At 38.6% G+C, this 72089-nt stretch overlaps 5 protein-coding genes and 2 long non-coding RNA genes across 8 annotated transcripts; 1 reads left to right on the plus strand and 6 right to left on the minus strand.

Moving 5' to 3' along the window:
- Nucleotides 1–2296: 2296 nt before the first annotated feature.
- Nucleotides 2297–4919, minus strand: LOC112190418 (acid phosphatase 1). Of its 2 annotated transcripts, none has more exons than XM_024329847.2 (3): nt 4329–4917; nt 3511–3720; nt 2297–2592 (listed from the first exon to the last, which is right to left on the minus strand). In XM_024329847.2, the coding sequence occupies exons 1-3, from the start codon at nt 4787–4789 to the stop codon at nt 2415–2417; spliced, it is 849 nt and encodes a 282-aa protein (XP_024185615.1). In that variant the 5' UTR covers nt 4790–4917; the 3' UTR covers nt 2297–2414. The 2 variants fall into 2 exon arrangements, with proteins under 2 accessions (XP_024185615.1, XP_024185616.1); XM_024329848.2 differs by having other exon boundaries at nt 2482–2614; nt 4329–4919.
- A 6131-nt stretch (nt 4920–11050) lies between these two features.
- Nucleotides 11051–12734, minus strand: LOC112186391 (stem 28 kDa glycoprotein). The gene is made up of 3 exons (XM_024324786.2): nt 12297–12734; nt 11387–11596; nt 11051–11294 (listed from the first exon to the last, which is right to left on the minus strand). Exons 1-3 carry the CDS (start codon nt 12692–12694, stop codon nt 11117–11119), a joined length of 786 nt encoding a protein of 261 aa, XP_024180554.1. The 5' UTR covers nt 12695–12734; the 3' UTR covers nt 11051–11116.
- Nucleotides 12735–12945: 211 nt separating this feature from the next.
- Nucleotides 12946–17068, minus strand: LOC112184628. Its single transcript, XM_024322879.1, has 7 exons — nt 15979–17068; nt 15201–15852; nt 15045–15092; nt 14429–14876; nt 13706–14242; nt 13597–13664; nt 12946–13381 (listed from the first exon to the last, which is right to left on the minus strand). Exons 1-7 carry the CDS (start codon nt 17066–17068, stop codon nt 12946–12948), a joined length of 3279 nt encoding a protein of 1092 aa, XP_024178647.1.
- A 3452-nt stretch (nt 17069–20520) lies between these two features.
- Nucleotides 20521–21901, minus strand: LOC112185362. The gene is made up of 3 exons (XR_002930212.2): nt 21807–21901; nt 21282–21373; nt 20521–20665 (listed from the first exon to the last, which is right to left on the minus strand). It is a non-coding gene; the product is annotated as an uncharacterized LOC112185362 (long non-coding RNA).
- A 19138-nt stretch (nt 21902–41039) lies between these two features.
- LOC112184629 (protein FAR1-RELATED SEQUENCE 1-like) lies at nt 41040–42548 on the minus strand. Its single transcript, XM_024322880.1, has 3 exons — nt 41478–42548; nt 41153–41323; nt 41040–41111 (listed from the first exon to the last, which is right to left on the minus strand). Exons 1-3 carry the CDS (start codon nt 42546–42548, stop codon nt 41040–41042), a joined length of 1314 nt encoding a protein of 437 aa, XP_024178648.1.
- Nucleotides 42549–54896: 12348 nt separating this feature from the next.
- LOC121051584 lies at nt 54897–55671 on the plus strand. The gene is made up of 3 exons (XR_005806137.1): nt 54897–55051; nt 55169–55265; nt 55560–55671. It is a non-coding gene; the product is annotated as an uncharacterized LOC121051584 (long non-coding RNA).
- Nucleotides 55672–62042: 6371 nt separating this feature from the next.
- LOC112189619 (acid phosphatase 1) lies at nt 62043–63918 on the minus strand. Its single transcript, XM_024328959.2, has 3 exons — nt 63477–63918; nt 62471–62680; nt 62043–62383 (listed from the first exon to the last, which is right to left on the minus strand). Exons 1-3 carry the CDS (start codon nt 63878–63880, stop codon nt 62206–62208), a joined length of 792 nt encoding a protein of 263 aa, XP_024184727.1. The 5' UTR covers nt 63881–63918; the 3' UTR covers nt 62043–62205.
- Between the last annotated feature and the right edge of the window lie 8171 nt (nt 63919–72089).

Below are 72089 nucleotides of genomic sequence, written 5' to 3' on the forward strand. Positions count from 1 at the left end.
TGAATATCCACATCTTCTACCTTCACTACACATTTCTAAATATCAAAACACTAACTGCCTATGCCCCACAGAGACTCGGAATCTCAGTTAGAGATTGTTTGGTTGTGGAGTTGGGCTACAGGTACATATTGTTTTATCATAGTAATCAGTTGCTTAATATAAGCATTGTATTTTAATTGCATGTTGAAACTTCAAGAAATTGGTCCGAGCCAACTGGTAAGCATTTCCTCACCTTTTTTTCCTGTCATCTATATATACTGCAGATACAGTTGCATTGTTGTAGTTTTTTTGCGGGTATATTATCATCCCTAATCACTCAATTGATGCTTTTATGTGATCTTTATGGTACTCTTACAATTACACAAGCTGTTATTTTCTGCAATACAAAAAAGGTAAACTATTATGCTTCTATTGTTGTTTTGTTCTGATCTGAATTGAAGGGTTCCTTGTCGGTTGTTTGGTTATGGTCTATTAATCAGTAGAACAGTAATGTGGAAATAATGCACATCTTAGAAATATGTCAAGTAGAATGGAGGCATGAACAAAATGCTGTTTGTAATTGTCTTTTGTGGTTGCATAACTTTTCCTTGGCCATTGGGACAGGTGAACTAGCTAACTGCAAAGATGCGATCTAATATCTTTACAATGCAATGCATGGAGACATGCCTCAGAATGAGCGAGATGCTATTATGAACTAGCTAACTTCAAAGATGCGATCTAATATCTTTACAATGCAATGCATGGAGACATGCCTCAGAAGGAGCGAGATGCTATTATGAATGAGTTCAGAAATGGTACTACTCCTGCTCTGATCACAACAGATGTTTGGGCCGGGGCCTTGATGTTCAATAGGCAAGTTCTTTATTTATAGTTTTTCTAAGCTACAGCTAGAAGGTATTTTGAAGATTAAGCTATTGAAATAGATTAGCATCTTTCTGTGCAGTAGCTATTGAAGGTATTGAAAGAGATTGCAACAGCAGTAAAGTAATTGGTACGTGAAGTAGAACAAGGAAGATCCCTGCAAAGTTTACTTTGTAAAGCTTAATTATCTTGTAAACTTTCGTATAACCTTCATTTCTTCTGTACCATTCTTTTTTGTATAGGTTTTATCTATAAAAAAAATGGCAAGCATTTTGCATGCCAAAATTTTTTTTTATTCATAAATAACACTTTTGCAACAACATTTTTGCCGTCGCAAATGACTTTTGGCGACGGCAAAAAACTTCAGTAGCGGTTGGTGGCGTTGCCATTGGTATCTGCGACGGCTTTTTTCAGTAGCAAAATTCTTGCGACGACAAACCATTTGCCGTCACTAATAGTCTTGCTAAGGCGAATTGCCGTTGCAAATACCACTGGCGACGCCACCAACGGCGTCACCAATAGTCTTTTGCGACGGCAAATTGCAAATACCACTGGCGACGCCACCAACGGCCATCACCAATAGTCTTTTGTGACGGCAAAATAACCTTTGGCGACGGAGACGCGCCGTGGCTATTGCAATTTTTTTTTGTAGTGTATATAATGATCCCTTAAAATTAATGAAAAACCCATTTCCACATTCCTATATAATAACATTATAAATTAGAATGTAAAAATTTTCATAAAACATGACTAAAAACTTAGGCCCAGTCCAAGGCCATTTAAATAGCCCGACCCGGTCCAAAAAAGTCCGCAAGACCTTAGGCCTAGGGCTGGGCCTAGGCTTTGATTTTTCAGAAAAAGCCATGCCTAGCCCATAAAATTGCATAAACACATTAAAGCAGTGGCAGATCTAGGTATAGGGGTGAGAGGACTCAAGCCCTCCCTAGACTTTTGGGCTGAAAAAAAAAAACAAAACCTATATATACGATATATATTCTTTGTTTGTATGTATGTTTGTTTGACGAAGTTCACCCGAACTCCCGAAATATCGAAGTCAAACTCCTCTCTGGCTCTCTAATTCTCTCAATCCATCACAAACTCTCATTCTTTGTCTTCTTCTTCTTCCCAAAAAGGCATAAATTCCAAACTAAATTCAATCGTTGAACACTGAACTCTCAGGTTCTTATCTCCCCGCTCCTGCATTAACACACTTGTGCATAATTGTAAAAAAAAAAAAAAAAAATATTGGGCTTCGCCCAAGGAAACACATGAATATATAACCCACCCCATTTTGAGATCCGAGATCTGCCACTATGTTAAAGCCCAAGCCTGTCATTTTGGGGCAGGGCTGCTCGACCCAATGACAATCCTTATGAAAAATAGACTTAAAGATGAATAACTTTTACCTTCATGTTTGATACGTGCAACTCCCACATGCATATGTTAGAACCAATTGGTCCCAGAACCTTTTATTCCATGGATCAATCTTTTCTCTTCCACTTAAACAAGTACTAATGAAAACATGAAATCTTCTTGCAAAAGGAAACAATTATTCAGCTAATGTAATACATTGGATCAGGCAACTTGAAGGTTCTATTGCCGATGTTTGTTCCCATTATATCACTCCATTGATCACCAATGTTTCCGATTATTCTATATCCACTTTCTTCAAGCTTCTTTCTCTCAGCTGATTTATACACCACTGCTGTGCTACCAGAATAAGATGAATCTCTGAAGAAAAAAAATGACACTCCTTTGATATATTTTGACAATCAATTTGGCCTCGCTCTGAAATTAAAGTGCGAGGTTAGAGTTTAGAGTCACTTTTCGGTCGCATATCCACATCTCAACCGTCAGTTTTTAGGTACTAATGTATAGATCATCTCTACAAAATTTCAGCCAAATTGATGATCGTTAAGGTATTAAACGTGCGTAAACCAATAAACGAACTGAATCTGTCTAACCTGAACCATACTAGCTTTAAGGCAGTTATCAATGTCTTAATGACCATTAATTTGGCTGAAATTTTATAGAGATGATCTATATACATTAGTACCTAAAAACTGAACGGTCGAGATGTGGATATGCAACCGAAAAGTGACGATAAACTCTAACCTCGCACTGGATAGGATGTGTGTGTGTGTGCGTGTGTGTGTGTGTGATATATATACACACACACACACAGGGCCCTTCTAGTGAGAGATCGTTTTTTTTTGTTGTCTTTTCTAGGGATATGACATTAGACCAACTTTTCAATCATATTTTAACATCTTAACCGTTCAGATTTTAGGTTCAAATGTGAAGATCACTTATGCATATTTTCAGCCAAATTGATTATCGTTAAAACATTCAAAACGGCGATTTAAGATTATAAGTACGAACGGTTCAAGTTTGACAGATTTGGTTCGTTTATTGATTTATTCTAGTGTGATACATTATCGATCACCGATTTTGCTGAAAATTTGCAGAAATGATCTACACGTTAGAATCTAAAAACTGAACGGTTAAGATGCCAAAATGTGATTGAAAAGTTGGTCTAATGTCCTATCCCTATAAAAGACCAAAATATATATATATATATATATATATATATATATATATATATATAAACAACCCAACGACAATATATACTTAAAGTAGAATACGTACTTTAGTACAAGCGTTTCCCAGGTATCGTATCCAACATTCTTCAGATTGGTTTCTGTGACATTTCTCTGTGATTCTTCTCTTCCAGTTATGAATGCAACCTTGATTCCAAGAGCCAATAACTTCTTGTACAGCTTTAGACTCTCGGGCAAAGCTGGGGCTATGCCTTCCAAGACCCAGGCAGTGAATGCAGTTGAATTATATACCTCCACCCTGAAATTTTCAAAAGATTTAACTCTACTATATGTTATCATGCTAAAACGAATTTCAGAAGAGTGACTTTTTTTTTTTTTTCTCTTGATTGAAAAGTATTACCCGCAACAAAATTGTAAAAAGATGATGTGCGGTCATAAATATCTGCAGTAGTATTTTATTTCTAATATTTCTCAATAGTACGTTGCTCTTTTTTAATCTCTCATTTCAATTAACGACTCTTTAAACTAATAAACTTTTCCCATTAAGGCATTGACAAGTCATAACGTGCTTCCAGCTCAGTACACAATTTATCACATAATTCAAAATTTTCATCACATAAATTTTTGTTTTCAAATATTATCTCTGCATAACATCTCAAGAATTTTGGAACTTACGATTTAGATCTAAAAATTGTATGAATTAGTGTAAAATTGAGTGATGGGCCCCTAGTTAACTTCTTATCTACTTCGTTTTCTCTCTACCGTAAGAGCCATATATCTCGATCTCATATTTTGTAACCTAGACTTGTCCCTCTTCTCCCACCATTGTCTTAGGTTTGAAGTGATTCTCTCGATCTCATATATATAACAACAGTTTAAGCATGATACTAGTAGGCTGGGACTTACCCGAATCCATGCTCGGCATAGTACGGCAGATTAGAGAGAGTAGTCTCATCGATGTCAAATACCCACAAGTTGTTACCATCGTTGGTGAGGTTCAGCCCCTCAGCATAGACATAGGCCTCATGAGTAACCACTTCCGAGTCTTTTCTATACTGGTCGCCGAGCATGTAGTGCCCGACGTAGCCTTCACAAGCAGCTGGAATAGTCGTCCAGTCAATGATGTTGTGGGTCTCCACTCCCAGTCGCCAACTCAGGCATGAAATGTTGCCGACTTGGCTGCCGCCGACTCCTGATTTTGGCCGGAGGAGATGGATTATTTGGTCGGCTATGTCATGCTCGAATGAACCTTGGGTTGTGGCCACAAGTGTGGCTAGAAACAAGAGTTGTAGTACTGGCAATGCTTTCATTGTGAGAACGAAAGGTTGTTGCCTCTCGATCATGATCAAATTCTGGCTTTGAATCATTCTTATTGGCAACACTACAGTGACCACACCAAGCAGCTGTTGCGTATAATTACCTGGGTGCCGCTAAGTGGTTGTGTCCTCCGTGTCCCATATGGGGTTTTGTATATGAAATCATGTCATTATCGCTGAAGGTAACCTATTCTCCACATTTTGCTCATTTACAGCTATACTGATTTTTATACAAAAGGCTTATCTTTTTCAAGAATCTTAAAGAAATCAAGACCTTTTGTTTTGTTTTGATAATGATCAAATAGTGTGATGCTAAGAAGACGTGAAACCTAGCGCACAGTTACTCCAATGGAAAATTACCTACCCTATAGAAATAAAATACTGAAAATCAATTTTTAACCAAAAAGTGGTCGACCATGCATACGAAACCACCAATTATGCATCTTAATTAAATCGAACAGTGTCATAAAAAAAAAATTAAATTGAACAGAAAATCTAACCCTTTACGGATCTACTTGATCGTCAACGATGGGATCCACTAGTTTGGTATATGCCATTGCCATTGTCATAGCTTTCACAATTAGCTACACATCTATATATAGATCCTATTTAGAGCAGAGTTCTGCTTTGAAATTAAAATGCGCATATAAAGTTTAGGGTCACTTTTCGGTCACATATCCACATTTCAACCGTTCAGTTTTTAGGTACTAATATATATATATATATATATATCGTCTCTGTAAAATTTCAACTAAATTGATGATCGTTAAACTATCTAACTCACTTAAACAAATGGAGGAACTGAATCTGTCAAACCTGAACCGTACTAGCTTTAAGGCAGTTATCAATGTCTTAACGATCATCAATTTGGCTGAAAATCTGCAGAGATGATATATACATTAGTATCTAAAAACTGAACGGTTGAGATGTGGATATGCGATCGAAAAATGACCCTAAACTCTAAATGCTCATTTTAATTTCAAAGCAGAGCTCCGCTCTCGATAGGATCAGTATATATATATATATTATATATATATATATTATATATATATGTATATATATATACACAGATCCTATCCAGAGTGGAGCTCCGCTTTGAAATTAACTTGTATATATATATATACAGATCCTATCCAAAGCGGAGCTCTGCTTTGAAATTAACTTTTGAAGTTCGAGTTTTGAGTCACTTTCCGGTCACATATCCACATCTCGACCGTTTAGTTTTTATATACTAGTGTATAGATCATCTATGCAAATTTTCAGCCAAAATGATGATCGTTAAGGCATTGATAACTGCCTTAAATCTAGTACAGTTCAGGTTAACAGATTCAGTCCCTCCATTGGTTTAAGGGAGTTATATACCTTAACGATCATCAATTTGGCTGAAAATTTGCAGAGATGATCTATACACTAGTACCTAAAAACTGAACAGTCGAGATGTGGATATGCGACCTAAAAGTGACCAAAAACTTGAACTTCACACATTACTTTCAAAGATGAGCTCCGCTCTAGATAAAATCTGTATATATATATATATATATATATATATATATATTTGTGTGTGTGTGTGTGTGTGTGTGTGTGTGTGTGTACAGGCCGGATCAGAAGCGGACATCTGCAACCTAGAAAAAATGCAGACGTCCCTCCTCTGACTTCGAGAAGGTGGTGAAGGTTGCGCTGCGGTTGCCAGACGAACCCTCTGGACATCCCGGACAACATCACCATCAAGGCAAAGGCTTAGTTGATTGGAATAAAAACTGTGCGCAGCGAGTTCGTCTGAAACCATGGAAGCTCATCGAGGTCAACTTCGAACTCTTCATTGACGACTCTAACAGCAAGCAGAGGCTCGACATCGAGGCCTGGTTCGGGTCCAGCAACCACAGGGCAGCGTCGTCGCCTTCTCGACGAAGGAGGAGAGACGTACACACTTTTTCTGGGTTACGGACGCCTGCTTATATATATATATATATATATATATATATATATATATGTATAGGCTATTTAGAGCGAACGTCCGCACCTTTGCTAAAGTGCGGACTGCAACGCTGCAGCAGCGTTTAGGCTGCAACGAGGCTGCAGGACTTGCCGGAAGGAGGTCAAGGGTCGATCTCGACCTTCTTCTTGTTGGTCGAGTCGCCGGATATCAGTTTGCAGTCACTACCCAGAACCTTAAAGTTGCAGGTGAGGTCGCTGCCTAGAACCTTCAACCTCGATCTCCTTCGACCTCGATCGCTGTTCAGAAGTGGTCTGGGATGCCTCTGGCCTCCGTTAGGCAAGATTCGAGCTACCGTCGGCGCTTGAACGCAGTTGCAGTGGCGCTGTCCGCACTTTAGCGACAGTGTGGACTTCCGCTCTAGATCCGGCCTACACACACATACATGCTGAAATCAAAGATCTAGGGATTTAGGAGAGAGAGAAATTGAGAACAAAAGGCTAGAAGAAGAAGATGACGGTATTTCTCATTAAGATGAATTATGACACTAATATACATAGCTTATTACACTTCCATTATATAAGCATAAAATTAATTAACAACTTGCTTAAGGCTTAGGGGGGAGCCCTATAGGACAGCCCAACCCAAGGCCTAACAGATAGGCCCAAACCCATCCAAATCTCCACAACCTGCCTTCATGTCAGACTCCCACCAGATGTGCCACCACGACCCACCGGAGACGTCACCACCATCTAGCTTCAAGAAAACAAAACCTCCATCAAGCACCACCACCCATAGGATGAAGACTGCCCTGCAACCCGAAACCAAAACCAGAACAAGTCTCAGCATGCTGCCCTCAACAAAGGTTTCTGCATAGCCACCGTCGCATGGATCCAAAATCCGGTTGCCCTGCCCATGCCTTTCCTGAAAACATTGCATACAACTAACCATACAGTTGCCTCGATCTGAATAGGCCTAAATCACCATTGTTGAAACCTCTAGGAGAGCAATCACGTAGCTCAATCGTCTCTCATTGGACAACATATATCACAACGACAGCCGAGTGCCGCCAGACAAGAGCTGAAGATGTCGCACTGCTGCAAGCTTGGTTTTCTTTAGAGAGAGAGAGAGAGAGAGTTAGGTTTTTAGTATTTGGTATTTTCATTTGACCAAATATGAAAGACATAAAACATGCTCCGTCTCTAGAATTTCTCGAGTTTAGTTTTGTTTAGAGATTATTATTATTATTATTTTATTTATTTAATTATTTTATTTTTATTTTTATTTTTTAATGTTCATCACCATCATCAGCGACGAACCGATCAAAAGTTTTGCTTCACCACTACAAATGTGGGCAAAGGCCACCACACATGTTACATGTATTGCCACAAAATTGTAAAACCGTAGATATGGAGCTCATACCTAGTTTTATATATAAATGTTGATGTCTATATCCTCCACCTATAAGTACAAAGCATGGGAGGCTAATTATTTAATTTTTTTTTAATTTTTTTTTATTCAAACCAATATTTAATACTTGTTTAGGTTTTCTTTTATGTGGGCCCTAATTTTACTGAATATTTCATCCTTTCCTTTTCTTCTTCGATCACGTCATGAATTGTGCTCCGCACCTTTAATTGAATCTCAGACTCTCTCTCTCTCTCTCTCTCTCCTTCTCAAAAAAAAAAAAAAAAATCCTCTTATCTCTTTCTTTGGTCTCTGTCTACCTCTCTCTATCTGGCCTTACTGCTCCAAATTCACCATGATCGATTACCCTGGAGAGTCTAAATTGTAGGGACTAGATCCCCAATCTATTCAACTCTGGTCTATCAATTTAACCTAATTTCTATTTTCGAAGTAGGGGTTGTGATTTCTAATGCGACTGTGGTTTTTCTTTGCATTAAGGGATTGAAGAGATTTCAGACTGTGTTCGTGGAGAGTGAGGTTGCGAATCACCTGGGAAGAAAGAAGACATCGACCATTACAACTCATTCGTCGTGCTTGTACCTAAGACCATGGAGAAGCTCTAGTGGACAACATAATCAGGTACCATTTTGGTTTTTATTATTTTAATTTTCTTTGAATTCTCCATTCGATAGATGTGGGGAAAAAATTGGATGATTTTTGTTGTCTATGGTTTTTCAGTTATGGCTTTTTGATTGAATTTTGTATAAGTCTATGCCTATCATCTCTAATCCAAGATCCCCAATTTCAGCACTGAGTAGGAGGCTGAAACAATGGCAGTGATTGAACCCAAGAAGATCATCATTGAGATCCTGGTATGGGTGAGTTCTGTTCCTTGTTTGTTTCTTCAACACTAACTTGAACTATGGACTTGGACACTCAAAAGATTCAAGCTTTAAACATGGATTGCCTCTGTTTTCAGATTTCGGCCAAGTCAATTGCAGACTGAAGTTGCTCCCTTTGCTTTCCCATGTACTCACCAACTTGATTTCAGCCATCCATCCCGAGAAAGATGAAATAAAATGAATAATATGAAGCATCTAATCAATTTCAATTTCGGAACTACAAATAAGCAAGAGGACTCGATACTGGACCATGAATAGAAGCAATTGTTGACCAAAAAAAAAAAACAAAATTGAAGCAATTGAAACTCTGATTCCTACCCATTGTGTCAGAAGAAGCTAAACACAACAAAACTGAGACAATTAAGGAGAAAGCAACCCCTCTACAGCGCACTGACTTAAAACAAAGTGGCTGTGTTGCGACAATGGGTAATAGACACGGGGGCCTTTGGCCCAAATATGTCACCAAAAGTATGTGGGGCTATAGCCCATAATTGTAGTAATGCTTTCGAGCAAGATTTAGTGGATACCTAAGAAGGATTTGATTTCTTTTATCCCTACAATTTCGAGTTTATTTCGGTTCTTGGCTCATAGCATGGATCAGCTAGGTAGTAATTCTCGTTGTGGTGGACGCTGCACTTTGGGAGGTCGGGGCTGGTATTTGCAATTTAATGGGTGGCGTTGTAGAGGTTATTCAATAGAGGGTTTGATCATATTTTGGATCCCAATCCGCCACTTCAATACTTATTTTTGGCTTTGCGTGTTTTACTGTTTTTTTGCCACTTCTCGATGGGTTTCTCCCCAAACAGTGTGTTATTATGTATAATTTTACTTTGTTTGAATACGATTTATGTTCATATTAGATACAAAATGTGCAAGAAACATGCAGACATGGCAAAGAAATATATGTTTTTGGCATAACCGGTGATTTTGACATAGCCTAAATAATTGTGATTGACATGCACTCTAAAGGGGGTGTATTGTATATGGAATTAGTGGAAGTTTTAAAGAAATCTATGGAATTTAAAAGTCTGGGTGTATTCAATATAGACTTTTAACAGTCCATGAAAGTCTTGAGGTATTCAATTAGGATTTGTAAAGACTTCATGAATTCCACCAAAATCTAGGAGTATTCAATTAGGACTTTTAAAAATGAATAAAAGTACAGAGGTATTCAAAATATCATTCATACTTATGGAATTAGAAAATCATGGATAATCATGGACTTTGTAGTGTTAACTATACATAACAAACTCCAATAATTTTCCAGCCTCCAGACCAAAGATTATAAAAAGTCTATCAAAGTTTCCTCTTCAAAAAAAAAAAAGGTCTATCAAAGTTATTCTCTCTACGCACGAAGAAGTTTGTCCTTCATCATCTCTCTTTCTTAATTTTTTGTCTTTTCTCTAATTTTTTAATGATATCAACTTTTTTTGATACCCAACATGTTCATTGTAGTTGTTGAATGTGATTTTTGTTTTTTTGTTTTTTGTTTTTTTTTTCAATTGTGATACTTCGAACCCTAATAGCAATAAAAATGATTTATGAAACCCTAAAACTCAAATATTGTGGTCTAACCCTAAAACCTTGAACCATACTAAATTTTATCTTATTAATTAATTATTCTCATTAATTTGAATTTATATTATGGTTCAAAAAAAGGTTGAACAATTGAATTTCAATTGATTGATTATAGATCAAGACATTGATCAATATTGCTACAATATATGTTAATCGGCGAAAACAAAATTGATGAGAATAATTAACCATAAACATCAAGTGATCTATATTGTATATTTATGTTGTTGGGAGATTAGGAATGAGAACAAACTCGCTAGACAGATTAACAATAATTTATTTGAGTCAATTTCTATTAGAAGATACTGGAGCATTGAAGAGACAACAAGTTATTATTTTGTTTTGTGTTTGGGCTGCATTTGTTTTTTTATTTTTTATATTTTGTACATCATAGGAAATCTGTAGAAGTCATTCATAATAAAGTATATAGATTTTTAAGAGACGAATGTTAAAAACGAAGGATTGATTAGTACCATTACATTGCGGCCATTTTTATTTGCGCGATCAATAAAGCCTCGATAAAATATTCAACCTAGTGAAAAAAAAAAAATTAACTGTTGTTCAACTAATGTAATACATTGGATCAGGCAACTTGAAGGTCCGGTCGCCCACATTTGTGCCTAAGAGATCGCTCCATTGATCACCAATGTTCCCAATTATTCTATATCCACTCTTTTCAAGTTCCTTTCTCTCCGATGATTTATACACAGCAGATGTGTTACCAGAATAAGATGAATTCCTGTCGGCAAAGAAAAATGCTAATTATTAGAAATTCAAAGCACAATTTGTACAATGATCGAGAAGATGAAGCTAAAGATTTACAATGCTTACTTTAGCACAAGCTTTTCCCATGTGTGATATCCAACGTATTTGAGATTGATTTCTGTGACACTTCTTTGAGAGATTCCTCTTCCAGTTATGAATGCTACCTTAATTCCAAGAGCCAATAACTTATTGTACAGTTTAAGACTCTCAGGCAAAGCTGGGGCCGTGCCTTCTAAGACCCAGGCGTCGAATGAAGTGGAATTATATACCTCTACTCTGAAATTTCAAAGATTAATATGACGGATAGCTGACCCTACGAAGACATATATGTATCTATTACAGCAAAAATGTTAAAGAAATCAAGTGAGATGATGTAGCAACTACCAGTTACATTATTTGTGATAATGTATTTTCTATAATCGCTCAATGACTGGTCTTCCCAATATCACATCAACTATCTCGTCCAAAAAAAAAAATATATCACATCAACTACCTTGACTATATCAAAAGTATGTATTAATTAGCAAATGCATTATGAATACAGATAATTAATTAATTGATAATTGCCTCTGTTTCCTATTTTTAATCCAAATTATCCATTTCTCTTGCCAAGCATGGAGATTGCTGATTTAACATCAATAAAACATATCATTGATAATAATACAGAACATCTAAAAAAGAATAATAAGAATACAGAATTGTGTGCTGTGTAGGAAGAGATGAAAACTATAAAGATTTTGTTAACATGGAGAGACTTTTTCCGCAAACCTTCTTCTTCTTTTTTTTTTTTTTCAAACAATTCTGATGAGAAATTTAGATATTTATTTAACTAAAAACAGAAGTAAGATTTTAAAAATATGTTCTTAGAAATTCGAAATACTTACCTAGCATTGGTTTCTTTAATTATCTACCTTTATGTACATGCATCCCACTATGCAAAACCATATATGGGGACTATAATTAAGAAGGGACTTACCCGAATCCATGGTGAGAATAATAAGGCAGATTGGAGAGAGTAGTCTCATCGATGTCGAAGACCCACATGTTCTTGCCGTCCTTTGTAAGGTTCAGGCTCTTAGCGTAGAGCAAAGCCTCATTAGTAACAGCTCTCGAGTCCTGTCTATACTGGTTGCCTAGCATGTAGTGCCCAACATAGCCTTCACAGACAGCTGGAACAGTCGTCCAGCCAACGATGTTGTGGGTTTCAACACCTAGTCTCCAGCTCAGGCATGAAATGCCGGGGACGTGCCTTCCACCGGAACCAGTTTGTGGCCTGAGGAGATGAATCTGGTGGGATATAGCTCCATTTGTAGCTTGGGTTGTTGCTACAAGTGTGACTAGGAGGAAGAAGAGTAGAACTGGCAACATTTTCATGATGTATCTATTTTTTATATTCTTGGTAAGAGAGGAAACTGGTGTTGATCACTGCCGGCCAACTAATTTGTGCATGTTATATGGGGTTTTTCATCTCAAAATGACTCTAGTTTTTCAGGATATTTACCAGGGTACCTCTGGCCGGCTAGTCATGAACCTAAGGAAATGATAGTGGCCCATCTGTTTTTTGTTTTTTTGGAAATGAGGGTTTTTTTTTTTTTTTTTTAATAAGAAGGAGGTCAGAAACTTTATTATAAAAGGAGAAATGACACACTACTCAACTCAGCTGCAACAGCAGCAGATAAAAAAGGAGGAGCAGAAAAAAACAAAGATTCCTGACTAGAACTGGCAGCATGATTTGCTATCAAGTGCGCAACATTGTTAGCACTTCTCTTAACATGGACAACCTTCAGAGCCCTGCCTTCAATAAACTCAACCAGATCATCATACAATCTGCCAAGAGCAGAAGCATTTGGTTCTACAGCAGTAGTAAGTTGACGTTGAACCATCAGTGCATCAGTTTCCACAATGGCAGGAAAGCAAGAATTTTCCTCGATGTAGTTAAGAGCCAACTTATATGCTAGGACTTCAGCATGTTCTGGAGAAATCAAATTGGCAACCAGACGTCCTCCTCCTGCCAACATCCTCCTTTCAGAATCACAAACAACAAATCCGATTCCACCCTTCCTAGTGCTTAGATTAAAATTAAGAGCCATCAAAATTGATTTTAAGAAAACCAATAGGAGGACACTCCCATTTCTGAGCCCTAACACTATGACTACGACCAGCCTTAGTATTGTGAAACCGATACTCAGACAGTCTAGCCATAGAATTGATTATCACATCTCCTGCCTGACTTCGCTTGCTTTCCCAGATTCTATTGTTTCTTTCCTTCCACACACCCCAAAGCAAGTAAAACAATTCTTCCAACCTTGAAGTGGCTAAATTTTCCATGCAGAACCTCAACCAGCTGACAATATCAAGGGAAAGAGCAGCTTGTGAATAGCATACCTGATTGAACATTGCATTAGGCTGCAGTACTTGTCGAGTAAAAGAGCAATCCCGACAGAGATGCACAGTAGTCTCCAATTCTTCATCACAAAGAACACACATCAAAGAGTCCAGTTCCACTCTCTTGGAGGTCAAACATTCCAGAGATGGTACTATATTATGACAGATCTTCCAAATATGTAACTTAGCAGAACTTGGAATCAAAGCCTTCCAAAGCTTTTTCCAGAACACCGGTCCCAAATTACTTGTAATTGGAACACTAGAAGGAGAGCTGCTATAAGCAAACCGGTAAGCAGTTTTTACTGTGAACTTACCATTACCTTCCAATCTCCAAGCCAGCCTATCAGACAAATGACGAGTACTTAGAGGTATAGCCAGGATTGCATCAGCGTCACCATTATCAAAATAAATCCGCACCGCGGTTTCATTCCAAACACCAGGAGCTGATATAAAATGATTAACCTTCAAGTTATCATCCACCATCACAGTAACTGAACTAGGTTTAAAAGCAGGAACCCCAAGAATCCAAGGATCACTCTATACGGACACAGAATTCTCATCACCAATCTGCCAATACGAGCCTTGACTAATTAAATCCCTCGTGGAAAAAATACTCCGCCAAGAAAAGGATGGAGAACTATGCGGCAGAGCTGACCAGAAGGTACCTTGTGGAAAATACCTAGCTTTATATAAACAAGCAATTAGGGAATCCGGCTTGTTCACCACTCTCCAAGCTTGCTTTGCAAGCATAGCATTATTAAACTCTGATAGACTCCGGAACCCTGACCCACCTTCCTCCTTTGAATTACATAAGAAATCCCATGACTTCCAGTGAATTTTGCGTTTATCCAACGTACTTCCCCACCAAAATCTAGCACACATCTGCTCCAAATCCTCACAAATTTTTTTTGTGAGTTGGAACATATTCATAGCATAAGTAGGAAGTGTTTGAGCAACCACTCTGATCAAGATCTCTTTCCCAGCTCCACTTAAAAGTGTGCCTTGCCAGGTCTTCAACTTCTTGGCCAAATTGTCCTTTATATACTGGAAAGTTTCTGTTTTCTTACGACCAACATAGGTAGGAAATCCCAAGTATCTTTTGTGGGAGGCTACCACTGCCACACCCAAGAAACTCAAAATTTCCTCCTGCATATCATCAGATACATTCTTGCTGAACACAACAGAGCTTTTATTAAAATTTACCAACTACCCCGAGGCTCTGCCATAAGTTTCGATCACGTCCTGGATTTGACTTCCAAAGAAGCTTGAGCATACAACATACTATCATCCGCAAATAAAAAATGATTTACTAAAGGAGCATCCTGAGATACCGCAATACCTGATAAAAGTCATGCTTCTTGTTTCCTTTGTAGCAATGCAGAAAAGCCTTCAGCACCCAACAGGAACAGATATGGGGATAAAGGATCCCCTTGTCTCAATCTTCTACTTGGGATCACAAAACCTCGAGGTTTCCCTCTTACTAAAAAAAGAATACCTCACTGTCATGATACATTGCATCACCATGTCACACCACACCCGTTCAAATCCAAATCTGTCTAAAACCTTCCTTAGAAAGGTCCACTCCATTCTGTCGTACGCCTTGCTTAAATCAAGCTTCAAAGCCATAACACCCTCATTACCATCTCTTTTGTTATGAACAAAATGGGTAACTTCATTTGCCACAAGGATATTATCAGTGATCAGTCGACCCGGAACAAAAGCACTTTGGAAAGGAGATATGATTGAAGGCAGAATGACCTTCAACCTATTAGCAATGACATTCGAGCATATCTTGTAGATCACATTGCATAACGCAATTGGTCTCAAATCTGACATATGTTCTGGATTAGACACTTTGGGAATTAGGCAGATATGAATAAAATGGATTTGCTTAAGCATGTGACCAGTATGCAAAAAACTGTGTACCGCATATGTGATATCAGCTCCTATTGTATCCCAATAGTGCTGAAAAAATAAAGGTGGCATTCCGTCAGATCCTAGGGACTTGGTGGGATACATTTGGAATAGAGCACAGCGGACTTCCGCCGATGAATACTGTTCACAGAGATGCTCATTCATCTCCCGTGTAACACATGGTCGAATTGCCTGTAAGGTAGTCTCCATGGCTTCTAAGTCAAGTTCAGAAGCTGTGAACATGGATTGAAAGTAAGAGGAAACAACTTGTTCCATACCCAAATCATCTTCACGCCAAACACCTTCCACATCATATAAGCCCTGGATTGCATTTTTCCTTTTTCAGTTTGAGGCTTTACGATGGAAAAAGCTAGTATTCCTGTCTCCCTCCTTCAACCATGTGACTTTGGATCTCTGCTTCCAAAACGTTTCCTCCTGAGATAGAAGGGATTGCAAATGATCCATCAATCCTTTCTTCTCATTCTGTATCAAGTTAGCGTTACCCATGTCCAATAATTCTTCAAGCCTTGCCTGGATACCTAGCATATGTTGTTGTCGCACTCTAAACGTGCGTTTCTGCCATTTATCTAGGGCAACTCTTGTAAGAGAGATTTTCTTAGCAACCTTGTACATAGGAGTACCAACTACATCAGTTTGCCACACCTCATGGACTAAGGGATCACAATCAGCATGTTGTAACCAATAGGCTACAAACTTGAACCTATGGTACTTAGGACGTTTGGCAACGGGAATGGTGCTAGCGTGTAACAAGATTGGTATATGGTCAGAATCACTTGGAGGGAGGTGAGTTACCTTCGCATAACCATAGATTTCAAACCATGTTGGTGTGCAGACCGCTCTGTCCAGGCGCAACTGAGTATCTGAGTTCCACCATGTGGATTTCGTACCTTGAAACCCTAGGTCCAGAAGATCCCCATACCCTAATGCATCCCGAAATCCCCTCATTTGGCGCTCAGCTCTAATTGGCCCATTGATCTTTTCTCCACTATTGAGAATCTCGTTGAAATCCCCTATAATGACCCATGGTAGCGAATCAAGATCACTCAACTCCCTCAGTAGCTTCCATGAATGATCCCGATCATTAGTTCGTGAATAGCCATAGAAACCAGTTAAACGCCACCTTGGTTCTCCTGGAGCTCCCCTTATCTCGGCATCAATATGATGTGCTGACGATGTACGAACATGGAGATCAACCTCATCAATCCAAAATAATCCGAGACCCCTAGATTGGCCCTCACTCAGAAATTCCTTTGAGTGAGGAAACCCTAGGGCACGACTCAGAGTTTGAAAGTCTTGAATATTACTTATCTTTGTCTCACAAAGAAAGATAATTTGGGGGCGATTCTGAGCGATGAGATCCTTCAACGCCCTTGTAGTCGTAGCATTACAGATTCCTCTGCAATTCCAACTGAGAATTTCCAAATCCATGGTAAATTAGAACTCGCTCTCTAGAAACCTAGAGAGTAACCCTAGCACGGCTAGGTCAGAGAAAAAAATTCGTCTTTACAAAGAAAATAGTGTTGAATGAGAGGATTTGGAAATGAGCGTTATATGTTCATATAATGATTGTGATTTATTCATGTATTAAGTGTTGGGATCTCACCTGGGGGTCTTGAAAATTAGTGGTGGAGCGAGAAATTTATGTTTAATGAGGCACATAAAAAATATTAATAATATCAAAATATAAAAAAAATATTTATGTGTAATTTTTATCTATTACATGCAATAGTAATTAGCTTCAACGAGATTTCATATTTTGAAATCGTTTCATAGTAGTCTCATTATCTACACTAGTAAAAATGTAATTCTCATTCGACTGGGGCAATACAATTATCTGAGAATCATGACTTAACTACTATAAACTAATATATATATATATATATATATATAATATTTATCCAGAGCGAGGTCTCACTATAAAATTAAAGTGCAAGGTTAGAGATTAGGGTCACTTTTCAGTCTCATATCCACATCTCGACCGTTCAATTTTTATGTATTAATGTATAGATCATTGCTGCAAAATTTCAGCCAAGTTGATGATCTTTAAGATATCTAACTCATTTAAATCAATGGACGAACTAAATCTGTCCAACCTGAATCGTACTAGCTTTAAGGCAGTTATATATCAATGCCTTAACGACCATCAATTTGGCTGAAATTTTGTAGAGATGATCTATACATTATTGACCCTAAACTCTAAAGGGGAAATGCTCATACACCACAATTTCACCAATAAACTCCCCATACACCCCACCAACTTATTTTTATTCTCTTTCACACAAACTTTTTCTCTTTTTATCTACTTTTATACCTTTAATACCCCTATTTTCTCTCTACCTCTATGATCTTTGCATGTTTACTATTACTATAATTATCTTTTCTTTTGTTGAAATGTGGTGGGCCCATCTTAATTTGTTTGTTCAAGATAATAATTGCAGCTAAAATCTCATCATCTCCTCAAAAGTAAACAATTAAAGTTCACTATTCATAATTTCAATCGTCGACAGACTTGAGTTAGTTAGTATTTCTAATAATACAAGCAAAGAATTAGCAGAAGAAAGAGAAAAGTTGAGAAAATTAAAAGATTATAGATCAAGGCTTAAAAGAGAAACTCCCGACTACTGGGATATCATCTTTATAGTCCAGAAAAGAATCTATAAAGCTGAGCAGAATATTGAAAATCTCTTATATACACTTAAAGAGGAACAAAAACCTCTTGATTATTTGAGCATTGGTTAGATCCTCCATTCAGTGGTATCAGAGCTTGCAAAGAGCTCAAAAGGGGAATCCTTAATGGGGACAATGTCTGAATTACTATTAGAGAAGTTGAATTCTCTACTAAAATCTTCTGATGAGAAACATCAGAACCTAATACGAGAAGTATCTAGATGTTAAGATCATCTAGAAAAAATTGCCTGATATAATAGCCCAATTAGAAAAATTGGAGCACAAAATAGATTATAACAAGTGTTGGCAGAAAAATCAATGAACAACGAGAAATGCTGGATTCTATGAAAAGTATACTGAAGGATAAGAAAAAAGCCTCCAGTAAAATAAAAAAAAGCTAATGGATTCAAACCATTAGAGATACCTAAGAAGAATCCTACTCCAAGTATGATTTTTCTAGAACCTTCTACTAGTCTGACTAGTATCAGGTATGAAAAACCAAAACACTTGGTAGCAAGAGATGTCAAGATGATGAGCATTTTTGGAAAAAAGAAAGGAGTACAACTCCTAAATGCTGAAGAATTTGAATACAACGGAATTGAACAGGAGGTGAAAAACTCTGCAATTCCAAAATTAGATTTCAAACAAATCTATAAAAGAGAAAAGTTTGAACTGATGAATAGGCATCATTTCAAATTATTGGAATTTACAACTCCCTCTACAACATGAGAAACAGATCTCTTGATGATCACTCCTCAAGAAGTTGCCAGAGCAAAGGCAAAAAATTATCAATTTATGCACATTGGAGCAGTCCAAGTAGGCATAAAATTGCTTGTCCGAGAAGGCATAAACTGTTCAGTTCTGTGTTCTACAAGACAATAGACTAACAGATTTTCAAGCTAGTCTGTTAGGAACCCTTGAAGCATCTTTACGCAATCAAGTGGCATATTTCAATTGTTTCCCAAATTTTTCAATCAGCTTGAAAGATGCAGCCCACTGTCTAAGACTGAGAGTTAAGACAGACGGTATATCAATGAAAGAAAATATGCAAGAGCTTGCAATAGTATGCAGAATATATTATAAACTAATGAGTATCACAGTAGAGCCTAAGACAAGGATATCTAACATCCTAGATCTTACTACTGGATTTCTCACTAGTCAGAAGAACCATTCACAACAGATTCACAAGGTTACTTGGAATCACTACTACACAAAGTGAATCAGACAACAGTCAAAAGCCTGTTGTCTGAATGAAAATGGAGATGTTGTAAACTGGCGTGTTGTCTGATCTCCCCCATCAGACAACATTCTTTTTTAATTGTCTCTCTGGTCATTCACACAACATGTGTACCTAAATATGTGTTGTCTAAATTTACCAAATTTCGATTCATGACGGTAGTCTGTTGTCGGGTATGAACTCAGACAACAGCTTATTGTCGGGGTGTTGAGTGAAATTCACCAAGCACAACAATCTTTCCAAGCCTTTGTTGTCTGCTATATATTTTCAACGACAATATTGTATGAGACCTGATGTGTGAAGTAAACATCACACAAGCATTTTTGATTACCAAATGTTGTGTGAAATGTATTACAAATATCAATTTGCTCGATATGGTGTTGTCTCGGGTGAACCTCAGACTACACTTCCGATTACCTTATGTTGTCTGCATCTTATCTAAGATAACAATTATCTGGATTCCGGTGTTGTCTGAAATTTAATTCGTATGACAATCTCTTGGATGCATGTGTTGTACCAGATGAATTTCAGACCACACATTTTATTTTTCTTGTTGTTTGAATTAACGTTATATAACAAGTTTGAGGATGCTAATGTTGTCTGAATGTTATTTAAGATAACATTGACGTTGATGAATTTGTTGTCTTGAATGAACCTCAAACCATACTTTGCTGGACGCCAATGTTGTCTGAATAGCTTTAAGATGACAAGTTGCTAGATAAAAATGTTGTCTAAATTTTCCTCAGACAATATGTGTTATGTCTTTTTGGACTTGTGTTGTGTGATATTTTGCATTACAACAGCTACTAATCCTATATATGTTGTTGGAATCGAATTTGCCCAATTGATATGGAAATAGACTGATATGAAATTCGACGTTCCAATTTCATTTACCACATTCTCATACATCATTCTCACAAATGTTACCTTATCAATTCAAAGTACTAGCATCAACTCATGTCCAACCATATCTAAAGAACAAAGTCTCAACTGAACTAAATATATGGGTACCCAAGTACCAAGTACAATGCTTACATATGTCTTGACCACAAACTTTGTCCACTCATTTCTAACCACATCCATATCTTCTTGGGATATGCTTCTTTGCCTCTTCTTTCCCACTGAAACAAAAGGGTTTGCACTTAGTAATGGACAAAATTACAGAAAAGAATCTATAATTGTCATTGAGCATTATGTATTCTGGCCAACCTTGAAATTTTTTTGTAATTTGAGCATTACATATATGCCACTTAGTAAATGACAACCAAAATTTCAGTAACCATAATCCAAACAACAAACAGCAACCAAAATTAAATATATGGCATTCACCAAAACACATGCAAAACAACAGCAACCAAATTTTCGAGCAACCAAAATTTCAAGCATTTTGGACTTTCCTGACATAATCCAAGCAACCAACATCAACCAAAATGATATATATACATATTCACCAAAAGACATGTAAAACAATAGCAACCAAAATTTCAAGCATTCTGGACAACCTTGACATAATCCAAGCAACCAACAGCAACCAAAAGTCATTTTCACCCAAACATATGAAGCACAACAACAACCAAAATTTCAGTAACCATATTCCAAGCAAACTCCTATCATTTTTCGAATGCAGACAGAGTTTCGGGTTGAATTTCCATAGATCAAGGTTGATAACAAGGCAGATTACTATTTTATCATTTCAATATTGACATCATTCCAGAAATTTCCAATTAAATTTCTCACCTTTTCTCTTTGTACCAGAGAACCTACTTGAGCCAAAGCATGCCTCCAAATATCCCCAACCACTGGTTAGCAGACCAAACTGCACTTTCTCACTTCATTTCAAAGTCACATAGATAATAATGGCCTTATTAAGTAAGGTTCGGATACATCAACTATATCAGTTTAATAAAGGTAGAATAATTCTATGCATTGGTAGACTAACTTGACGTAATCTCAAAGTAGCTAAGCTAGTCTAATAGAGTTGGTCTACTAGATTCTTTTCAATTGAGTAATATAAGCTTCATTTCAATCACTCCACCCTTTAAAAGTACCTACAATGTGATACTAGCTAACACTAGGAAAGTGAAGTATATAGTTTTGACTATTACTCCGCAAAAGAAACTGATAAAGCGTAAAGTAGATGACAATCTGCATAATTGCTGTCTTTGACTAATAACTGATATAATCGACTCAAAACTCACCCCCCTATTTCACATTTTTGGTACAAGATACTTTTCATTGCGAAAATATAACTCAAGGCCAGACCTTTCATTGCAGGGCAGTACTATTCCTTTTGAAAGAAAGAGAGAACAAGGTCCGTATGTACAGAAAAGAGTTGGGTGTCCATGAAAAGATGCATAGCAATAAGGGAAAATATATATGTATATATATATATCAATGTTGCTCTTTCCAACAGAGTTGGATTGTAGTTGGCCATTGTGTTTTGAGACTTGATCTTCATTGTTAGCATAGCTAATTAAAGATATACTGCCCTATAACAACAATATAGAAGTTATTGCAAATATTGATGAAATGATATTGGGAACGAACATATTTCTGAATTTTATTACTACTCCTCTTTCTTATATCTGTATGTAATAGTATACAATTATGGACTGTCGTCTAGCAAAACCATAATAATCAAAACAACCAAATGGTACAAGTCATAACTCAAGAAACAAAACGTTGGACCAAGTAAGCAACCAAGAACTATAGAGCAATCAAAATTAAAGTAATGAGTAATAGGTACCCATAAATCAGAAGGTAAAGGCAAACAGCAGTCTATCTCCACTATGAATTTTTTTCAATCAAATACACACACATGCAAATACCTCAATTTAACTTTTCAATTTCATGAATGCCAAACAGGAAACGGGAACAAAATAAATAAACAGATCATCTCATGAAAGACTATAGGACTAAAGTAACTGTGTAATATGAAAAGAGGGGTTTTTGTTGTTTCCTTGCAATCAAACAGAAAGTTATTTTTTTCCACATTTTGATGCAATTATAATATATATATATATATATATATATATATAATATAAATACCAACCTGAGCACGTTTCTTTGCTTGAAGCTTTTTTTCCTGTTTTTTCTTGCGCTCCATAATGTTTGTAATCTCTTCCATTTCATTCAGTATTCTGTCATCATCATCCTCCCTATTCCCCTTTTCAACATCTGGGGCAGTAGTAACATCAGCTTTCTCGAAAAGAGATAAGACCCTTCTTATCTTCACCAGCCACCTAAATGACAAAACAAGCATGACCAATTAATATGTGTCACAAAACACGAAAGAAACACTGAAACATGCTGCATGTCCAGCATATGCATTACAATTCAAACTTTCTTTTTATTCTTTTTTCCAGTGCAATGAAGTCAGCGGCTGAAGATACTTTTCTCAAAATTGTGTTTCCATCTTCATACCTGCATATAGAACACAATCAAGCATCAACAATGACAAAAATCCACTTCTTTCGATTTAGTGACACCCGCAAAGTTCAATTCTGCACATAAGAACAACCCTATAAGGGTAACACTTTTAGGAACTCAAAACCTGTTTCACACACAAGGTCAGGAGCAGAGCATATTGATTGACTGATCAATGTTATGCTGCATTTCAAAAGCCCTTCTTGAAATTTTGTAAGCACCAACAATAATAAACAGGTCATTATATGATATTATAAAAACACATATCCACAAAGATATTAACAAAATTAAAATCAGAAAGTAAGTTTACCCGTCAAAAGTAAATTAAACTAGAGGTTTTCTAACAAAAGCTCAGTTATTCTTCTTACTCATTTACTAGCAGGTTAATACCCAACACAGCCCAGATCCAATTTTAAGTTTCTAACCTCCCCTCCCTAAATCAATGCACATACACAATCTGAATAATGAAACATAACGAACTAGCTTCATCCTGAACTAAATAGAGCTGGCAATACATAATTACAAATATGAGTTGAAAAGAAGCAAAGCTGATGACAACTTAAGAGCAACAAGCAGAAGCTTTTGATCCTAGTTAAAACAACCGAAATTGAAATGGAATTGCATATTAGAAAACAAGGTAGCTGAACACAGTTTTAGTAAAATCAAGCTTTGGTTCCACTTATATGAAGTCATGCAAAGATGGACTTTTGACTTAATTGCATCCCACTTGACCTTAGTTGACCTTTCCTTTTTTATGTTTACTGCTATCCCAAAGAAGAGACTAATTATACACAGCATAGTCTAAAATTGCATTCAATGACTCTTAAACATTTCTCTAAGTACACTCCTAAGTTTTCACAAGTCACCACCTAGTTGACAACACCAAAACACTTAAAAGAACTGCTCACAAGCTGAAAGTGTAGCCAAGTGATAGAAATTCTCGATCTATTACGCACTACCAATCTTGACAAGACTTAACTATAAGCATTAACTACAATCTTGCAGCAGCCCCACTCATTCAATAGAGGGCAAATAAATGTGCCAGACAAAACAAAACTTGCTCAAACAAATAAATGTGCCCACAACAATTTGGATCTTAGGATATGGCATAACTCAATTGAAAGGTTTTGAGGGATGGATTCCAAATGAGCCTTGGATCCATTGCAGATCTGTACTAAATGTGTTTTAAAATATAACTCTTTAAACAAATTCAAATGCAGGTTCTGAGTCCACAAGTTGCATACAAGTCTCATGATACTTATATTTCCACTAACATCCAGAAAATAAGCCAGACCACTCAGAAAGTTCTCTAATTTCATCTTTCTTAAATCAAAAACAAAACGTGAAGCAAGACACAGTTCCATTTTCTCTATAAAAGTCCAACCAAGTGCAAAACCAAAATCAGAAAAAGAAGATGAAGACAGACCAGAGGAGAAGAAGAGAGACAATTACCCTGAACAAGAACTGGAGTCTTTACCCTTGGACCTCCCGAACACTACCCAATTCACGTTTTGCAGAAAAGCTAAACAAAGCAATATCGTTCAAAGTTATAACTAGAACAAGCTGAAAATTTTCAAACCCTAATCAAACAAAGGCCCTATTAAAGAGTGATATAGTACCTGTAGACTAATCAATTCTCTAGCTCGACCGGAGCTGAGGCGGTCTTGAGCTTCTGCGACTTCGAGCTGAGGCGGCGGAGAGAGTAAACTATTGGACCAAGTAGAGACTTCGAGCTGGGCAGGCGGAGAGAGAGAGTAAGAGCGACAGTGAGAGGTGAGAGCGAGAGTGAGAGAGATTGGGACTGAGAGTAAGAGCGAGAGTGTATCGATTTCACTCTTGATAGGCTGGTGAGATGGTGAGAGCGAAAGGGAGGGAGAATGACCTAATTTTTTTCAACTAAGGAGGGAAGTTTTTTGTTTTGATACAACTAAGGGAGGGAATTGAGCAGATACGGATTTGTGTTTTGGCTAGAAAATAAATGTAAATTAAATTTTTTTGTTTTTTCTGATTTCTCAGACAACATATGTCCTAGTAAGTGTTGTCCTAAAGTTGTCAATTTCACCAAATTCCAATTGATTACAATGTGTTGGCTGAGTTTGAGAATAGACGACAAATATAACTAATATGTCGTCTGACTAACTCAGACGACACCAAAATGTCGTATGTCGTCTGTTATGTGTCGTGTGATTCACTTTGTGTAGTAGTGAATGAAGTAACTTTTCCCATTGAATGGAAATTATCTAGTCCAAAGAAACCACCAGAAAGTGCCAAAGTAGCAATATATGAAAGCAGAAATACTGGAGACATCAGTGTAAAATTTGACGATCACAGAAAAAGTGACGTATGTCCTGAAAATGTCAGGATAAACAAAAATCATCTCAGAAGATGCTACAGCACTAGAGAAGCTAGTGTTAGTAGTACCAAATTCACTGTTGAAGAACCAACAGATCCTATTACTGAAGAAGAATTAGAAGCTGATCAAAATAGACCAGCAAATATACTTAGAGCAAAAAAACTCTATGAGGAAGCAGAATCTTGCGAAAATACTGAACGATTAGAACAAGTAATCGAAGAAATGAAAATTTTCAAAACAGAAAAGGTAAGAAAAATCCTTCCTTATAAAGATATAGAAATGGAAGACGGAGAAAGCTCCAATTCCAAAACTTTCATCATTAGAGAAAAAGGAAAACTGAAAGCTCCTACAGGCAGAAAAGGAGAAAGAAATTCACAAAGATTTGTCCCAGAAGACAATATGCCTAGGGTGCCAATCACAAACTATGGTATATGGCTAAATCTAGACAAAGCTTTAGACAAGAGAAAAACTCTTGATCAATGGGTAGATAGTCTCATGATGGCTTCTTCTCTTACTCATGGAAAGTTCGAAGCACCATATGTTCAGGTGTACTATGAAACTACTCTCATTGAGAAGCGAAAAAGTACTATTTATCTTTTCAAAAGACTACCAGAGGAAGAAACTGGCTTGAAGAAAACAAAAATTTTAAATCTCCGTATGATTTTGCAGTATCCCTATATGAACAATTCTGTGGAGATCTTTCAAATTTGAGCGAAAAGGCTAAAGAAATGGCCAAATCAAATATCCTTGCTCTCAAAATCTGTGACATGAGCTATTTTGAAGAATACTTGAATGAATTTCAAGAATACTACTATACAATAGGGGAACTATAAAATGTCAATCTAGTAAACCTGTTACACAGAAAACTTCCTGAACCATGGAGAACAGCTGTAAGAGAAAGCATAGCTGAAAAACCAATTGAAAGATTTTCGGTTGGAGGAATTGCCGACAGAATCAGGCAATTACTAAAAGAGTAATGCAAAGCAAATCCTAGAGACACAATGGCTAAGAAACAGCTCAAAGGAGTAGAAAACTTCTGCTACGAAATACTGGATATTCCTACCAAATGGGGATGCCATGAATCCAAATTCTGAAAGAAAAAAGAAAAATATTACTAAAAAAGGTATAGAAAGAGTAATAAGAAAAAATATTGGAAATTTAAGAAAAGTTCCAACTTCAAAAAACAATAGGATGAAGATCCGAAAAAGAAATTCTTCAAGAAAAAGAAGAATCGTCAAACGAACCATCAGAAATAACAACCTGGCAAAAAAGCTTGCAGATGTTGGTTATGTAAAGCTGAAGGGCACTATGCCAATGAATGCCCAAAAAAGGGTAAAAGATCTACTAAAGCTCTATTTGAAGAATAGGAGCCCATAATAGAAACAACAAATATGAAAGGCTACGAAATAGCCTATTCTGATGAAGAAGATGATGACAGGTCAGTTTACTCTGCCTAGTCTAAAGAAAAAAAATCAGCTGATTCTGAAACAGATTCTGAGGTAGAATACTTAGAATTTAGACAGATGAATGTTCTAAAAGTCAAAAACTGGGAAGAAAGCAAAACAGAAGCAATTATGTCTTCATATCAGGTGAACCTTGGTACATTCATTTGTGACTACTGTTTATGTCATGAAAAAAATGGACATCCTATGTATTGTAAAGAGTAAAAAAAGACTTATCACAAAGAATGCTTCATAGCTGAAGCAAGAACAAAAACCAAGAACGGCCTTATCACCCAATTGGAAGAACAAGAATGTACTTACACGTACTTACATGAGCATTTGCCAAGCATAATTAGCTATAATGAGCCACGCTCATGCTACCGCCAGTGGTACTAATTTCCGCCAGCCGGGTGACCTACAGAAACACAGCCAAGCAAGCTACCGCCTGAGCCTCGGCTCACCCCCAGATCACCGCCAACGGGCCTCCACGCGCCGCGTCAAGATGGCATCAGAAGCTCCAGAAGCTGGGAACTGAAGCACATCAGTCCCACATCGAAAACATGGAAGATATCAACCTCTTCCGCATCTATAAAAGGTTTTCTCCTCTCTCCTCATTAATTACGCATTTACTACTCACCTATTGTTACTCTGTCAATATAAATACAGTGATTAACTTAGACATCGGAGAAGAGAAGACCGCCTAACGCGGTCTCCCTCTGACGCCCTTTGTATTTCACTTGATAGGTAGCGGAAGTCATCACGTCATTTGAGTAGCGGTCCGCCCATCAGACTAGCGTTAGTAAAGATTAGGCTAACGCCCAATCTCAAACATTAATATTGGCGCAGTCTGTGGGAACCCTTGAACAAAAGGCCATCGCACCACAACCACCATGGCTAACGGCAGAGGGAGAAATGTTGAGGAGCAAGCAGATGAATCTGCCAACCCACATCCCACCAAACCCGCGGCTAACGTTAACCCAGCGGTTAACGTTAACCGAGCACTATTCAACACTCCGGTCAATCCTAGCATGGAACCTGAAGGCTCATCCCAGGTACCACTGACCCAAACTGTAGCGGAGGCACGACCATCCAATAGTCGCTCACCAGGGCGGGATCTCGCCGCTATGTATGAGCTGGTACTGGCGAACCTCCACAAGGCGAATAGAGAGCGCGAACAAGAGCACAAAGAGAAGGTCGAGGCCCAAAAGCAAGTGACCACGCTGATGTCAAAATTCGACGAGCTGAAAAGGGCGTTGGAAGCAAATGCTAACCCAGCGCAGAGTAAGCAATCGTGGAGTACCAGACGTAGTAAACCCAATACTGGCGGATTGGTACCCGTAACAATCATACAGATGCAGGTACCAATTGACCCACCAGAACTATTGGGCCCCTGCCCCGCCTAATGATGGAGCAAGAGGCGGAGTCGCAACCGAACACCAATCTCCCGGTGGCTAGGCCTAGAACTGACGGTAATCCACCTGTCCCTAGGGGAGAGGTGGCCCAGCGGAATCTCCAGGGGGACCCGTTGGTGATGCAATCGCCCTAATCCTGGAAAGGATGCAGTAATTAGAGTAAAGGCTAATCTGAGCGGAGACAAGCACCCCAGTGCCAATTCCAAACCCGCTATTTGCGTCCAGGCCAGGACTATTCACTGAGAGAATCTTGCAGGCCGTCAAACCAACACACGATAAGACACCAAAGATGTCACATTACAGCGGCATGATGGACCCCTTCATCCACATAGTCACCTTCAAAAAAGTCACTAATGACAAGGGATTTGATGACCCCACCCTCTACCACTTGTTCAGTGAAATGTTGGATAGTGAGGCAATGAGCTGGTTCTTTGAATGCCCGCCGGGATCTATAAACTCATTCCACGCACTATCACACGCTTGTCTCTCTTGATTCATCGTACTGTCCGCAGGACACCACAATACTACTCAACTATTCAACGTCAAGCAAGGCACAGAGGAAACACTGAAGGCATTCGTCACTAGGTGGCGTGGGTCAGCATCCGAGTGCCGCGATCTTGACAAAACAATGACATTGGCAACCTTCAAGCAAAGATTCCTAAAGGGACCATTTCTCTATCATCTCAATTACAATCATCCAAATATAGCGTACGACCACGTCATGAGCGAGGCAGTCATCCATGCACAGGCAGAATTCATCACATATGGAGAAACCCTACCATCACCTCCAGCACCGGAAAAATCCACTCAGCCCTCCTCCAGCCATCAGGAGACCGCTAATAAAACCTCTGCTGCGCCGCCCACTAACAAGAAGAGAGAGTAGCAACAAGGCAACTACCAGAGCAAGCGGTAGAAAGACCAGCATTACAACAAGAGCAACCGCTATTCCCATGGGGATAACCGTAACAAACAGACGGAGTCCAACCAGTGGTACGCAGTGTTCGCGGTCCTCACAGCCTCGTATGGGGAGATATATGACCAATGCAAGGACCATATCCCGCCACCACCCCAAAGAAAATACCCCAAGGTGGGGAAGCCCAGGAATACCTGCAAGTGGTGCAAATACCACGAGGACAGCGGTCACAACATCAACAACTGCAATACTGTCAAAACCGCTGTTGAGACTTTGTACCGTGATGGCAAGATGGAGCAATTCATGGTGCACCAACCTCCACCCGTGGTGGCCAACATCGAACCCATACGTCGCATCAATACTATTGATGGCAGTGCTCCAATCACCAGCATGTCTCACAGGGCAAGAAAGCGCTATGCAAGCGCTAACCATCCCAAAGAAGTCTGCAACATCCGCTACGAAAGATCCGCCAAGCTCCAAAAGTCTGGTTGGGAACCAGTTGCCTTCTCAGAGGAGGAAGAACACGGGGTGCACTTACCCTACGACGACCCATTCATGATCGACGCCATGCTCGATAAGTGGTCAATAGGATGGTTGACAGCGGATCAGCTGTCAATTTCATCTTCAATGGCTGCTACAACCAACTCCAGCGGAACAAAACATTGCTTCAAGATCATGAGCCCCTGCACAACTTCTCCGACGATGTCACACAGCCGCTAGGTTCTGATTTCATGTGCCTAGTCATCGGCACCAGCCCATGTACGGCGGAAATTCATACAGAGTTCATTGTGGTCTACTGTTTCAGTTCGTACAACACCATCATTGGGTGACTGACACTCAACAAACTTAAGTGCATCATCGCTGGTTACATGCTCCTCATGAAGTTCCCCACGCCCAACGGCACAGGCTGTGTGAGAGGAAGCCAACAGCTGGCATGGGAGTGCAATTCAATGACTGTGGCACGGTCGATGCCCCACCACGAAATCCTAACAGTAGGAAACCATGCACCAGCACCAAGCATTTTTTAGGACCCTCGGGATGACGAGGAGAAATATGTCCAAAAAGAGCCTGTCAACCCAGAAACATCTTTGAGGGTTATCATCATCTCCGACGCGCACCCTGAGCGGACGATCTGCATCGACTCTCAGCTGGCCCCAGAAGTAGCGGCGAAACTCACACAATTCCTACATGACAACGCCGCCGTCTTTGCATGGTCCTACGCTGATATGCTCGACATCTCCCCTAAGATCATCACACATAAGTTGAGCATCAAACCATCCTTTTACCTTGTCAAACAGCGGCGAAGGGCCTTCGATAAAGAAAGATATCGTGCTATAGGGGAAGAGGTCGCCAAGATCCACAGCATCGGATTTATCCGCTAGGTCAATTATCCTCGATGGATCTCCAACCTGGTCATGGTCTAGAAATCTAGCAGAAAGTGGCGAATGTGCATAGACTACAAGGCTCTTAATAAGGCATGTCCTAAGGATAGCTCCCCGCTACCTCGCATTGATCAACTGGTCGATGCAACCGCTAGACACGAGTTACTCAGTATGATGGACGCCTTCTCCGGCTATAACCAGATCAAGATGCACCCCGGTGACCAAGAATGCTCTACCTTCACCACCGACAAGGGCCTTTACTATTACAATGTCATGCCCTTCGGTTTGAAGAACGCTGGTGCAACTTATCAGCGGCTGATGAATGCCATGTTCGCTGAGCATCTCGAAAAAAACAAAAAGGCATACGTAGAAGACATGTTGGTCAAAAGCATCAAGGCCAGCGGACAAGTGGCAAACCACATAATCATATTCGCCATTCTACTGGCTTATGGTATCCGTCTCAACCCAGAAAAATGTTTCTTTGGCGTCACCGCTAGCAAATTTCTAGGCTACATCGTCAGTGAACGGGGCATAGAAGCCAACTCTGACAAGGTACATGCCATCCTCAACTTGAAGGCTCCTGAATGGAAGGTGCACGTTCAAAGCCTACTAAGGAAAACTGACCGCCCTTTCTCAGTTTATATTATGATTCACCGACAAATGCCACCCATTTTTTAAGCTGCTGAAAAGGATGCCCAAGAAAGTAATCGACTGGACCCCAGATTGTGAGGCGGCATTCCAGGGCCTGAAAGAATACTTGGTGGCAGTTCCACTTCTCTCCATTCCTATCTAGGGTGAAATACTGTACATATATCTGGCGGTGTCACCAACAGCGGTAAGCTGCGCCATTGTACGAGGAGCTCCCAATCTTCTATGCCGGCAGAGGCATGAACGGGGTAGAGATAAGGTATCCCCCGCTGGAGCAACTCGCACTCACACTCATTGTCTCCGCCAGTACTTCCAGGCCCACACAATTCATGTCCTAACCAATCAACCGCTGAAGCAGGTAATGCAAAATCCTGAACATTTTGGCCGCCTTAGCAAGTGGGCCATCGAGCTCAGCGAGTTTGACATTGACTACAAGCCAAGGACTACCATAAAAGGCCAAGCAGTAGCAGATTTCATCGCTGAGCTCACTGAGTAGCAAGATGAACCTAACTCAAAGGCAGAGGCCAACACAAAAATAATAACCGCTGAGGAACCAGCCTCTCAACAGCAGTCAGACTGGAACCTCTACGTAGACGGCTCCGCTTACGCCAAGGCTTGCGGCGCCGGAGCCATCTTGATAGGAACAGGAGGGTTAAACGTGGAATACGCGCTAAAGTTCAATTTCAAAGCCTCAAACAACATGGCGGAATATGAAGTGCTTATTGCCGGCTTACTCCTCGCCATTGATTCAGGGGCCGACAGTATCAACATATTCAGCGACTCCAAGCTAGTCGTCAACCAGGTCAACAACAGCTTTCAGGCCAAGGACCAACAACTGGCGGCATACCTAGGGTACGTCAAGACACTCCTAAAAAAATTCAAATTTCACACCATCACACAGATCCCTAGGGAAAAGAATGCCAAGGCTGACTCACAAGCAAGATTGGCAACCACCCAACCACACCAAAGTCCGGCAGACACAAGGGTGGAGTGTCTTGATAGGCCAAGTATCACCAAAACCCTGGCGGAGATTTTCAACATTGAGGTGAATCCCAGTTGGATGGATGAAATCATTGAATACAAGTGCAATGGCACACTGCCAGCATATAAGGTCGAAGCGCGGCAACTCAAGCGGAGGGCAGTCCGCTACAACATTCAGAATGGCAATCTTTACCGCCAAGGATTCACCCATCCCAACCTTTGGTGTCTGACCCCAGAGGAGGGGAAGGTTGCCCTTGCCATGATACACTCTGGGGAATGCGGAAACCACTCTGGTGCCATATCTCTGGCCAATCACACAATGCGACAAGGCTACTTTTGGCCCACAATCGAGGACGATGCCAGGAAAGTCTCCAGGTCCTGCCACAAGTGTCAACAATATGCCGACCTTCCCCATGCCCCGGCGGAACCCTTATCCATCTTCATTGGCCCATGGATCCATTCCATGTGGGGCCTTGACCTACTTGGCAAATTCCCAACTGCCAAAGGCCAATTCAAATACATCATTGTAGCCATCGACTACAACTGTAAATGGATAGAGGCAAAACCGCTGACGACAATAACTACAGCCAAGGTAACGCACTTCCTCTGGAAGAACATCTACTGCCACTACGGCGTCCCCCACACAATCATCACAGATAACGGCACCCAGTTCAATAACAAGGAACTCATATCTTTCACCTCCAACCTAGGCACCCAGATGAGCTTTGCATCTGTCGTCCACCCCCAAACTAATGGCCAGGTTGAAGCAGCAAACAAGATCATCAAGAAGCTGCTAAAAAAGAAACTCGACGACGCCAAGGGTTTATGGGTGGAAAAACTCTCGGAAGTTCTGTGGGCCATCTAGACTACCCCAACTTCCGCCACTGGTGAAACACCATTCTATATGATGTTGGGAACTGAGGCCGTCCTACCCATTGATGTCACACAACCTATCGCCAGGGTCGAGAACTACCGCTCTAAGACCAACGGCGAAGGCATCTACCTCGACAAAGACTTTCTCGAAGAGAAACGCCACAGAGCCCCATCTACACAACTTACAAAACAAGCAACGAGTATCACATTTTTAAAACGCCAGAGTCAAAGCCAGGAACCTCCAACTGGGGGACTAGGTCATAAAGGAAGTCATTCCACCGCCAACGGCACTCTGCCCAACTTGGGAAGGACCATACAAAATAGTGGAGGTCGTCAGCCCCGGCACCTTCTACTTAATGGACAAGGATGGTGTCACCACGACCCACCCTTAGAATACCGAACACCTTCGGTATTATTACAAATAGTTATGCTGCTACCCAAGAGCCTCTTGACTTAGCTAAATTTTTGTTCCATATAAGGGAAGCTACCCAACGGGTACAACCCAGCTTTTGTAAAAGCTTATCAGTCAGCTATCAATGAAACGAGAAATTATTCAAACCATTATCACCAAGTCTAGCACAAGAATTAACTGGCAAACACCAACAACATTTGGTGGACCACGTCCACTACATCGTGCACTTGGAACAATTTTTATTTCTTTAATGTTTCGTTGACTGGCAAAAGTACAAGTCAAAACTCTAGCGGTATACCAACATTCAAACAACACAATCAGTAAACGCAATCCCATACTTGGCAAAATTTCAGAAGAAATAGCAATACTTCATATATCTAGGGTCGAGACTCCCCGCCCCAAAATATTGTCAAGTTACAAAAAAATAAAAGAGCCTCAGTGGCATTGCAAAAAAGAAAAAGAAAAAGAGAAAGCTAGGGAACTGGCGGTCTTCAGGGATTATCGGGATCATCGGCAGCGGTCTCTTCGCCAACCGGCGGATGAACAATGGCCAGGCAACTGGCCTGGTTCGAGCCACCAGCAGTTGGGCTCGGTGTCATGTTGGTCCCATCAGGACGAGTGTGCTTAACCGAGTAGATCTGCAATTTTGGCATCACCACCGTTCTTCAGTGGGTCTTCGCTGAGCTGGGCATCAAACCCGTCATCCAAGACGAACAATTTGGGAGTGCAAAGGTCGGCCATTTTTCGCCGACGGCAGGGTGCAACGGAGGTTGTGTATATGTATGTATAAATTAAGGTGAGGTGGGAGATCAATTTTGAGGAATAAACAGGGAAAGAAATAGAGATTTGAGTAATTGAGATATGAGAGTATTGTAGCCATCTGACCATCTATGTTTGGGAGATATGGAGGTTTCATGGGATAAGTTTGTAATTATATTTTGGAGGAATTGAGGCTTTTAGATCTTTGGAAGTTATGGGAATTCATGTGTTATTGTTTCTTGAAAGAAAAGGAGAGAAAGAAATGGGAAGATTCAAACAGAAGAAAGAAAGTTGCAGAAGATAGAAGGAGAAGAAGATAGAGAAAAAGGAGAGAAAGAAATGGGAAGATTCAAACAGAAGAAAGAAAGTTGCAGAATACAGAAGGAGAAGAAGATAGAGAAGAAAGAGAAAAACGTTTTTCTCTTTATTATAAAATATTCTGAAAAAAAAAATTAATAAAATAATATTTAAATTAGACCTATCTATTGGAGTAGAAGTATGTCAAAATTGACAATTGCCACCTCAACCTTCAAATTTAAATTTGACATAGGCATTTTGACTCAACCATTGGAGATGCTCTAAACAGTTTGTTTAGTCCACCTACCAATATTTAACATTCATGATACATATATATCCATGGGCTCCAATTGATTGACATTGAGAATGTTTAATTCATGTCCATTGTATCTCACATATATATATATATATATACATATATATATGCTCCTACGGACATATCTTAATATCTATTACACAAACGCATGTGACATGTTAATTAGCAAAGGAATTATATGATAACTTCATCAAAAATTCTTCTTCAAATTTCATTGCCAAATTTGAAATGTATATGAGGCAATCAAACATGTCAACTTATACACTTTGCTTACAATTTTATCAAGGCACATACGCAAATTATTGATGTTAATTTTACAAATCCACATATTAATCATCTATTTTGTTTCAAGGAAATTCAGTTATTTCTATCCAGCATTCAACCGCAACGACGAGTTGACACCCATTATCGGAACACTTTATCTGCCAAAGCCATGGAGCGTCATGCTTGGACAACTCCAACATGATTTGGGTACTTATATCAATTCCAATTTCAACTCACTCCAAATCGGCTTAAGATAAGTAACATTATCTTATCTTTTACGCTCTAGCAATTAGAGCCATTACATGCTTTCACTACTTTAAGCATGCTTATAATATGTCACACTTGCTATGCATTTACATGCTTCCATGATAAACTAATCATGCTTATAACACATGTTATATGTTTTAGTAGCACACCTACTATGCACACATCCTAGTGTAATACTTCAAATGTCTTCACGACCCATAAGCATGCTTGCACTATGCTACTCGTGCATGTCGTACACATATGCCATGCTTATTTATTGTTCATACATTTGTACACTATATGCAAATATCTTGTCTAGCCTCTTGGCCACCATATTTTGTCAAACCCTCCCCACGGGAAAGAGACCTAAACTGGTCTAAAGACTTCATAAGTCTGTGGTCCGCAACCAACCGCCAAGCGGTAAGACAACACTTCATAATGACGATGACGCTACGCGGCATTATAGTCCAGCTTTTCTCCTCTAGAAAAGAGTAAAGGGACCGGTTAACATAGCCCACAGCAGCCATTAATCCGGCCATTAACCCTTGACTCTTGGGTATCAAAGATTAGGTTCGCTACCTAACACCCACGGCCTCCGTGGCACCCCCGAGCTTCGCTCTCACGAGCTATAACGCTCATACCTTCGCGGCATCCATGAGCTTCCCGCTCATTAGCTTAGCACTCACGCCTTCACGACACCCAGAGTTTCCGCTCACGCCTTCGCGGAATCCCCGAGCTTTACACTTATGCCTTCCCTGTACCCCCGAGCTTCCCACTCACGAGCTTCGAGCTTACGCCTTCACAGCACCCCGAGCTTCCGTCACGCCTTCGCGGCAATCCTGAGCTTCCGTTTCACGAGCTTCGCGCTCACGTCTTCACGGCACCCTGAGATTCCGCTCACGCCTTCGAGGCAATCCCGAGCTTCTCTCTCACAAGCTTCGTGCTCACTCCTTCGCGGCAACCCCGAGCTTCTCACTCACACCTCCACGTCATCCACGAGCTTCACACTCACGCCTTCACGGCACCCCAAGCTCGAGCTCACCCCTTCGCAGCAACCCCGAGCTTCCCGCTCACGAGCTTAGCGCTACGCCTTCACGACACCCCGAGCTTCCGCTCACACCTTGGCGGCACCCCCTAGCTTCCCGCTCATGCCTCCTCGGCAACCCCGAGCTCTCCCCTCATGCCTCCCAGGCACCCCCGAGCTCTCAGCTCATGCCTCCCCGGCAACCCCGAGCTTCCCGCTCACGCCTTCGCGGCACCCCTGAGCTCTCCGCTCATGCCTCCTCGGAAATCCCGAGCTTCCCGCTCACTCATTCGCGGTACCCCCAAGCTTCCCGCTCATGCCTTCGCGGCAACCCCGAGCTTCCCGCTCATTCCTTTTCGGCAACCCGAGCTTCCGCTCACCCCCAAGCTACACTCATGCCTTCCTGGCAACCCCTGAGCTTCCATGCTCTTGCCTCTCGGCATTCCCAAGTCTTATACTTACATCCCCCCGACATAATACACATTAATGAAACATTAAATTCTTCTACCATTTGTCCTTTGCAACAAATTGAATTCTTTTCGCGTTCCATTAATACGAGCTAAAACCAAACAAACACAAGCGTTCACGTATTCATCGTTCACGAATTACAAACGCTTGCCTTCATGGCACTCATGCAACTTAAATCGAGTGTAACCTCGTCAACTCGACCTCGTTCGTTTTTCTTACGCGCATCACGGATTCATCATATGCAATTCATATGTTCACACAACCACGTAACCTCGAGTTTATATGTCATAATCGATCATACTCAGTACCATTCGCATGTATACATCAACATGTATCATGCACTTCGTACATTCGTATATGCCAACTCATATCAATGCAACTCACATTTGTTGCCCAATACAACAAGCATTCTCCATATGCGTGTTTTTGTCTTTGTTGTGCAGGTTAACAGGTCCCTTCTTGCTTACGGAGTTCAGGGACTTGTAGGGGCTCCGTGTCGCCCCTGTTACTTATGCTTGATGACTTCATCATTATAATTCCCCAACCAAGAAGCTCCTCTTATTTGGGAACTTCGGGGACTTGTAGATACCTCTCACTATGCATGGAGGATTTGCTACGTCAACAAGCATAAGTAACACCCTCTTTGGGACACCCACAAGCCATGGTGAGGCCCAACCGAGACATGCATCCTGTAGCCCTATGTTCAAGCTACGCTACGGTATCCGAAAGTAGCAAATACGTCCCCGGGAAGCCACCTTCCCGGCCTTGCCAACATGCCCTCACAACTAGGCTTTCTAGACTAGAATAGTGATTTCTACATCCCACATCTAAGAAAATATAAAGGATATGGCTTCCTTCACCTATAAAAGGAATGCATCCTCCCACAACTCAACACATTCCATATCATCCTATTACACACTTTGTAATCCCCTTTGGGCCGCAAGGCCCAAACACACATAGTACAATATTCAAGTAGACGTAGTCTCCCGCTAAGGCGGAGACAAACCACTATACTTCTCGTGTGTGTGTGTGTGTGTCTCTCTCTCTCTCACTCTCTCTTTCTCTAAAGCTAATTAGAGACCCCTCGGATCTCTAACGTTAACAATTATATTATAGGATAATGAAACCTGATTTCATATATTAAATAACTTTTTATAAGGTAAGAATTGATATAATAAATATATATCGATGTAAGAAAAAGAAGAAAAACATATCTAGAAAAGAAAAGACAAAAAGAAACAAAAACTAAATAAAAGAAAATTCCCAATCGGTAGGTTAGGGCCATGGTTTCCACAATGGGAGAGGATCCTCTCCTAATCTTCTTATCTTCCTAACCTACCTAACCTTTTAACACCAAACTGACACGTGTTCAAACTTACATCCAATGGCTCACACGATTTCGCACTATTTTTTTTTTCTTTCAATCAGTGCGGCTAAAAGAGAGAGATACATCCACTCTTTCTCTCTCTCTCTCTATACATATACACTTCGAATTTCTCCGAGTAGCTCTCTCTCTCTCTCTATACATCCACTTCGAATTGCTCCGATTAGCTTCACATCCTTGGCCCTCCAAATTGCTCTGTGCCGCCGACAAGAAATTTCTGGTAAATGGAAAGGAGGCGTCGACGCTTCGATTGGTTTTGGTTTGGGAGATCTCGATTTGGTTTGGGAGATCTCGATCTAGTCTAAGATTCGACGCCTCGATTGGTTTTGGTTTGGGTTTAGATTACTTTTGGTTGATTTTTTTTCTTTGTCTGGGCTTATTCTTCATCCCTCAAATTTGGGGATCTGCATCTTGAAGCTGCAGGTAAGTGTTCAAGCCTTCCATTCTAGGCAAATATGCAAATGGAAGCACTTTTTTATTTTACATTGCAAAATTAGCCCTCTTTTGATCTGGGATAACTCTAATCAACAGTTCGTCATGAGGTGTTGTCATGCAGAATTTGTATTCTGTTTTAGTTGCGTTATTGTTGTTTACTCTGATTGTAAAGAATTATTGTTGGGATTCCCATATGATAGTCGTCATAATTCTATCTTAATTCTAGGTTTGCCATGTTAAGATGCGATTATTATATGTAGTTGGCAGGTCTTATTTGCCTTGGTCTTACGGTCTGTATTCTATAGGCAAATTTACAAGGGAAATTTACAGACACAATATTTGTACAGAAACTGCATATATGTGAACTAGTTTTGTTCATACAGTGTGATCATTGTATCAAGTATTTCAGCCAAATAATATATCTAAAGCTAATTGTGTCATTGAGACTTGATGGTGGCAGGGAGAGACCTGGAAGAGGTCAGAGAGTTGTTTGGCCAAGCAGCATATCACTATTTGAACTTGAAGAAACCAGAAGGAAGACAATTACTAGCTAGCATTCTTAATGAATCGAGGAGACTGTAATTGTTATAAAAGAGTATCTGTACAATTGCCTTCTCCTTTTGGGAAATGTATAATGCAAAATTCTTTCGGGAAACCAATTTGTATAATGCCGAGTTCTTTTGGAATACCAATTTGTGTTAGTTTGTGTATAATGCAGAATTCTTTGGGAAACCAATTTGTATAATGCAGAGTTAGTTTGGGATACCAATTTGTGTTAGTTTGTGTAATGCAGAATTCTTTTGGGAAACCAACTTGTAAATTGTAATGCAGAATTCTTTTGGGAAACCAACTTGTAATGCAGAATTCTTTGGGAAACCAATTTGTATAATGCAGAGTTATTTTGGGATACCAATTTGTGTTAGTTTGTGTAATGCAGAATTCTTTTGGGAAACCAACTTGTAAGGTTTGCAGAATTTACGATGACAAGAAAGAGCACTTCATGGAAAGGAATCAGTACAAAATAATTTACCCCAATAAAGTGCTCTTTCATAATTTCATGTAATTGGTGGATGTGTAAGATCCTAGAAGCGCATTACTACATTAGTTGCCTTCTAGGGACGGCTCTTGTAATTCACTTTTGTTGTTATTATCAATTTCAGACTTTGATGTTACCTTAATATAGCCATCCTCATGTTGAATAAAATGGTAACTTTACCTGGCAATATGCATAGGCTTTCCCTGTTAGCTTTTACTTTTAAAACTTGTATATTGTGGATATACTGTTGAATGTGCTGATCACTACTGGCATTTTACATTTCTTTGCTCTACCCCAAAACCTCTCTTTAACACACTGATATGATCAAAGTAGAAGCTAACAGCTCATCATATATGCAATTGTAGCCTTTTGTTGTCCCCTTCTTTTGGTCCCTATCCATGTATGTTGTTTTATGGTTCTCTGTCCAGAATGTCCTACATCACAATATTCTAATATCTATATTCTGAATCAAATTAGTGCTTGTTCAACAAAATCAGGATCGGCTACTCTTTCGAAAACAGAAATAATTGAGTAAACCCATGATAAGGTAAAAGGGGTATATGAATTACTGCTTGTCTACATATGATCTGCCAATGACTAGTCTTAGATGTCTCAAAGTTACTAACTTTCACATTCTATCCTCAATATTCGTAGGACTTCATGGAAGATTATAGCTACCACTCCTCTTACAAAAAATAAGACATAATGCTGCACAATTGCCCTCTCTTAAAAAAAATAAAACATAATGCTGCACAAATGCCCTCTTCCATTCTTACAAAAACAAGACAGAAAGGCTATACAATTGCAGAAGCCTCTTACAAAAACGAAGCAGAAGCCTGCACAACCTGCTAAGAACAAACCACAGAGGACATATTCACATAAATTATAGAAAATGAAAGACCATAGTATCATATAAATTGATTTGCATGATCAAAGCACATATAGAAATAGAAGCATCGAAGGGGTTTGAAGTGATAATTGATTTGCCTCAAAGAAACAACGAGAGAGATGGAGTACAGTACTTTGAATTGAATTCAAAATTAATGAAACTATAATATCAGAGAACCAGTGAGAAGAGCACCAAAGCAATGCATCTTAGATCCCAGAGAAGCAAAGAACTTCAATAAGAAGCTCATACCTTCCAAATAGCCATACTGATGAATAATTGATGATTGGTTAAAAGTTTAATGAGCTAGATGGTTCTAGGCCAGGGGAGAGAAAAGAATAAGCATCATGTGTCCGTAAAATGTTTTCTTTTTCTATTCATACCAGTATCACATTACGACATAATATACTTGATGTTCCACCAAAACTCATGTAAATGTAAACAAAACTCCTTCATATTGGTATAAATATCACATAGCTTATTTACAATGAATCACTAAACCCATCCAAAAGCCAAAATGGCCGTCCTATATATTCAGTCAATTGTTCAATAGAACTATATGTATACCAGAAATTGCTGAGAAGAGAACCAAAGCAATACTTCTCAATATCTGCAGAAACAACAACAATAAATGACAGAATATTAATATACCTGACTAAGTGAAGATGCACAAAAGTCTTGTTCCAAAAATTGATCTGCATTACTTGTTATAACAGAAGCATCATTCTCTGCATTGTTTGTTAGATCAAGAGTAGCATTCTCTTCATTACATCTTGGATCAAAAGTCACCTTGTATACATCATTCATTTGATCAGGAGTAACCTGAATTGCATAGCATCAAAGAATGATATCTGTAAATAAATTTAAACAAACTAATAAGGAAGTAGTTTTATAGAAATAAGAATGGGAGAATACCTCCATTGCTTTTTTACTGGGTTGCCTCTGTTTTTTTATTTTTGTTCATGCTTATCTCTACTTGACTCTTGATTCTCCGTTTTCTTCCTTTAGATGTTTCCTTCTTCTTTAGCCCTTTTGCATTCACCACATTACCATCTACATTGAGTTGTCCAGTAGGAGTGGATTGAGTTGTATGACCATTCTCATCCACATTAGCATTCATTTCAGATCGTAGCAATTCTTCAACTTCTTTTGCTAACTTCTCTGCATTTGTCATGACTAATTTGTATGCTTTTTCATTTTCAGAAGCCCTGCTTGATATTCTAATGTAGGTGGAACATAAAGATCTGTACCAAGAGGCTTGTTGCAACTTAGGGTCGGGTTGAATTTCACGCCCATGCATGTCTTGAACACTTTCAGCCCGAGCTTTTTTGGTCCATCTTTTTAAGATATAATGCTCAGGAATTTCTTTGACTTGCATCACTTCTCTAAGGACCTTGATAATGTGCCTACATACAACCCCTTTCATCTCAAATAATCTGCAACTACAAGAGAGAATATCATCACTATCTCTTTTCACTTGCCGTTCTCTAGAGTAGCCATCTCTAATCACAGTATATATCTTTCCACCATCAACATCAACACAATCTGTTATAGAAGCTTCAAGAGACGATTCAAATTGATCTTGAAACTCTTCAAATATTAGTTTAGTGTAAACTTTTCTTGCTTCATATAGCATTTTGACATGCATTTTCAGAATAGGCAACCTGAAGCACATATCATATTCTGCTTGTAACTCCTTGTACCTTTTATCAGCAACCAACCTCTCATAGTGTGTAAAAAACTCTGACAGATTGTGGTCAGAGTCTAAATATTTTTTCAAGGCAGAGTTAAAACTCTCACTTAGTTGAGTGCTTCTTATTCCAGCTGACCATGCTCGCTTAACATATGGAAAGCCCCACTTTTCTCTTAAATCATATATGCTACTCAGCCAAGTATTGTCACGCGCACCATATTGATCAAGCATAGCATCCCAAGCAGATATAAACTCATCTTCCTCCTCAATATTTTCCATGAACCTTGACAAAATACTTGTGATTCCACCATCCTCTGTCAAAAAACTACTCCCATGCTTTACGGCATTTTGCATCATTTGCAAAGCCTATGATATGCATCTGGCATAACATGTCGAAGAGCCTTTGCCATTGCAGCATCTTGATCTGTAAATATAGTCTTTGGAGCCTTTCTAGACATTGCCCTAAAAAAGGTATCAAACAACCATATAAATGAATCTGCTGTTTCATCATACATTAAAGCCACCCCAAATATAATAGTCTCACGGTGGTGATTGAATCCAACGAACAGAGCAAGAGGTCGATTAGATTTGTTAATCTTGTATGTCGTATCAAAACTAACAACATCCCCAAATTGGCCATAATCAATGATCATTTTAGCATCTGCCCAAAATAAGTTTGTTACTCCTCACTGTCTAATTGCATAGCATGGTAGAATGAAGGGTTTTCCAATGTTTGGTCTGAAAAATATTTCATAATATATCCAGCTTCTCCATACTCCAAGCTTCTTTGTCTCTTTGATCTAAGGTAATTTTTCACATCTTGTTTTGTATACCCCACAGCATCTCTTCCTCCGGCTTGCTTACCCATCAACTCATATAGAGACGTGACACCAATTCCAAAATCGTGTGCTAAGTCTATATCAATGCCTTGACAGTCTTGTACTTTCCGTTGCGAAGGAAGCATGTGGGAACATTCTTTCACCACAAGAGGATGATTGTGCTCTTCAACAAAGTGGGTAACAAAGAACTTATTGTTCTCCCTATTCAATTTAATACAAAGTTCAGCATGGCAACCTGTACGTGTCTCTGCTCTGGATTTTCTAATCATGTATTCCCTCTTATCTTTGGATCGAATACCTTCCTTACAGCAAATACTCTTGAAGTGATTTCACCGGTTTTCTTGTTCTTAGCATGACTCTCCCTTCTAATACTAAACCCATCTTTTCCTCCATATCTATTGTAAAAGTCATAAGCTGCTTGTTCAGAATCAAACTCCATTCCTTTTCTTGGTTTCCAATCCAATTCCAAATCAAAATCAAAATTCTCTACATTAACATCTGTTGCACCCAATGCATTATCCATCTGCAACCAATTCCTTGTACAGTAAACTGAAAAGATACAATCAATACAGTCATACAGATACAAGAATCAGTCCAAAAAAAAATAAAAGGTTACAAGAATAAGATCGCCTTGATGCTTTGTTATGGTTTGATTACTTTGATATCAATATACGAAAGACAATTGATACATGAATAGATCGAAACTTCAATGAAAATTGCATTTTGGGTCCTTTTTTTTGTAATAATGAAGCAGGGAATTCCTCTTTGTCAATAGCAAATATAGAGTTCCTAAACTCTAAAACACACAATATGAAGAGATTTCAGAAAAGAAAACCCAAAATAAAAGGGGATTACACTTACATGTCGTAATGGAATGCAGGGAAAGTGAGATAGATAGAAGAATCAAAGCTAAAGTTCTGAAATTTTGATTAGATCTCTCTGCGTGTATCCATTGAATTTCACGACTGAAGACTCGTTTCTACTTCATCAAGAGCGCCAGGGAACAAAAGAGGGAGAAGGGAGAAAGCGAGGGAAACAAAACCAACCGCGCGGCAACCTGAACTCAAATAAAAATGGAGATAAAAAAACCTAAATTTATTGTAGGCCATTGGATGGAAGTTTGGACACGTGTCAGTTTGGTGTTAAAAGGTTAGGTAGGTTAGGAAGATAAGAACATTAGGAGAGGATCCTCTCCCTTCCACAATATATAAGATCGAACAAGTTCCAAACTTCTTTCCTTCCTCACAGAGTTGCTCTCTTTGCCTGCATGGTCGCTACACTAAACTCGTTCTTTGTCCTGGTCTTATATGTATAAATTAACTTTTGCCAAGAAGCATCACTGGAGCACGTGACCTAGGGGGCCCCTTCACCCTTCCGCCCCTGCTAATAATTGGTGTCGTTTGCTACATAGACAAATCCATTCACATGCATTCTCAAATTTACAGGGATGTATTAGAAATATTAAACCGAGTAACCGCGGAACCGGCCCAAATCAGACCTGAACTAGCAATTCAATGCGGTTCTCGATGTTATAAGTCACGGAACTGAACTGAAATCAAGTATCACCGGTTCAATTTCGATTTTAGTGTTTGAATTAATGGCTGAACCAAAAAATCCAAACAATCAGTTTACTCTATGGTTTATATGTTTTATGCATTGGTGACAAATTTGAAGTGGTTAAAGTGAGTAACATCTATGCTACCAGAGTGGGGTTACCCTCACGACCCCACAAACTTTCTTTTCTTCTTCTTCGTTGATTCTTCCTTACTTCTATTCTTCGCTTTCATTCATCACTTCCTCCTCCATCTTATCTTGTTCATTAGCCACTTACTCCCTCTTTTTCCTCACTTCCTCTTCTTCTCTTCTCCATCAGCCAACCTAGTTTCTATATTCATATAAAAAATCCATTTGCAGATGTGATAGGTTCAACAATGGATTGAATCTGCATCTTCAAAATTGATTTGTTCAACTTGATTTCAGATTTAGAAATATCCAGGTTCTGATCTGATTTGAAAACCCAAATCAAATCTGAGTTTTTAAATCTTCGAATTGCAGAGAACTTTGGAATTGAAGAACTGAGAAACCACTCTGATTATCGTTAGTTTGGGTTTTGCTCGGTTTCACAGGTTGAAAATGCTCAAACCGAACTGAACGGTTCTGTAGGTTCAAGAATATAATCTCAAGTTAAAAAATTAAAAGATGGTACTTCTACGCTTTTTCAAGAATATAATCTCAAGTTAAAAAAATTAAAAGATGGTTATTTTCTTTTGACCAAGTGTGAGGAAGAAAAAAGTGGATTATTAGGAGAAAAAGTGATATCCATGTAGGAGTGGTTTCATAATGTTAAGTTGCAGATTGCAATAAGCACCGGTAGGAGTGATAGTGATGACTATATATAGCTAGACGTTGATTTGCATATGCAATTTGTCAGATGAATATGTATTTGCCAATTTGGTTCTACTTCTAAGAAAATAACAAAAGAAGGCATACTTTATCGATATAAATTATCTTCATTAATAAGTAGCGCAAATTTAAAAAGAAATAAAGGCATACCACGTATTTTATGTTTATCGATATAAATCATCTTCATTAATGAGTAGCACAAATTTAAGATGAAATCACATTTGACTCGAATTGAGTTGGAAAGCAATGAAGTGAGGCCAAGGAAAACCACTGATATCCTTAAAATTATTAGTTTGATAAGAAGAAAGATTTGCACAGTCAATGTGCATTGTCTGGCCTAGCGAGGAGGCTGTCTGTTATAAACTAGACGAATCCTCTTAGTGGCAGAATGAAACAAAAAGTCGCTAGATATAATTCTGTGCGGCAACATAGTAGGAAAGTTGTGCTATTTGTAATGATGATTCTCAGTAATAGAGTTATTTTTTTCATTATATCACCGCTCTGTCAAAGCAAATAGAGTAACCAATCGAATACTCTTTGCTAACTAGTGTATGTTAGAATACATTACTTATTGTAATATATATGAGGTTCATGCTTTATGTCCCCCCTTTATATTCGAAAATTTCATTAATCAAAACTTGAGAGTAACCGCACCGGTCATTCATGGAAAGATTTGAAATAATACAATTGAAACGGCAAAGATATTATATATGAATGGGTTGCTTGGAAATGAAGGATAGCATTTACGTACGTGTGATCGATGTCGGCATACATATATAGTCATACAGACACACATATACACATATATATTATATGTAATCTGAATCAGCTTTAGTGCTTTACTGTTATATAATATTTTTATATATGGGTCGGCCACTCTTTGTTAATATGTCGCTATAATTCAATAATTCAGACTTTACCTTTCTGCTTTCGATTTGTTGCCATTATGCTATACAGTAACTTTAAAGAATTACTGCATACAGAAGCGTTGCACACTCATTTTGTTTGCCAATGAATATATTTCTCTTGATTTCTTCCAAGAGCAAGTTCACCCGTTGGGTTACCAGGTCACCAGGACAAGAAACTGTTCACTGCCATTGGACCTTTACTTCCATCCGTTGGGTCAAGGTCACCAGTTAGTTACTATTCATTAAATATTTTATTTATTTTTTTAGTGTAAATGAGAAATGTATGATGTAAATAAATAGTATTGATGAACATTTTGGAAATGCAACCAAAGAAAATTTGATGGGTAGACAAATTATATGTCCACCAACAAAGTTTTTTTTTTTGTAACTCCACCGTCACTTTTGTCATATTCAAATAAATTTGGCTCGTACGCTCATATTGGAAACAAAATTTTCAGAAGATGAATGCTATAAGGAGGAGGAAAAAAAATTGAGGAAGTAAAAATGATATAATGATATATTTTTTTGTGTGAGAGGTAAAATAGGAGGTGAGCAAATTTTGTAATTATTTTTTTTATTACCATTGTAATCTAACCTTTGCCTCTTAACTGATTTTTTTTTCACCTCAATTGCTCCTTAAATTATTCACCGTAGGATCCATTTTCATATTCAAAAGCCACGGTCCAGATCTATGGACCGATGCCGCTACAGGACAAAAATTGGGCTGCCACGCACCTGCAAGGTTGTCCCTGCTAGAGGGCAAGCAACTGGAAAGCAACTCCTTGCCAAAGCGCGTCTCCCTCTCCTCTTCTTTTTGGGCCAGCGTGGCATCCTGGGTCACGACCTCAGTCACCATGGTGCCCTGGGCCTCCCACGGTGGTCTTGCCCCAACTCCGGTGGAAGCATGAATGGTGAAAAATGTGAACTGAAAATAAACTTTAAAGATCATACAATTGCATGTTAGATAAACACAATACAAACATACAAAGCAAGAATAGCACATCAATCAAGATACAAGTGTATAAAGAAAATAATATGTGGATGTCTTGCAGGCTGAAGACCAATACCAGCTTGAGAGGAAAAGGAGGCCATTGCTGAAGAATAAGTATTTCTTGAACAACAAGAGCTTCTGTGATTCTTTCAATAACTTGCAACTATTTATGGGGCTAGATTACCTGAATGCTCGTAACAAGAGAGGTCACAGGGACCTTGTTTATATAGTGAACAGATCAATTAGAGTCCTCCCCATAAGAGGCTAATGTATTCTATTCGAACTGCTACACTATATGTTTATCTGATGATATTTACTTGGTTACCAAGTTGTTTGGACTTCTTCTTATGTTTGTGTGATTCTTATCACAAACACAATTATACAAAGACTAGGAATCATAGTTCATCTCGGATAACTCATGCTGCAAGTTATACCACGATGTCATATCCAAAACGAATTGTATTCATGTTCAACTTTGTTCTTACAAAAAAAGCTTGCTCCAAACCTGCTTTTGACGTGGTGCTTGGGCATAACAGAGCCCGGTGAACTTGCTCTAAGGATGGATGAAGTCAAACAAGTTCGATCTTTGTAATTCTTTCGATATGGGTCAGCAATCAATGGTTGTTGACTGAATTACGTCTGTAATCTGCCTTTCCTGTATATATGGCTTAATTAGTTGAGCTAATAGCTATGCTTTCAATCTCATAGATCAACACGCCAAAACCAATACGAGCGCAGTGGTAATCAGGATTTTTACAAAGAAAAGCATAATTAAAGACTGAGAAAGGCTTTGCACACCGCGGGAAACAAATAGGATTTGAACCTCCTTGCGGTACCTAATTAGCTATATGCTACGTATAGTTTCATGCCTCATAGAGATTAATAATTATAGGGTTCCTCAACCTGGGTTGGCGAAGGAAATAATGGTCTTAGTCGATATTTGTTTAAATTTGACATGTCCTTAAACAACGGTAAAGAATAAATTTGTCGTAATTATGGACCTATTCTAACTTGCTGTAAGGAGTAAGGACGTTGAAAATTGCACACCGCGTTAGTGACAAGTTTGGCGGTTTGGGGGAATTTTTCTTCTCTTGAAAATTACATTAGGTCACATAACAGTTCCAAATAATTCTGTTATACCAATCAAAGCATGTGCACACACTCGAGGCATACTAAGGGGAAGTTTGGTGCTACCAAAATTTTGCAATTCACTCCTCCAACAACGGTGAATGGTTAAATCTGTTGCGTTCTCTGTCACAAAGGCCAATTTTATGCCATGAAAAAATTTGAGTGTTCAAATTATTTTACACTCACCCAACAGCTACTAGGTTTAACCATCGTCCCATTTAATCAAAACCATTTATACAATGAATTCATCGCTGACGTCGTATAACTTGTATCGTCTGTTTAGTTGTTTGTAGTGTTATTTGATGATGTATTGGTGTTTTAACTTGAATGAGTAAGTACGTAGTGGTAGAAACTGGGGCTAGGGGTTGACAAGCTAGCCCTAGCCATGAACCATGTATTTTGATGAATTTCCAAGTAATCAAGTTGTAATTTGTTACGGGTGCATGTGATTCACTATTTTGTATGTGGTATGATGCTTGAAGTTGCGAATTTGTCACTCTCCTTGCAAAGTACGAAAAGATTTGAGGGAATGTATAATTAGTGACTTTTTTATACATATAACTGTTGAGAATATACACATCCCACATGAGAAAAATGGGACCTTGCCTATGAGTTTATAAGGGTTTGGACCACTCCATCCATAACCAATTGGTTTTGGATGTGAACCACATATTACTTTATCATGGTATCAGAGCAGGTTCCCACGTGTGCATGCCTCATGGCCACACGGGCTCCACGTCACCCAAAGCTGTCCACGTGTATGGCTTGAAAATTCGCCACACGTGCGGGGGCGTGTTGAGAATATATACATCCCACATGGGAAAAATGGAACCTTGCCTATGGATTTATAAGGGTTTGGGTCACTTCATCCATTGCCAATTAGTTTTGGATGTGAACCCCATATTAGTTTATCAGATCTGTGCATCTGTCTACTTGTATAAATAGTAGCTGCTAGGACCACAATTGTATTCATTCAGTCATTTTCTAAATCGAAATATCAATTTCTTCTTCTGCTTTTCTTTCTTTTCTCCAAGAAATACACAAAACTTTCAAGGCATCAAGAGCCAAGTTGTGATCGGGACCGGAAATATTTATCGGAGAACCGGAAAGCTTTATCGGAGCCCTAGCCACTCAAGCAAAGCTTAAAGCTTATATTCATGGTGGATTCTAATCTTCATCGATTCTGTTCTTGATCATCTTTTTCATAGAGTTGGATTTCTCTTTTCAGATAAGCTTAGCCTCATAGTTCTACAATTTGATTTTTTCAAGATTTGTTGAAAATTGTTCTTGATTTGTTGAAGATTCATAACGTAAAAGCACATAGTTACTTATTCAAGCAAGATATTCATTGTGATTGATTGAAAGTTGGAAAAGAAAGATTGAAACCCTAGCTTTTTCGTTGAAGAAATTCAAGATTTAGATTCTCAAGTTACTTTTTCCAGGAAGAGAAAATTGATATCACTCCTACCTAGATAATGTTCAAGCTCACAGATAATTTCCTTGTGCTCGATTTGATGTTCCTTTGAAGTTGTTCATCAATAGTATACAGTTCTGGTTCTTTTCTAGCTACTACTAGTTCTCAATCTCTTAGCTCTACTTGATGATACTGAATCTACTTGTTCACACTCAGATCTTGCCCTAATTCACTTGATCTACCTATAGTTGAAGATTTTCACTACGGTTCTACACTTTTACCTACTGCTTCTCTTGTGAGTATGGGTGCCATGCGCTCTTCTTACTGTGTGATGCATATATATTGAATTCAAGAGCATATTCTTGCTGCTTGTTAGAAAGATTATTCAATATTGAAGAGTTGACTTGTGTTGGTATATTGGATCTGCACGAAGAACTGGTAAATCTCAGAGAAGAATGTTCATGAGTTAAAGTTTTGTGCCACAGCCTTGCCCATATAGAAAAGATACAGAAGAAACATGGGATTTCTAGTTTTTTTGGCTTTTGTGAGGAACTGAAATCTGCTCATTCAAGTTGGTTGAATTGTCTTGGTTTGGTTCTGGAAATTCTCTTAACTCTTACAACACTAAGGAAGTATTGGTATTCTGTCGCCTTATAATCATGGATAACAACAAACAGCCATTCATCTATATTCTTTCGAGCATTTACAATTTATTGCCTGTGAAGCTGGATGATAGCAATTACATTACATGGTAATTTCAAATGAAAAATATGCTCAAAAGCCTTGGGTTAGAGGGATACATTGATGGTTCATATTCTTCTCCACCTCAATTCATGGTGACTGATGGTAGCATAAATGCTGGAGTTACAAGGGAATTCTAAGAATGGGAAAAGAATGATAAAGCATTGATGACTCTTGTCACTGTTGTAAGAACCCAGAAATTCATTATTAATTTCTAATGGTTTCCGGGAATTAATTAAGTGTTCGTTGAGCTATTTCATGGTTCGAGGGTGGGGCGGAAATTAGTTCGTGCAATTATTCACTCAGAAAGATTTGATTCAAGGGTTGACTTTTTATACGTTAGGATTCTGTGAGAACTTCCTTCACGAAAGTTGTAGAGCGCGTCAATATGAGTTCGTGGACATGTGAAACGCAAAAATCGGAGTTCGTATGAAGAAGTTATGGCCGTCGGAAAAAGTTTCTATTTTGGTATATATGGGATTTTTCCGGAAATTATTTCAGAAAATACAAACTTTCCGTTTTCGGAAAGTTTTCTCTTTCCTCTCTCCCAACCCGATTTCGCCCTCTCCCTTCACCGGCCGATTTCTTCACCGTCCGGCCACCAATCGGTGCAATTCCAAAGAGAATCCTGCTTACCTCAGTCCCCTCTACACGTCTGTGGTGGTGATTCGTTGTGGGAAGCACCGTACACGGCAATACAAGGCCGAGAAGTGGAGCTGCCGACGTTGAAATCGCCCAAGTGGGTTCTCCCTCCTCCGGCCACCATAGCTCTTGATCCTTGAGGGCTTTTCTAGCCCAAAAGACATAGATTCTATACCCAAGACGGCATGCAACGATTCAAAGTGTGGAGGTTGAATTTCGAAGATTTTGATTCTAAGGTTCATCGAGTTTCAGAGATTGCGAGGTAAATTTTGGCCATATGGTTTCGATTCAAACTTTGTGCTAGTTATGAATGTTTCAATTGGAGTTGAGATGAAGAACTTTGGTGTTGGAAGTTTTGCCAAATTCTGACTTTGGGCTGGTGGCGGTGCTGCCACTGTGGTGGTGTTTTCCGGCGGTTTTCGGCCACCTCAGGGATGGTTTCTGTTTCTGATTTCGATCTACTCATCGATACGAGCATTTCGATATACAATACGTAATTTTTGGAGATCGTATGAGCATGTTAGGGTTTTTGTGATTTCGATAGTTCGGTTATCGATCAGTGAGGATTTGGCGGTCCGATCGACTTGTAGTTTTGATTTATTGATCGTAGAAGTGTTCCAAAGACGTTGGATGGTCTCGGATGACGATCCAATTGTTGGATCGTCGTATAATTGTGTTTTGTGAATTGTGTGATTTGTGTTGTATTGAATGTGACCTTGATGTGATTAGGTGATTGATGAAATTGTGTGAGCGGAGTATGGATGATTTTGTGCTTGTCTTGGTTTATGTGAAGACGCAGCAGGATTTGGAGGTGAGTAAATCTCACGATGTTTCAGTCGATAAATTAGTTATGTTTAATTTAGTAGATTTAATTGTTAGCAAGCAAAATCATATTTATCAAAATAAATTATTTGTTTTAAAATATATGAACTTGATCGACAACTGTTCATGGGTAAGTGAAAACAATGTTTTGATATAAAATGATTTTCGAGAAGTATAAATTATAAAATTATAGTTGGTATTAGTGGTCATTCCTACGTGAATGACTACGCTTATATATATAATTACGTGCAATATATATATATATGGATGCTGTGGCATTGTGATATGTAGACTTTTGATGATTTATATTGTTGAAAGAGTGATTTGGAGTTGTGATGTGACAATCGTGAGTCGGAAGGTTTCAGTGATAAACCTAGGTATTGTTCTGAGGGCCAGGTGGTCCGAAGTCCGAAGGTTACAATGGTAAACCTGGGTTTGTTTTTAGGGCCAAAAGGTCTGAAGTCCGAATGTTACAATGGTAAACCTGGGTGTAAAGATATCGTAAGGTTGAACCTCGGCCGAGGTGACAGGTTACGATTCAGTTAGAGTTCTAGTCTGTCTGCAGTTGTACTTCTTGGGGGGATAACTTTGTGTTATGGTACTCAAGAGTACATGTTTTTAAAAGGGATTTTCGAGAGTATGCTTTCTTTTGATGTCTGAGGAGGGACTTGATTTTATATTAGGGTGTGAGTTGAGATAATATGATTTATTTGGAGTTGATGAGTGATTATCCATTTTAGTGTGAGTTGTTTGACTTCCTTATTGATTTTCCTTCTCATTCTAATTGTTTGATTTAAATGTAGTCTCCTGAACTAAGTTATATGCAGGGATTACTGCCTTTTGTATTGTTTGTTTTAATGTAATCTCCTGAACTAAGTTATATGCATAGATTACTGCCTTTTGTATTGTTTGATCTAAATGTAATCTCCTGAACTAAGTTATATGCAGGGATTACGGCCTTTTGTATTGTGTGTTTTAATGTAATCTCTTGAACTAAGTTATATGCAGGGATTACTGCCTTTTGTATTGTTTGTTTTAATGTAATCTCCTGAACTAAGTTATATGCAGGAGTTGCTATGATTTGAATTGTGTGCTTTTAGTGATCTCCTGAACTAATTTTCTAAGCAGGGATTACTGGTTTTATTTACTTTAGTGATGTGAGTGCAGTTGTGGTTGAGACTCGTAGTGAGTCAAGAAATGTTTTATCATGTCATTGTGGTGATAAATGCTTTATGTTGAGAGGAAAGAAGTGTGATTTTATGGTTGTGTTGTCGAGACTTAAAATGATTTGAAATGTCACTGAGGTGACAACTACTTTTATTGAGACAAGTGAAGGATGGTTTTGTATGTTTGGTTGTGTTTGTGAAGTTAAATGTTGTTGCTTTAATTTATCTCACGAGTTGAGAAATTATAAGCATGAGGGATGTGAGTCATTTTAATTGAGTTTACTCATACGAGCTTAAAAAGCTTACCGGCACTACTAGAATAATGTCATTAGACATCGCCACTATTAAATCGGTCAGGATTGCACCTGATGTTAAAAATCGTGCTAACATCAGTTTGTGAAAAAACCGATTTCTACTGTTATTATAGACATCAGTCACTAATTGAAACGATGAGAAAGGTTTCGTTGGAAAATTTTTAAAAAACGCGGAGGGACTAACTTTAAAAAATTTGAGAACGCGAGGACTAAAATTTCATTCCCCCCCAACACTTAGTATTTTTTTCCGCTTTCTCTAAAATTTCGAACCCTACCTCCAGCAGCTCACCTTGTCGACCTCGTCATTCTCTAAACCTTTCGAACCCTACCTCCTTCTTCAGCAGCTCACCTCGTCGACCTCACCTTGTCGACCTCATCATTCTCCAAGCCGCCTCCGACCTGACCCCGAGTCCCCGACGTCAGTCTCTGACCCCGTGTTCCCCTGCCTCGCTCTCTGACCCCGAGTCCCCTATCTCGTTCTCCAGACCTCTAGACCTCGAGCTTGATCTATCATCATCTGCACTCCCAGTCCGATCGATCGATCTGTTTGCCTCTTTCTCTCGCCAGTCGCACTGAACCCAGTCCAAATCGCTCTATCTCCGCTCGAATCAACAAATTCCTCTCGCTCTCCTCGCACAGAAATACAAAACCAAAGAGATAGAGATTCGTCTCCTGCTCAAAATCTCAAACTTGCTACTGCTTCGTTTATTCTTTTGAGGTTGTTTTGGTAAGTCCGGATCTTTTCCATTGCTTTAGTAATGGGTATGTTATTTTTAGAGACTTTCTGTTTCTGTTCCTTCTTATTCAATCAGTTTAGATTTTGCCAATCCAATTCAACACAGACTCAGTCCGTCTCATACTTCATTTGCACACCATATATACTCACAGTATGTATATGTTTCCTACAAATCGATCGACTTTGGTTCAATCTTGAATGTCTAATTGCTAGCCGGGTTCAAATCTTATTCATTTGCTTCTGAGATCAACATCAGAGCCAACCTAGACTTGATTACAGAATTCATCAGTTGAGGTGAATCCTCATCAGTATATACAATCCAACTTATTGATCTCTTCTTTTGCAGGAACCAGATGTCGTTTGGGTGACCAAAGAGACAGAAATTCGGGTTAGTCTCTCTCAGGTACTTCGGCAAGTAAAGCATTGGATTGGAGAAGTTGATTCCGATTATGATAATGTGAGTGTGTTTCTCTTTGAAAACTATAAAAAGTAAATTTCTTAGTGGTAAAACCATGTAAAGGTTCAAACTTTGAAGTCTATTAAGTTAATCTTTGTGATCAGGTAGTGTTGGTTGGATTGGATTGTGAGAATGAAGGAGTAATACATCTAAGGCTCTGGTCTGAGCCATTCATTTTTTTTCTTTCTAAGAATTTCAAATGCTTTCTTAGTATGCTTACCTTGACATACTCACTGCCGATCTTTACTAAGTGACTGGAATTTGGCAGAATCTCCCACAGTAGAAGCAGTGTAGTGGTCAGCTTCAGAAACAATAGCCTATTATTTTAGTAATTTGCATCATTCTGAGAGAATTGTACATGTTTTTGTTCCTAAAAATTATCACTTTGTTGTTGAATTTTGCCTCTTTTTCAGGTATATGGATTAAAGGGTCCAAGATCCAGATACCCAAGAGCCTGGAAAGCAATAAGGAGATTGGGACATTTTGAAGTCCCTCAAGCTTGTTGAGTGTGTAAGTTTCTCTTTTCAGGTATATGTTTGCTTATTTTATCAGTGCACCCTTTTGCATATATTTATGTTTAGTGTTGAAAGTAGTAAGTACTCTTTTTTTGTAGATTAAGGGTCTGTCAAATGTGAAAGAGGAGGTTTATGGGGCCCTTGATTCTTTCATTGTTTGGGAATTGAAATTCCCTTTGAAATTCCCTCTGAAAATTCGTTAATTCTAATTTCTCAGCTTTTTGATTGGGCGAAGTTTTTCAATTTACATCTTCGATCTAAGGGAAGTTTACGGTTTTTCTATCAACAGATATGTGCTTTGGTTTGATCAGCAGCTCTGATTGATAACTTGAGATATGCCAGAGCTTGCTGAGGTTGATGCGGCTGGTCTTCATTTCTACAACAACTGCTATCAGGTTAAGCCCAGTGGAGACCTTCTTTGGCGGATGCAGGTACTTGATACAATGGGATGACCTTTCAACTACATGTCTTCTCCATGAAGAATCATTTGGTATCGGTTACTCTATGCAGAAAACTAGTAACTGAATTATTTACTAAAAGAACATTTTACGAAATGAGAACTAAATTTTCTTTCCATATATTATTGATTATGTTCACTGTTGGAAACTGTAGTTCCTGAGAGAGAAAAAGTTCATTCAGACAATTCCTCCGGTAAAAGTTGAAGATGGTACCTGAAGTTTAGTTTGTATTCTAAACATTCAGGTCATATGTATGTATATTACGGGACATCTTAACCGTGTATTCCCCGAGGAGCATCGGAAAGAAATTCTGCGTTACCTATACTATCATCAGGTGCATATAGTTTTTAACATTTATTAGCACAATTATGACCAAAATCTTTCCATTTCGATTTGCAACTGTATAAAGATTAAAGAATCTAATCTTTAGTGTATATTTCGGGTACTTCAGAATGACGACGGTGGCTGGGGACTACACATCGAAGGTCACAGCACCATGTTCAGCATAGCTCTCAGCTATATTTGTATGTGTATTATCGGAGAAGGACCTGATGATGGGGGCCAAGACAATGCTTGTCCAAGAGCTAGAAAGTGGATTCTTGATCATGATGGTGTCACACACATGCCTTCTTGGGGAAAGACTTGGCTTTCGGTAAGGATACCAGTAATGCCAGGGCACCCAAATCTTTTAATTTGTTCACCAAATGACGTTGATCAGTACCTTATTTCAAATAAATTATGCTAATTTAGACAAAATTGGACTATTTGGTGACTGTCAGTATTCATTACACATATAAGTTATATTTTTGTCCCGAGGAGGAGACTAGTTGCAATATGCTTAAAGACTCAAATGCTGTGCTTATAATTGTACGAAAATAATTTCTTGTAGATACTTGATTTGTTTGATTGGTCTGGAAGCAACCCTATGCCCCCAGAGTTTTGGATTCTTCCTTCATTTCTTCCTATGCATCCAGGTAATTAATTCCCTCTGAAAGTAGTAAGTACTTTTTTTGTAAGTACGGTTTTTTTGTTTGCCTTTAAAGTTTACGGTTTTTCTGTCAAGACCAGCAGCTTTGGTTTGACCAGCAGCTTTGATTGATAACTTGATAAATTGGAGGTGGTTTTGTAATTGGAAGATCTGCGTAGTATCTTTTGCTTTAACAGATGTTGATGGACCTACTGTATGGATAAATGAGTTGTACACCTTTGTAAAATTAACCTATACATTGAAACATGGACACAGTTCATGCACGCAGGTAGAGATTGGGGAACTTAAAGGAAGGTTGACGGAGGTTATTAGCAACTGTGATGCAGTGTGCAAGAGAATATTCGCAGAAGGACCAGAGTCTCTTCGGTCATCTGTCAAGCCATTAGTTATCTGCACCGCACACCAAGAACACCAATCTTGATTGAGTATTGTGCAGTGATGTGCAGGATTGTCAGGTGTAATGGGGGTTGCTTATATTCAAGAAGTTGGGAAAGCCAACCTCTTTTTTGAGTTAGGCTAGCTTTTAATTAACATTTTTGTAGCAATTATGAACAAACATGAATACTAATTGCTAGGCTAGCCTTGTAATAGGTGAATTGGGGTTTTATTTTGCCCATTTTGTAAATTGTTAAGGATGATGATTTCAGATATAATAGCCCAATATTCAAATCACTCTTGTCAACTATCGAAATTTCAATTTATAACAGCAGCTATATATTTTGTGGACATCATCCTCTTTATAGAATGTGATGTCTAGATATAAAGTTGAAATCAGTTTTAACCATAAAAACTGATATCTAGTAATACAGATACATCAGTTCCAAAATGAAAATCGATGTTACTGAAATATAAAGACATCGATTTTTTGTCGAAAACGATATGTTACTGAGTACCAGACATCAGTTCCACAATGGAAATCGATGTTACTAAAATATACAGACATCGATTTTTTGTCGAAAACGATATGTTACAGAGTACCAGACATCAGTTCCAAAATGGGACCTGATGTCTGTAACAGTACCAGACATCAGTTCCAAAATTGGAACCGATGTCTATAACAGTATCAGTCATCGGTTCTTAAATCAATAACGATGTTAAAACGCAAACTTGTGTTGTGTAATCTATATTTCTTTAAGCTTGAAATACAATAAAATGTGGGTTTAACAATAGTAAAGGATGTAAGTTTGTTATCATTTAAACCTATTTACATCGGTTTATAATAAGGAACCGATGTCTACACGAATACTAGACATCGGCTAAAAACCGATGTCTGCATTTTCCGGATCTTTCTCATCACCCACAAAGACATCGGTTGGGTTTTTGTTTCTCATCGGTTTTTGACCGATGTCTGGGGCTATAATTCTAGTAGTGCGGGTTTGTTTTGTTCAACCCGGTGCACTATTCTATGGTGTAGGGTTTATTTTGCAGGTTAGAATATCGATTAATTGTCGTCGAAGCTGAGGGGTACGTTCAGTAGCGTGGACGTCAAAGGATAATCTTAGTTTTAAGTCTTCCGCTGTGTAGTGAGTTGTGGTGGGTGTGTTTACTTATTGAATTGTCATTCAGTTTAATTTGTAAACTATCTGTAATGTAATATGTGACTCTAAAGAACGAGTCGGTATTGACATTATGAGCTCAATTTGTTTAGTTGCTTAATTTAAATGAAAAATTTGCTATGTGTTCTTCATGTGCTTGTTAAGTTATCGCATTTCAGATTTGAATTTACTTATTCGAAATTCGGGGCGTGACAACTGCCATGCCACTTTATCTAGTGAAGCATTATCATTTGTGGTTGGAAGCAATAATTCATGTGAAGTTTGGAAAAATTTGTGGGTGAGATATGGTGTCTCTTCTAGAACAGCCGCTATGCAACTCCAAACAAACCTGTACACAATTCAGAAAGGTAATGATACCATAGACAAGTATTTTCAGCGTATCAAAGACATTACTGATCAGTTAACTTCTGTTGGTATTCATATTCCCGATGAAGAGATTATTATCATTTCTGTTAATGGCCTTCCCTCTGAGTACATGACTATCAAAATTGTGGTCAAAGCTCTTATCACAACTATGTCAATGAACAAATTGCATTCTCTTTTACTTGATGAGGAGTCTACTATTGATCAATCTACAAAGACTATGCAGAATAGAATGCCTACTGTTATCAATTCTAGTGTCATTTCTAGTATACCTACTTTCAATCACTACAACACACCAATCACCTCTAATGTGCATCACTTTAATGCTCAATCACCTAGTTCTACTACGCACTTTGGGATACCACAGAATGACATGATCTCAAGTGCTGCTATCAATGTGCCTAATGCTGCCTCTATTAATGTGTCTAATGCTGCCTCTATTAATGTGCCTAATGCTGCCTCAAGTTGTCAAGACATGATTCTGCGTTCTACCAATTTTGGTGCCTCTCAGACAATGCCTAATTCTGGATACATGTTGAATAACAATGTTGGTAATGGAAACTACTTTCCTGAACCTACCCTTTCTTATGGCTATGCACCTCAAACTGATGGTTTCATACCTCAAAATGGCACCTTTATAACTTCAAATGGGAGATTCACGGCTCAGAATGGTGGTTACACTCCTGGTTTTCAACATAACTACTCTCAGCAAGGTTTCTCTCAGAACAATGTGTCACAACAGCAAGGTTCTCTTTCACAACAACAGGGCTCTTTTTCACAAGCTCCAAACAACAACTCTAAGAATGGTCCAACAGCGACAATAACTTTCAGGTTACATTATTACACTCAAGCTCATCTCATCTTGATTCTGTTGTACCAATTGATACTTAAAGATTTCCAACATCCAAAATGGAAATTAAACTAGAAAGCTCTGGGGAATCTTTCATAATTGCATATGAAAGTGGAAAGGATCCTGTGCATGATGTTGGCAGCCAAATTACCATCGTCCCTTCCAAAGATGGTATCCTTTATGCACAAGAAGACTCATATCATAAGGAGCCTATGGTGTTATCTGGAGATGGTTATGAGCTCAGTCAGTCCACCGTGCTAGAGTCATCTTTGCAACCTAGGACAAATGCTGCAACAAGAAATGGATTTTCTGAAATTGAAAATGACAAAGGTAGTAAACTGGAAGTGCTTTCAAGGTTTGAACTTTCTCCAAACATAGTTGGCAAAGGTGGCGAAAGCAGAACTCTAAGTCACCAAGACTACCTGAAAACGTCTCTAATCGCATGAATGCCAGTACTGAGCAAGCCGAGGCACAACCTCAATTGGCATATGGTCGGGAAACTATGGAGCTATTGAGTAAAAATCTGATGAATTGTAGGCAATATTGTCAGCCTATACAGCTATGGCCATCACTTCCACTTATTCCTCCATGTTGAAGTTAGTACTTGGACTGCTATCTTCATCAAAGACATGTACTCTTGACTTTCCAGCAGATTTGAGAAGCAACTAAGGTGCAACTAGCAGATTAGTTTACAAAGGATTGTGCTTCCACCATATCAATATATTTGTGACAGCTTGATGATTGCTCCCCCTCATCAAGCTGAGGAGGGGTGTTTACAGTAAAGACTTGATTATATTTTTACGATTGTAATTCTTTTGTAATCTAGCTAGGTAACTAGTGCAGGTTAATTTTCTGTTGTTACTCTAGAAAGGTTGCTAGGGTGGTGCACAGATTGTTGATACGTGATACTAATTTGTGCATCTATCAACTTGTATAAATAGTAGCCGCTAGGACCACAATTGTATTCATTCAGTCATTTTCTAAATCGAAATATCAATTTCTTCTGCATTTTCTTTCTTTTCTCTAAGAAATACAACTATAGAGCTATTGAGTAAAAATCTGATGAATTGTAGGCAATATTGTCAGCCTATGCAGCTATGGCCATCAATTCCACTTATTCCTCCTGGTTGAAGTTAGTACTTGGATTGCTATCTTCATCAAAGACATGTACTCTTCTTCGCAGCATACTTGACTTTCCAACAGATTTGAGAAGCAACTAAGGTGCAAATAGCATATCAGTTTACAAAGGATTGTGCTTCCACCATATCAATATCTTTGTGACAGCTTGATGATTGCTCCCCCTCATCAAGCTGAGGAGGTGAGTTAACAGTAAAGCCTTGTTTATATTTTTACAGTTGTAATTCTTTTGTAATCTAGCTAGGTAACTAGTGCAGGTTAATTTTTTGTTGTTACACTAGAAAGGTTGTTAGGGTGGTGCACAGATTGTTGACACGTGGTGCTAATTTGTGCATCTATCTACTTGTATAAATAGTAGCTGCTAGGACCACAATTGTATTCATTCAGTCATTTTCTAAATCGAAATATCAATTTCTTCTTTTGCATTTTCTTTCTTTTCTCCAAGAAATACACAAAGCTTTCAATAACCAATCACATAGTTTGTTAAATAGTTGCTTAGTCGGAATTGTTGCAAGCTTGAATTCCTAATTTCTGAATGCTCATGCCTTTAACTTGTGGGTTAGTAGCCCTAAATTTATGTTTTGCCCCCAAATTTGTTTCATTTAAATGCGATCAACGTTCATATTAAATACAAAATCTATAGAAACTATAGACATGGGGAAGAAATATATATACTTTTCTCAGAAAAAGTAAATGTGATTGAAATGCACTCACTGATTAATTGAAAATGATAAAACAAAGGACTGTGGACAATCGCACCAGCTCTTATTTTAATAATAATAATAATAATAATAATAATAATAAAACTCACTAATTGATTCACAAATGATAAAACGAAGGACTGCTAATACTAGGGCTGTCACTCGGTCGGTTCGAATCGGTTATAGGTATTACCAACTTCAAAACCAAAGCTTTCGGTTTCAAAATTGAGTTACCAATTACCAACCAAAATTTTCGGTTTTTAATCATAACTACCAAATTCGGTATTTCGGTTTTCGGTATTACCAACTTTAGAACAACTAATTCTTTGTAATTAAAATTAGAACGAACAAAACTAGGTTATTCAATTTTATAGTCGTAAACTTTGTACTCATCTCCTAATTATAGCTTTCTTTTGTATATATGATATCAAGTTTGAGTCATTTTCAATAAAAATAGGTTATTTAACCATCTTTGACTAGGTTATTTAAAATACATGTACTATTAATGTAGTATATATATGTAGTAATATTCATACTATTATGAAAATTTTTATTTTTATTTCTTAATATACATGTATGTGTATTGAAAATCATAGTATATAAAGCTAAAATTTAGATAATCGGTAGATTCGGCATTTACCAAAACCAAACCAACTTTTTCAGTAATTTTCGATTTTGGTTTTATCGGTCTCGGTTACCAAAAAGTCGGTTTACCAAACTTAAAATATCGGTTGGTATTCGATCGGTTTGGTAATTACCAAACCAAATAACAGCCCTAGCTAATACTATTACATTGCCGGCCACGAAGGACTGACTGCTAATGGTACTATCACATTAATGCCGGACATTCAACCTAGTGAAAGAAGACAAACTATTGTTCAATTAACTAATGTAATACATTGGATCAGGCATCTTGAAGCTCCTGTTGCCAACATTTGTTCCCAATAGATCGCTCCATTGATCACCAATGTTCCCAATTATTCTGTATCCATTCTCTTCAAGCTTCTTTCTCTCAGATGATTTATATACGACTGCTGTTTTACCAGAGTAAGATGAATCCCTGCAAGCAAAGAAGAATATGTTAATTATCAAAAATCTAAAGCTCAATTTGTACCATGAAAAGATACTAGAGATTTATGATGCTTACTTCAGCACAAGCTTCACCCAAGTGTGATATCCAACCTTCTTGAGATTGGTTTCTGTGACACTTCTTTGAGATTCTCCTCTTCCCGTTATGAATGCAACCTTGACTCCAAGAGTCAATAACTTCTTGTACAGTTTAAGACTTTCAGGCAAGGCTGGGGCTGTGCCTTCCAAGACCCATGCGCCGAATGTAGTGGAATCATAAGCCTCTACCCTGAAATTTCAAAAATACATATAAGGGCTAGCTGACCCTACGATGACATATATCTATTGCAGCAAAATTCTTAAAGAACCATCTGATATGGTGTACCAAATGCCAGTAACATTTATTATACTCATCCTCACTACCCAGAAAACCTATCTCTCTTCCATAACCCCTCAAACTGCACTTAACTCTCAGACTCCCAACCGACTCATAATCCAAAAAACACTCATTTTTCCAGTTGTTCTCCAAAACCTATCATGACTTCTTTCACCTTCTCCTGCTCGTCACACCACCAACAACCCAGTTGTTCTCCAAAACCTATCAGGACTTTCACCTTCTTCTGCTCGTCACACCACCAACAACCCTTTATGGATTGTTAAAAGTAATCAATTTGAATCATCCATATCATGAAAAATAGAAATGAAATTGTATAAAATTAAAAATTATACGTGGGATGTAATGAGGGCTAGATATAGGCTGTATATAGCCACAGCTTTTGTCAATGAGTCATGTTCACTTACTTTATTCGCTTTCTGTTATTATGAATAGAGTTTTTTTTTTCAAACTATCTTTTTCATCAAACGTACGTGTATAGATTTTTTCAACTAAAGGTAGTGACATAACCAATAAAAAATTTAAAATCTTCATGTAACCAAAATTTACATCTTTACTAAGATGTGTCTTAGAAATAAGTAGCAGTCTGCATTGGTTTTGAAGTGATTAATCAACCTATATGACCAAACATCTCACCAGAAAGGGCAACAATTTTTCATAATCGAACTATAATTAAGAAAATGGGACTTACCCAAATCCATGGTGAACATAATAAGGCAGATTGGAGAGACTAGTCTCATCTATGTCAAAGATCCACAAATTCTTGTCATCCTTGGTAAGATTCAGGCTCTTAGCGTAGAGATAAGCCTCATACGTAACAGCTTTAGAGTCTTTTCGGTACTGGTGGCCAAGCATGTAGTGCCCTACATAGCCTTCACAGGCAGCTGGAACAGTCTCCCAGTCAATGATATTGTGGGTTTCCACTCCCAGTCGCCAGCTGAGGCACGAAATGCCGGGGACGTGGCTCCCACGGGAACCGGTTTGTGGCCGGGGGAGATGAATCTGGTGGGTTAAAGCATCGTCTGAAGCTTGGATTGCTGATACAAGTGTAACCAGGAGGAAGACAAGAAGAGCTGGCAATATTTTCATGATCATGATGTAACTGTTTGTTGAGTTCTTGCTTATAGAGGAAACTTTTGTTGATCTGAATTGCCGACCAATCTGTGCATTTTATATAGGGTTTATCAACCCAACATGACCCTAGCTTTTCAGCTATGTGCATTTTATATAGGGTTTATCTACCCAAAATGACCCTAGCTTTTCAGCTATTCACGTGGGTGCCCCTGACTAGTTATGAACCAATGGTGCTATCTTTCGGAAATGAGATTAATATAATGATGGAAAAAACTCACAAACAGTATCTGAACTTCAAGTCACTAACAACTTTCGTACTTCAAGTTCAAAAAAGATCAGATTTGTACCTGAACTTTTGACCCCGACCATATATCAGTATCTGGGAACAGTAAAATAGTTAACAGAGTTAATTTTTGAAGGGTAAATCTATCATTTCACTGTTCATCATCTCCAAAACTCTCCCCTCTCTCTGCAAACCCAGATTTTTCATTATCTTCTTCATACCTCACACACACAAACCCAAATCGACCAAAGGAGAGGTGAGAGGTGAGAGGAGTTTGTGGTGGATGGGACGGTGGCTATTGAATAAGTGAAAGGTTAGTTGATAGTGGTGATGAGGTATGAAGAAGAATAAGGAGAAATCTGGTATTGTAGAGAGAGAGGGGAGAGTTTTAGAGATGATGAACAATGAAATGATAGATTTACCCTTCAAAAATTAACCCCGTTAACGATTTTATTATTCCCAGGTACTGATATTGGGTCGGGGTCAGAAGTTCAGGTACCAATCTGATATTTTTTAAACTTGAGGTACGAAAGTTATTAGTGACCGATAGGTAATGTACTGTTTGTGAGATTTTCCCATATAAATATAATGAACACCTATAACATGTGATGATTGTGATTGGTCCACATAAGTTAGGAGTAGTTGGGAGCTCGACGGGTTTTATCCTTATAATTGATGTCGTTTGCTAGAATAGACAATTTCATTCACAATTTTAATTCTACACATGTTATAGTAATTTTACCAAAGAATTTCTAGTTTTGTTCTGTCTCAATTGTCTCTTTGGCACCTTTGATAGATCTTCGATATCTTTCTATGGCTTAGCCAAACTCTAACCGCACTTATGCATGTGATGGCTCCTTAACACCGATTTATCTTTTTTGACGTTCTCTTTTTGTCATTTTGCTGCTGCGGCGTTGCTCTCTCCTTGTCTTTGGTGATTTCATCAGGGTCTTCTGGACCTGTTGAATTAATTCTTTGTTTTATTTTGTGCTAGCTAACCTCTTTATTTTGTGCTAGCTAACCTGCTAAAAAAAAAAAGCTCGAGAGCCTCTCTCTCTCTAAAAACTAGAGAGAGAAACCAGATCTCAAATTCAAACCTGCCTCCTCCCCCACTCTCTCACCCAAATCTTGATCCTTCTGGATCTAGATTGATGGTGGAAGAGTTGGGGGAGGCCATACCAACTCTGACTTGTATCCAATTTCTCTCCATCCCTACTAATCTTCTCTTTCATCAAGCTGTTCCAGCTCCTTTCTCACCCTTTTGGTGATTTTGTTACCCTCTGTGGTGTAGTTCTGGCTATGTCCAGCATGGGAGGACTCTGTTCCTCGTTTTTTCTCTTCTTTTCCTCTCACTGTCAAGCAATTCCATACGTTTCTAGGTCAAAATTTAATCAATCCCACAACACAGCTCCTATCTCTACCCACAACCACCAAGAAGATCCTTATGGCTGCGACCAAAGTTTTAAATCTCTACGATATTTCCGATATATCCCCCGATATCTTTTTTTTTTTACGGACCGATATATCTAGGGGTAAATATCTTATCTTTTACCGTTTCTGCAAAATTTCTCCGATATCGTCAAATATTCCCGATATATTAGATATTTGCGATATATCCCCGATAAAGTGAAGAAATATCTGTAAAATTTGAGGTAAAAAAAAAACTCAGTAATTCTCTAAATGAAAATCTGTGTGAAGCAATGTTCTAAAAATCGGCCTAGGTGGTAAGGAACCAATCGAATTTTGGCCTAGGCGTTGCCCTTAGGCGCTAGGCTACTAGGCGGGGAATAGGCGGGGGTTAGGTGGCCCTAAACCATAATTTATTCTATATTTTGACTATTTTTATATTTATAATTAATTTTTAGTCTTTAAATATATTTATTTATATTATTATAGGTCATAAAAATAATTTAAAAATTAAAAAAATAAAAACAGCCTAGTCCCCGCCTAGGCCCCTAGGCGCTAGTCCCCGGGTTACCGCCCGACTAGCGCCTAGCGTTTTTTAGAAGCTTGGTGAAGAGAGATCTCCTAAAGGCAAATCTGACTATCTGAATGAGGATAAATCCCTTCAAGGTGAATCTAGGTGAGTAGAAAATCCCCTCAAGGCAAATCTAGGTGAGGAAAAAAATCCCCTCAAGGCGAATCTTTACCCCGGAGAAATACCCACAAGGCGATTTTGGGTGAGAAGTAATTCTCTAAAAGTCTAAATGCAAATATGTTTGAGGAGAGATTTGGTACTATGTAGTCTATGACTATGTCTGTAACTCTGTATGTAGTTTGTAACTCTGTAGTTGAATAATAGAAAGAAAATAAAGCCATAAAGGTTCAATTATTCAAATGAGGCCAAATGACATTGCAAAAGGAAGTCAAGGAACCATATATGGATGACATGATGAGAAGATAGTGCAGAGTACGGAGTATTAAATTTTAGCTATGCATCTTGAAAAAGTGAGGAATAATGAAGCTACTGTGTAGTCTATGAGTGTATAGTCTGTAGTTGAATAGTATAAATAAGCTAAAAGTTCAAATGCTAAAGTAACTATCAAATGGAATAGGTATATAGATCTACTTCATGTTGCAAGCGAGCCGCTTGATAATGGCATTGATCCACTTCATGATTGGATTATGCCTGCACACCTCGATGATAAAGCTGGAAGACCTCTTCCACAAGTTGTAGAAACTGCAACTAATGCTGGAATCAATGTAGAGAGAGTCTTATCTGAAGAAGTTGTTAAAAACCCAGAAGATAATTCAGATAGTGATGATGCGTGGGGTGGTACAGTAACTCCAAATAATTCTGATGATTGTAGAGAGGGTGGAAGCGGAACAGGTGGTGGAGGTGAAAGATATGAATATGGACAATTTTCTATGGATGGAGGATTCCAATTTACCTGTGAAGGTAATTTTGATCATGCCACCCAAGATGAAGACCACGGAGTGAGAACAGTTGGTCATGGTGCTAAAGAGAAGACCTGATATGGGAGGAGGACTAGAGGTGCAACTGATGATCAAAGTACCTCATCTGATGTTTTTTCAATTGCCTTAAGTTTTGACTCCATCAGTTTAGGCACAGAGCGCAGTGAGATCTCAAATGAATATCATGAAGGCAACAATCAATTTGGTTATGATGCTTATGGATATAATCAATATGGAGAAATATATGATCAGTCATCCAGTTGGGTTCTTCCTTACCCTTATAGGGGAAACAGTCGGCAGCTCTAAAGAGATCTATAACTATCATGTTCATCACTACAATTCACACTATATGAGTCATATATCTTGGTCTGATTATTACATTTTCGTAGACTAGCGAACGGCTTTTCAACCTCCTAGAGTCTCTTTTTGGATGTAGATAAAGTTGACATTCATATGTATTTATATGTAGTTCTAAATTTCTAATAAATTGACTTTTTTCAAAAACGATATTTTTGTACTCTGTATCCCCGATATTTCTGATATCTCCCTTCTTCAAAGTACCGATAGATATGAAGATACCGATATTTAAAACCTTGGCTGCTACCACAAAGTGCATGTCACTTACCTAGGCGAGTATGGGTGCTCACGCATGGGTTTTTCACCCCCATTCTCCATTGTTATTGTTACTGTTCTTGTTCTGGTTCTATGTCCTGGATCTATGATCCTTGTCGGCAGCCATGGTTACTACTTGGTCTCGTTGGTGGAGAAAATGATGCTTTTGTGAGGAATATCATTCCTTTGGTTGTTGGTTCTCCTTTGATCTGTATTTTGAAATTGGTTTGGCATTGGTTTATCACGACGGAATTTTTGGGTGTTCTGTGTCCGGCGGCTCCTCAGCTACTGTGTGTGGCTCGAGGCGCAAACTGGGCGGCTGCAACTAGGGTTTCGGTAATGGGCTGGGCTTCTCATCGGGCCTATGTTTTAGCTTTTATTGTTTTAAGGATTAATTTTCTGATTCTGGTTCTATTGGAGCTCAGGAGAAAATTAATTTTCCTTTTTAGTTTTGTCTGTATAGGCCTGTCCATCAAACTGGTTAGGTGTTTTCTTTTTTAATACCCATTGGGCTAGCTTGGGGCAGCTTAATTGATCCCCTCTTCAACAAAAAAAAAAAAAAAAAAAAACCTCCTGGTTCGTATTTTTCACTGTACCTGGTCGCGTTCGCAGCTCTGTGACACATTATATTCATTCTTTGGTGGGGATTTTGGTGGCGGTATTTGCGCTCGTGTATCTTTGCTCTGACGGCGGTGTTTCTCTTGTCTTTGTCAACATGCAAAGGTAGCTTGTGGCTATCCTTTGTCTGGTTTGGTGCGTGTTACTTTTTGCTATAGCCATTCAGAATTTCAGATTATGGTGTTATGACTTATGAGGACTCTCAGTTGAAGGAGCGTTGTGCCATGCTCGTTTTGGTGCTTTTTGGTGGTTCTCGCTGTTGAATATGTTGGGTCATCATTTGGATCCGGCGTTGGATTCCAACTTAGCATTAGGCTCGTATTATTGTTCCAAGTTGGGTTTGGTTATGTCATCCAGATCGGCTTTTGCTCATGGTCCAAGTTCATCTGAGATTTGCACTTATGCTTAGTGCCTTGTCAACCTACTTTATTTTAGTTCTTACTTTTGGTATATAATTTCTCAGAGTTATTCTATGAGAGTTTATTCATTAAAAAGATATGAACGTGTTCCATATGTCACATCAATCAAATATTTCTATGCTTTTTCAAGATAGAAGATGATTGAGGACCCATCTCATGCGAAGAAAAATTAAAAACCGACTATCTTCTTTTGACCAAGTTGTGAGGAAATATGCACCTTTTAATAGATTTTTTTTTTTTTGGAGAATGATACCTTCTAATAGTTGGGAAAAAGTGATTCAGGAGAAATAGCGTGAATCAGTAATGTTCATATAGTTATTAGTTGTTAAGGATTTTGTAGTCACTCATTTTTTATTTTATTTTTTTTAGAATAATATAGTCACTCAGTTAGTTAAAATTAAAAGAAAGAATTTTAGGTTATAGTCACTCATTATGCAATCATCAAACACTAGTCTTCATCCCCTTGGTTCTTTGATTGATGGTTGTGCTATATTGATGGCTAAATTTCAAATTGTCAAGCTAGCTCACATCTTTAAGGAATGCAATATGATTGCGGATGCCCTTACCAAGAATAGCATTGATCATGAGCTTGGACTAATCACCTTTGATGATCCCCCCATTCATGCTACCCAAACTTTCTTAGATGATCTTTCTGCTGTAACTAGAGCTAGGAGGACTGCTGTAACTAGAGCTAGGAGGACCGCTTGTAACCAACAAAAAAATAAAATTAAGTGTTTTAATCTCAACCGTTGAAATTAAATTTAAGGGTGAGTGACTATAAAATTCTTAGTCACATGAATACATGATGACCGTGTGAATAACATTGCACCCTAAATAGATAGAATATTAATTTGTAATTATTTTATCTAGAAATACGAATCTTTTTTAAAATATTCCAAAGACTTACTTCAACAAATTATAAATCAAATAGAGCGAAGCGACTTGGCACTATTATTATCCCAATGTGATCAAAAGTATCCGGTATGTCTCGACCTTATGTAGATGTCTGGTATAGCTTTTTGAAGTTTTGTTTTCTTCCCGGGATCTAATTTCTGTTTCACTCTTTGTCTGACAAAAAAAAGGAAAAAGACTAAAAAATTAAAGTAAAAGTGTTTAGCATGCAAATGTAGGAGTGGTCCAATAATGGTCAAGTTTTAGATTGCAATAAGAACTAGTGGGATCGTGGGTGATTACTATGTACAAGCAGATTGCATTTTGTTCAATGAATATGTATTTGGTATATGCCTATGTACTGCTACTAAGGAAACACAAAATAATCCATATTATGCATTCTCTAGACGTATGTTCTTTTTCTTTTTCTTTTTAATAAAAGTTGGTGCGGCTACTCTCAAAATCATAATTATATTCAAGTAAATCTAGAATATGTGTCTGATCCAAACTCTAAATTACTTGACCTAGGTGTAATAGAGTTTTGAATTAGAGATATTCTCGGAGATATTCATAGATATCCGATTAATTGTACGATTATCTTTCCTTGTACAACTCTGATTATACGTCTTGTAATCATCTATATAAAGAGACCCCTATTATCAATGAAAGTATGACTCATCTCCCAATTTTAGTTTTCCTTAAACACATTATCATCACGACGTCCTAACCCTAAACCTAATTGCCAAAACGCTAAATCTGAATACAAAACCTTGAAACCCTTTCGATCACCGCCACACTCTTTAAAGCCCTACACACCAGGAGTCCAGAACTAGTGGCAGAACAACCAGAACTGGCGGAAAACCTACCGAACCGGCCACCAGAAGCTCCAAATCACCCGTAGCAAATACTCCACCGGTTCACCACCTTCCGGATCTCCAATTGCTACCAAATTTTGCCAGCAGAAGCTTCTCGATCCAAGGATTCACTAACCGGAAGAAGAAACCCAAAAACCTGTCTAGAAGTTATTGACCGACAGCCAAAATCTCCTGCAGAAAAATCGACAGAAGAAGAAAAGAGAAAAAAAATTTAAAAAAACGAAGCAGCGCAAGAAGTCAAGGCCCACCGCTAGCAGCTGCCGGTGACTTTTCGATAACTATTTAGAGGTACTTTTTACTAAAAGTTCCCATTTTTGAGTTTTTTCAATTTCTCTTCTTTTAATTGGGGACTTGCAAAATCTCTTCTTCTACCCCGCTTTCTTCTTCATAGGGGAGACCAAAAGCCGAACTGTGGGGGTTCGTGCTCACTCCAAGCTTGGAACTTGTTGAGATCTCCAAACTTAGAGTTTGTAGAGAATTTATGATCGACCACTTACATCATTGTTTCGATCTAATCCAATACCTCTTGGAATCCGATTTCTTGGAAGCGACTATGCCTAGAAATCCCTAATTTTTTGAAAGCGATTAATCTCAGAAATTCATAATTTCTTAGGAGTGACTACGCTAAAAATTTTTATATGTTTTCGTGTAGCCTTTTTTGCTCCGAAACTAACCCTTTTTCTTGTTCTCTTTCAGGATGTGTAACCTGAATAAACTGGACTTCACTCCATTGGGAACAACTGGTTCTGGATATCACAAGTGGGTTCGTGATGTCCATAAGCATTTCAAGGCCGATGGAATCCTAGATACGATTCTCGAGCCTAGACAGGACGTGCTAACTGTTGAACAAGTTCAAGATTTGGAAGCAAATAGAGCAACCTTAGGGGAAAATAAGGCGAAAGCCATCATCTTAATGACTCGTCATATGGATGATTCGCTCTAGTACGAGTATATGAATGAAGAAGACCCCAGAAGGTTGTGGGTCTCACTAGAAAAAATATTTGGCAATGTCCATGACCCCCTGCTTCCTGACCTAGATGTGAGATGGCATAGCCTCCGCTTCTGTGATTTCAAGTCAGTTCTTGACTACAACTTGGAAGCACTTAGCATTAAATCCTTAATGGAATTTTGTGGAAAAGACATCACAGATGCAATGTTAATTGAGACGACTCTCTCTACCTTCTCTCTCTTTGTTTTGATGATTGCAAAGAATTGTCGAATCAATGTTACTGCAGCATGGATCACAAGGTTTCATGAGCTCATTGGAGCTATGAATGTCGCTGAAAAACATGACAACATCCTTATGAAGAACTATAATTCGAGACCCGTGGGAACATAGCATATTCCAGAGTCCAATTATAGTCGTGCTCTTGAGGGAAGTCTCCAAGAGTGAAACCCTAAATCTAAGGACAATTCTGGACGTTCTGGTCCATATTCTCGCTCTAATGAGGAATGTAACTGCCAAAATAGACAAACGCGGAACTGAAGAGGTCAATGTGGAAAGAGAGAGGGAGGCAACGCCTCTGGCCATGTTGGCGGTGCCACCGACACTAAGATCCATCCAAATGACGCTTTCAAAGCGCCTCAATCAATGGTTTCTGAGCACAGAGATGTAT

Source organism: Rosa chinensis, chromosome 2, assembly GCF_002994745.2.
Source record: "Rosa chinensis cultivar Old Blush chromosome 2, RchiOBHm-V2, whole genome shotgun sequence".
NCBI classification, from domain to species: domain Eukaryota; kingdom Viridiplantae; phylum Streptophyta; class Magnoliopsida; order Rosales; family Rosaceae; genus Rosa; species Rosa chinensis.

Coding starts and splice junctions, on each gene's coding strand:
- LOC112184629 (XM_024322880.1), bottom strand. CDS start 42,548: ATGCAAAATGCCGTAAAGCATGGGAGTAGTTTTTTGACAGAGGATGGT. Junction 41,324..41,477: donor AACGGAGAATCAAGAGTCAA/GTAGAGATAAGC, acceptor TATGCAATTCAG/GTTACTCCTGATCAAATGAA. Junction 41,112..41,152: donor GTGCATCTTCACTTAGTCAG/GTATATTAATAT, acceptor TTGTTTCTGCAG/ATATTGAGAAGTATTGCTTT.
- LOC112186391 (XM_024324786.2), bottom strand. CDS start 12,694: ATGAAAATGTTGCCAGTTCTACTCTTCTTCCTCCTAGTCACACTTGTA. Junction 11,597..12,296: donor TATTCTCACCATGGATTCGG/GTAAGTCCCTTC, acceptor TTGAAATTTCAG/AGTAGAGGTATATAATTCCA. Junction 11,295..11,386: donor TGGGAAAAGCTTGTGCTAAA/GTAAGCATTGTA, acceptor CTTTGCCGACAG/GAATTCATCTTATTCTGGTA.
- LOC112190418 (XM_024329847.2), bottom strand. CDS start 4,789: ATGATTCAAAGCCAGAATTTGATCATGATCGAGAGGCAACAACCTTTC. Junction 3,721..4,328: donor TATGCCGAGCATGGATTCGG/GTAAGTCCCAGC, acceptor TGAAAATTTCAG/GGTGGAGGTATATAATTCAA. Junction 2,593..3,510: donor TGGGAAACGCTTGTACTAAA/GTACGTATTCTA, acceptor TTTTTTCTTCAG/AGATTCATCTTATTCTGGTA.
- LOC112189619 (XM_024328959.2), bottom strand. CDS start 63,880: ATGATCATGAAAATATTGCCAGCTCTTCTTGTCTTCCTCCTGGTTACA. Junction 62,681..63,476: donor TATGTTCACCATGGATTTGG/GTAAGTCCCATT, acceptor TTGAAATTTCAG/GGTAGAGGCTTATGATTCCA. Junction 62,384..62,470: donor TGGGTGAAGCTTGTGCTGAA/GTAAGCATCATA, acceptor CTTTGCTTGCAG/GGATTCATCTTACTCTGGTA.
- LOC112184628 (XM_024322879.1), bottom strand. CDS start 17,068: ATGGATTTGGAAATTCTCAGTTGGAATTGCAGAGGAATCTGTAATGCT. Junction 14,877..15,044: donor AGAAGCATGACTTTTATCAG/GTATTGCGGTAT, acceptor TGTTGTGTTCAG/CAAGAATGTATCTGATGATA. Junction 13,665..13,705: donor CTAATGCAATGTTCAATCAG/GTATGCTATTCA, acceptor TGATATTGTCAG/CTGGTTGAGGTTCTGCATGG.